The 72,089-nt window shown below is 37.9% G+C and overlaps 2 protein-coding genes across 6 annotated transcripts; one reads left to right on the forward strand and one right to left on the reverse strand.

Moving 5' to 3' along the window:
- Positions 1–5,346: 5,346 nt before the first annotated feature.
- Positions 5,347–27,937, forward strand: VN2R599 (vomeronasal 2 receptor 599). 2 transcript variants are annotated; one of them, XM_016433099.2, is made up of 6 exons: positions 5,347–5,570; positions 7,296–7,587; positions 9,224–10,027; positions 21,431–21,655; positions 24,079–24,206; positions 26,922–27,937. In XM_016433099.2, the coding sequence occupies exons 1-6, from the start codon at positions 5,347–5,349 to the stop codon at positions 27,820–27,822; spliced, it is 2,574 nt and encodes an 857-aa protein (XP_016288585.2). In that variant the 3' UTR covers positions 27,823–27,937.
- Positions 27,938–29,139: 1,202 nt separating this feature from the next.
- Positions 29,140–48,523, reverse strand: LOC103101242 (zinc finger protein 454-like). 4 transcript variants are annotated; one of them, XM_056796841.1, is made up of 7 exons: positions 48,388–48,505; positions 47,786–47,865; positions 46,508–46,626; positions 46,273–46,399; positions 45,583–45,678; positions 35,329–35,503; positions 29,140–34,508 (listed from the first exon to the last, which is right to left on the reverse strand). In XM_056796841.1, the coding sequence occupies exons 3-7, from the start codon at positions 46,517–46,519 to the stop codon at positions 33,827–33,829; spliced, it is 1,092 nt and encodes a 363-aa protein (XP_056652819.1). In that variant the 5' UTR covers positions 46,520–46,626; positions 47,786–47,865; positions 48,388–48,505; the 3' UTR covers positions 29,140–33,826. The 4 variants fall into 4 exon arrangements, with proteins under 4 accessions (XP_056652819.1, XP_016278236.1, XP_007492658.1 ...); XM_016422750.2 differs by lacking the exon at positions 46,508–46,626 and having other exon boundaries at positions 48,388–48,523; XM_007492596.2 differs by lacking the exon at positions 46,508–46,626 and having other exon boundaries at positions 48,456–48,518.
- Positions 48,524–72,089: the final 23,566 nt, after the last annotated feature.

Raw genomic sequence — 72,089 nt, forward strand, 5'->3', positions numbered from 1 at the left:
TATCTAATGAAAAGAACTGATTTTCCCTCAGTCCCTCCAGGATTGCTTCATGACACTGACAGGAGCCATGCCTGGTCATAAGATTCTAGTTCTGGACAGGAAGATCAAGTTGGGTCTGAGTAAGTTTTGATCTCCATAGCTCATTTCAATTGGGAACTCAAGGATGATGTCTTGCTGCCTGCACACATTCTCCCCTTGAACCTGTCTTGTTTCCCAGGCAACATATCTTCAATTTCAATCACCTCAACTTCTAAGATGCTCTGAGGCATGGAATGTAAAAGCATTTCTTGACTTTCTTAGAAACAAAGAGATAGTGAAAGAGGTTTGAAAGGCAGTTTCAAGATTCAATTTCAAACGGAGAAATAAAAAATTATCAATTATGTATATAAATACATATATTGTACCTATTTCTCATTCTGTCTCTTGAGCTCTCTGTCTCTTTGATCCATCTCTATCTCATTCTCATCTCTGGGTTTCTGTATGACTTTCTTATTCTTACTCTCATTCTCCGTCTCTTTCTCTGAATGATGAAGACAAGAGCAATAATTTAATGAACTGACAGAACATTAACCTCAATTTAAGAAGACAGAATTAAATAAGGATGTATGTGTGTGTTTGTGTGTGTAAAGTCCTACAGAATTTCAATTTCAAAAATGTAATTTCACAAATATATGGTTGAAGCAAAATATATGTCAGTCAAATTATCTTTTATTTCTGGGGAAATGCTGGAGTGAATAATTAGAAATTTATTTCTTGATATCTAGAAGGGGAATAGAAGATTACAGAAGACTTTTTTATATATATATAACCCTTACCTTCCGTCTTGGAGTCAATACTGTGTATTGGCTCCAAGGCAGAAGAGTGGTAAGGGCTAGGCAATGGGGGTCAAGTGACTTGCCCAGGGTCACACAGCTAGGAAGTGGCTGAGGCTGGATTTGAACCTAGAACCTCCCGTCTCTAGGCCTGGTTCTCAATCCACTGAGCTACCCAGCTGCCCCCTACAGAAGACTTAATAAAACTTCATTCCTCTCTGCTGACAGAAGGGATTTTCCCGAAGTTTCAACTGAGACATTCTATCTAGATGTGGTAATTGGAGATATTATCCTTCACTAGGCATGTTTCTTCCAAGAGTTTTATTTCTCCTTTTCTAATTGGCAGAAGCTTTCCACTAACTGAAAAAAATATGATTTAAATTAAAAAGAAAAGTAGGATCAAATTACATGGACCAGCACCAATATAACAAGAATGGGTCATATAAAAGTGATTGCATGGCCTGTCAGGACAAGGCCACTAAATGGGCATGTATTTAAAAAAATCAGTCAGCAATCCTTTGCTATTTGCTTTCTATGTGTTGAGTTCTATGATGAGTAGAGAATATAAACCAAAAGTGAAAAAGATCTAGAATACTATAATGTAAATGTTCTGAATGGTTTCTTAAATTTTGGTCCAAAAAAGAGAATATTATGCACAGTAACACAATTATAATGACAATAAATTTTGAATGACTTACTTTCTCAGATTAATACAATGAACCACAATTCCAAAAAACTCATAACAGAACATTCTATTCATTTTCACAGAGAACTGACAAACTCTGAAAGTATATTCAAGGAAAGTTTTTCACATTCTTTTTCTTGGTTTGTTGATGTTATTGTCTATGTAGAAAGATGTTTTGCATTATATCTCCTGTATAATGGGTATTATATTGCTTGTCTTCTCAATGAAGTGTAAGTATTTTGTTCAAATCAGTAATAAACTTTTTAAATTAGCAAAATATTTGATAAGGTATGAAACATTTTTACTTTACAAAAGGCGTTGATATGGGTTAGAATACGCTTCAATGAAACAAAATGGGAACTTATTGAATGGATAAACTCAAAGAGATCTCAGAGTTTTAAATTCAACTTGGAAAGTGATTCCTAATGCTCCTATATTTAGTCCTAGTTTCTTAACATTTTAGTAATAAATGAGGCACAGATATAGTTGCCATCCTATCACAATTTGGACAATGTAAAAAATTATAATTAATAAAACCCTGTCTCTGTATCTGTCTTTCTGTCTCTCTTCCTCTCCCTTTCCCTCTCTGTCTCCCTCTGTCTGTCTCTCTGTCTCTGACTCTGTCTCTCTCTCTATCTGTATCCATGGAAAGAGCAAATAAATCTTGAATGGACAGAATGGTGACCTCAATAGAGGATGATATAATTAAGTAAAGATACATGAAAACTCATATATAAGTACAAATTCAAAAATTCAATTTCACAAATGCTGGATTATGGAACAACATAAAATCAGTGAAATTTACTTTGATTGCTGAAAAATTCTGGAATAAATTATGAGAAAATTAGTTCTAAACTCCTATAAAAGGAAAGGATGATTATAAAGGACTCATGATAAACTTGCTGCACCACTCCTCCACCTACTGATATACAGGTGATGGATACAGAGTAAAAACAGAGATATGTATCAGGATACAGCCAATAGACAGATTTCTTTTGCTTCACTATACATATTTTTGAGTTTCATTTTTCTCTCTTTTATATTTTTCTTAAGAGAGTCTTCAGAAGTCTGTACCAAAGACTTAGGGATTTACAAGGATTGTAATTCAATATGAGTTGGTATGGTGTCATAACAATCAAAAAAATTCATTATTCTGGGCCAAATTAAGAAGGCATAACAGTGAGGAATAAGGTAGTAGTCACATCCTACTTTGTTGTTGTCAGACAACATCTGAAGCAAGATGTTCAGAGTTTGAAATGCATATTAATAATTTGGAGCAAGTCAATAAGAGGCCTTGTAAGACACTGAAGTGTTTTGAAAACATGCTAAAATGGAATGGAACTAGGGTGGTAAATAAATATGTACACAATACATTGGTTATGAGAAAAGATTGCTTCTGTGCTCTTCAAAAGCAGGAAAATGAAGATGTTTCCAACTAGAAATCTCTCAACAACTCCCACTGTGGACCCATTCAAAATGATGGAATAGTGGCCAAACAACTGAATGCTCAGAATCTTGGTCAATGTTTTTATATTCTACTCAGGAATTTTGCTCAGAAAGTTCTCCGCTAGAAAAAAAATGTTCTCCAATACATTAGTTAAGTGAGTTCAACTTTCATCAGAAATTCAATCAATTCAATTCTGTTTCAGAAATGAAATGCAGTTCCCAGTAGAATCATAGCTAAATTGAGTTGCCTAAAAGTATATTTTCAGAACATTAAAAAAAATAACACTTAAGACTGAGGCCCTTTGAAATCATCATTGCTTTTGAATTGATCAAAGTCCTTAATTCTTGGTCAGTATACCATCAAGCACTAAATGACATCATTGACAAGTAATGGTGTCTGCTTGTAATCCACATATTCAAAATGGTATTCTGGCTTGGAATAATTACTATGTGATCATGGCAAATTCCTTCTTTCCTCTGATCCATAGTTTCTTCATAATTAAAATGGCAATAATAAACTCAAGTGAAGTTACAAGATTGTTACAGAAAAATCCAACTCAAAAAAGGGAAGTACTGTATGAAAGTGAATCATTTCTTCAAATACTTTGTCTTCCCTTTTTCCTTTAAACTTCCATCTTTTTTCCCTTTCCTTCTACTTCTTTATGCTTCTCCACACTGTGGACCTCATCTTCATCATCATCCATTGCTCATCTCTTCACTGCTAGTCTTCTTCTCTTCTACCTTTTTGCTCTACATATCTTTACTTTTTTCCTCAGTTATCCTCATTCTTTACCCTCCTCTGCTTCTTCTCAACCTTCTTTTACCTTTTCTCATCCTTCTATTTAGTTTCCATCCCCCTTCTTCTCCACAATTTTCTTCACTTTTCTCAGAGTCCTCACAATCATTTTATCATCCTAGGAGTATTCCATCAGGCTCTGCAAATGGTATTTCTAACTTCAAGGAGACACAAGGTACAAACTATGCTAAGTCTTGAGTAATGAGTCTATATATCATTTGCACATCTGAGACCTTTTAATAGAAGAGATTGCCCAACTCAATGTAATGGGGAGAGTTATAAAACGACTCGGTGTGACCCTGCTATTACATAGGTATTAGGCTTAAACTATCATCACAGATCCAAGCAGAGAAGCATCTCTTTCATCTCACAGCTTTATACACAGTATAAAGAAAACTCCCTTAGTTCCTGAACACTTTTCCCAGATTCCTGTATATAAAGCAGAGAATTAGAGCCTGGAACCATAATTTTATTGGCATAAAGGACTCTCCATTGAAAAAAATTCCTTCTGCCAATAAAGTTCTAGGTTGTTAATTAATGTTTAGTGTATTGGATTCCTGTTCTAAGTGTAAATTGGACATTTCATGACATCACTGATCTTTAACATTTAAAAAGATGGTACTTTTGTAACTGGAGAGTCACTATGTGGTCCGTTCTCTGAGAGACAGAAGTGAAATAAGGTGACTGAATGGGAGAAGCAGACAACAGAGGGGCTGATTAGTGGAGTGATTCTGGGAAACAAACATCATTTTTTCTGCAGCAGGACTTCATACACATCCCCATTCCAAACATCAGTTTTGGGTCTTGTCAAGCAACAACTGCTGGAAATATCTCTATATGCTTAACTAGTGACAAGATACTCTATACCAGACCCATATAAGAGAACAATACTCTGAGAGTCAACCCAAGCTGCAGGACTCTCTCGTTCACAATTGGGGACAGAGACAGCTGTGATCACAAAACCCCTACCTCTTTCTGACCTTGTCAACTCTCACGAAATGTTCTTTGGTGAAACTCATCCAAGACCAGAGTCACTGTGCAAGCCAGATGCCTCCATAGATTCTCACATGCTAAGAAGTTTCCCTGTTCTGAAAAGCTCATGGGACTCCAACTCACTTTGTCCCAGTTGGCCTTTCTGCGGACCCAGAAGTTGGGAGGAAGGAGTGAGAAAAACAAGTTTTTACTCAGATCCTGGGACACAGGTGCAGAGCCCCCAGCAGTTGTGGTCCCCAGAGTGCCTCACTGAATGAGCTGTCTCTCTCTGCATAGGGGGAAGCAAACAGAAGATCCTGTTCTTATCCAATAACAAGGACATTTGTTTATAATTACCTAAGCCCAACTTCTTCATAAATACATGGTTGCTCAGCAATGCCTCAGTCCTGATTGTCACCCAGTATTGTATTGCATTGTGTCTGCATGACTGTCAGGGTTCAAACAAAGCTGGAACAACTGCTCAGCAAAGAGGCAGGTCCTCTGCAGAAGACTGTCCCATCCCAGGGCACCTGGAACTGCTACAGGTGCTGTTATCCTGCTTCCCCTAAATCATATCACAATTTTTTTGAGAAAGCAGGTGGACTTTACCTGTGAGCTAAAGGGTAGCCTCCTTGATGTTCTTCCACCTTTACTTCTTCCTGCTCCTGCAGCTGCCACTCTCCGTGGGCAGGGAAGAAGGGAAGCCCTGCCATGCAGAAAGGATTTTCAGTCCCACATACTATAGAGATGGGGATCTTGTGGTTGGAGGATTTTTTCCTCTACTTTTATATAAATTGGACAAATTCCCATGGTGGAAATGGTTTTGGAAATACCCTCAGGCTATTATAAAACAACATCAGTAAGTACTTATTCAGTTTTACTTGAGTTACTTTTTTCATGTGTCAACCAGTTATTTTCTGCCTCGTTTACCTACAATCTCCCATTGGGAAGAAAAGAAAGGGAAAACACTTGTATCAGATAAGTATAATCAAGCAAACAAATTTCCATTTTAGGTATATCCAAGAAAGAATGTCTGAATTTGGTGAGATATTAATCACCTTTCTGTAAGGAAATATGTATATTCTTCATAATCAATCCTCTGCAAACATTGTTGATCACTGCTTTGCTCAAAGTTCTTCAGATTCTCACATCATTTGCTTTTATAATAGTGCGTTATATTATCTGCTGTTTTCTATGTTCTTCTGTCTTTGTACTATCACAGAATGTACAAAATTTCTGCCATTTCTGTGAAATCATCTTTCTCCTTTTACTACAGCTCACATATAGTCCATTATATCCACATATCAAAATTTCTTCAGCCATTCCCTAATCATTTGCCACGACAAAATGAATATATAAATATATGTATGTGTACACAAACATATACACATATATATTAAACACCAAGATCCTTTACATTATCTTGACATTCTTTTAGAAATTACTTGGTCATAAGATGTCTACAATTCAATAACATTTTGGTAATATGGACAAATTGCTATCCAGAATGTCAACACTAACACCATTATCTTAAATTCCTCTCACATTTGTTTCTTTTTTCCAACTTTACCAACATGATGGATATGAAGTAGAAATTCAGAGTTGTTATTACTTCCACTTTGCTGATCATTAGTCATTTGTAAAATTTTTAATAACTTTTGATTGTTTGGAATTCTGACCTAAAGATCTACCTGTTTAAATTCTTTGAAATGCATTAATTGAGGAATGGCCCTTGTTTTTACAAATTTCAATCAATTCTTTACATATCATGGAAATGAGACTTTTACCGATATGCTGTATGCATTTTTTCAGTTAAATTTTTCCCTTTTTATCTTAGCTACATTAGATTTGTTTTTGAGGAAAAGAATCTTAATTGCTTGATGTAATCAAATATTCTATCTTGTTAGCTTTGATCCTCTGTGCCTTTTGTTTGGTCATGAACTATTCTCCATTAGACAAATCTTAAAATGAATATATTCTATATTTCTCTTATTCATTTGGATATTATTTTTAATACTTAGCTTAAGTATTCCACTGGAGAGTATAGGGGGATAGAATTTGGGATGAGGGCCTTACCACAATTCTAAAAAACTGTTGTCTAATATTCACAGCAGCATTTGTCTTATTTTCCTTTATTAGTCATTGAACTCAATTGTCTCAATTTTTGGAAATTCATTTACTGACTTTGCAAAGAATACAGGTCATTCTCACAATAGTTTTTGGATATCACAAGGTAGTTGGTACAGAACTGCTACTGTGATCTAAGTGTGATGAGAAAGCTAGTTGAGGGTAGAGAGTCTCCTCTACTGGCCCTGAGCCCTTGAGACTAGAGAGGTTTTAAGATGGTCAAAGATCCGGCATCTGAGTCCCTGACAGTAATAGAATAAAATTTTCAGACTATAACACTGAGGCAACAAGAGAAGCTCAAAATGTAGTAATGGCCCTTCACTAAGTGAGTATGCACTCATAGTTGTACTTGCATGAGATGGAAAAAATTCTCCATTTAAAAATTTCAGTTTCTTTCAAGGGTGAAGAGTAGGAAGAAAAATATTTCTTGTTCCTAACAATCTCCTTCTTTCTTTAGGTGGCAGCCTAAACACTACTATCAGGTCTTGGCTTTGATGTTTGCTGTAGAAGAGATCAACAGGAACACCAAACTATTACCCAATATAACCCTGGGATTCCATATCTTTAATGCCTATCACAATGATGACAGAACCTTGGAGAGCTCCCTGGTCTGGCTGTCAGGCCAAGGACCAACCATTCCAAATTATAGCTGTGAGAGGCAGAGCAAGTCTATAGTGGTCATTGGAGGAGCCACTTCTGAATTGACTGTTTCCATGGGATCCCTTCTTGAGCTCTATAGGATCCCACAGGTAGGAATTTATAGCTTCAATTTAGCCTATACTACTTACGGGACACAGAAAGAATTTGATGGCTCTGCTACTTGAAATTCAGACTGCAAAACTTTGGGGGAATCCTAATGTCTAATTTACCTGTCAGGTACCTCTCAGAGAAGGAAAAGGAAACTCTTCATGTAAATGAGAAAAAAATTCTTCACTGCATCAATTCTTGTAGGAAGCAACAAATTGTCACCTACAGAATTTGTGAAACAATGCAGCTAAAAGCAAATACTTGTTAAATATCAAATGTTTTCAATTCGCTGTGCACTGTGTTAGACATGCAAAGAGGTCATAAAGTCAGAAAGCACTGACCTTATATCTGTTTGAGCTAGGCCAGGTATAATGAAGGACATGATCCCTTAGGTGGAGGCCTGTAAACCTTAAAATTTCTTAGACTTATGAATGTTGGAAATTTCCCCATTGGGAAATTTCATACTTGAAAAAATTTCCTACTGATAGTAAGAACTCTATTGGAATGTGAAACTCCTTGGCATGGCAGGATCCTTCTCCTCCCTACTTAAGACTACTTTAGGACAGAAACCTTTTGCTAAACAATGGAAAGGGCTTTGACCCATGCTTAAGCATAGAACAGGAAGTTCTTTGAGTCATGATTGATTTTAGAATTGATACAATAGAGATACTTGGAATGACAGAACCAGGTCTTCGAACTTACAATCTCCACCCTACTCAGAGTAACAGGATTTAGGAAGGGCTGCAGCAAAGATCAAGATTTAATTATTTGAGAATATGACCTTCAACAGACATGTGCGAAGGAAACAGATCTCTGGGCGGTCCTGGGTTAAGCTAGAGCCACCATAGGCACAGGGGAGACATCGACAGTGATTGGTAGATGTGAGAACTGAGGGGAGGGGACTTAGATGGTTTCCTTAAAGATAGCATGGTCTGAGGACAAGTGGAGAGGAGGTGGATGCTCTGGAGGAGGTTGCTCTGAAGGAGCTGAGAGGAGAGATGTCCTGGAGGGAGAGCTGCTGGAGAGGTCTTGAAGGAGGCTGTGGAAGAAGAACTCAGGAGGAGTCAGGAGGAGAATTCTTTGGAAACAGTTCTTGAAAGGAGGCTCTCTTGAAGGTGTAGCCTGAGGTTGGCATGAGAAGCCTTACCTAGAGAGATCTTGGGTGAGTGATAAAACCAACTGACTGATTTATTCATTCTTATTCCTTTCTTACTTTCTCTCTTTTTCTATTGATTAATCAGTGTATTATAAATTAAATTTCTCTATAAAACCCAGTTGGCTTGGGCATATTCATAAATTGGGAATATATTCCCTGGAGACCATCTTATATTTATATAAACCCAAGACACAGTAGAAAACATATTTCAGCGGTCATAATTGTTATATATTTCCCTTGTTCCCAAAACATTTTAATTATCACAGTTTATGGCTCCCACTCTCTTATCTACAACTATTTAACGGTAAAAACTATTTTAAATCTAACAGGCCTAAATGATCAGAAGTACTTTAATAGGTAGATATGAAGAATTACTCCATTCCAGGAAAAAGAGGATGGAAACAGTTAGTTGAAAAGGAAGGGTTAAAAAAAAAGACATTCATAGAATGCACTCACTAATCTCATGTTTGGTTCCTTTTCAGGTCACCTATGGCCTCTTTGATCCACTCTTGAGTGACCCACTCCAGTTTCCTTCTGTCTATCAGATGGCCCCCAGGGACACCTCTCTTCCTCTTGCCATGGTTCGATTAATGTTGCATTTCAAATGGACCTGGGTGGGATTGGTTGCCTCAGATGATTCAAGAAGTGAGAAATTCCTAAGAGATCTTCAAGAAGAAATGGTCAGAAATGATGTCTGTGTCGCTTTTATATACAAGGTCTTAACTGGTTTGACAGAGGATAAACGCTATCATTCTTATTTTCTCGAAAAGCTATCTGATTCTACAGCCAGTGTGATTGTAATTTATGGCAATACAGATGCACTACTGACCCTTAGGTTTAGCGAGGTTCCTCATACCCTTCTATACAGAATGTGGATCACCAGCAGTCACTGGGATATTGCCAAAAAGCCAGGTTATATCTATTTTGACAATTTCCATGGAGCTCTGATATTCTCAGATCAGACAAGTAAGATTCCTGGTTTCAAACATTTTCTGAAAACCGTTAACCCTGCCAAAGACCCAGAGGATATCTTCCTTCAGAACTTCTGGAACTCAGCTTTTGGATGTACATCTGAAATTGGAAAAGGAGATGGAGCTGTCTGTTCACCAAATGCTTCCTTGGACACACTGAGATTGAGCTATTTAGACATGACTATGTCTGACCAGAGTTACACTGTTTACAATGCTGTGTATGCTGTAGCCTGGGCCCTTCATGAAATGTTCTTGGTGAGATCAGAAATGGAATCTAATGCCAATGGAACCATCTCGGGTACTTATCCCTGGAAGGTAAGATCTCCCCTTATATACTGATTTTCAAATATCTGACTATGGGTACTGTCACTCCAGGAAAGAGAGATGAGATGAATAACACAGATCTCTTCATCTGTCAGTGAGTAACGCTATAGATTCAAGGCCTAATATGTCATTTCTGGCCGTTTCAGAGTTACAATCCTTTTGTTTACCTATTTTAAGATATAAGAATGAGAATCAAACTCAACTGGTCCCTTAGAATTTGGGGGACATTTTGTGGGTTGTCATTTCCTTTTCTAATTCATTTCATGGATGAGGAATCTGAGGTAAACAACGTTAAGTTACATCCTTAAGGTCACACTGCGAGCTAATAAGTGTTTGAGGCCAAATACAAAAATATGAAAATGACTCTTCCTGACACCTGAACTCCAGACTTGGGGCTTTATACAATTTTACATCTAGCTGCCCACTGAAGGTTTTCACAGTGAGGCTGTGACCAGCAATACTTCCTGTTCCATGCCTCCATCAGTCTAAGGAAGTCAAAGTCAGATGTCTTTCTTTCCCTAACAGCCTTAGTTACTCCAGAGCATAATGGTACCACAGATGGAGTCTTTGTTTTGAAGTCAGAAAACCTGGGTTCAAAACTTGTCTCTGAAAAAAAATTTTTTTTGCCAGATAACATTAAACAATTCCTTGACTTCCCTAACTTTTATCTTTAAATAAAAAAGGTTGGGTTAAAGGACTCTAAGTGACTTTCCAAATGGAACTCTAAATCTTAACATGAGATTTTGTCTCAAAACAAAATAAGTACTGGAGAATAGGAATTTCTTTTAGATTTGTCTTTCCTCTCCTGCACTGGCATAATGAATAACCTACCCTGTAAAGCCCTTAATAGATGCTTGGTCAATGAAAAATCCTCCTTAACTATAATATTAGATTCCTGTTACCCCTTTCTCTAATTCATCCTTTATAGAGTTGACAATAAATCAACTGGCAATTTAAAATTTTCTATTATATGATAGTAAATATACTACACAATGAAGATCTGAAAACAAAAATGAATAAATTCCCTACTCTGATGTACCTACTTATAGGGATCCAGATATGAACTAACTTTGAGAGTATTATTGATGTATTCAAAAGCTGACTCTTGTGAACAATATGCTCATGTACCAAACTAAATAATTGGTTACTTAAGACTTGTAAGAAAGTCTAACTCTGAGCTTATCCTATGCTGGCCACTCCCTAAATCTCCCAAAACTTAATTAGAACTATGAATGGGACTCTGAGTCCTAAATCATCTCAGTCTACACCTCTTTCATCTTGTGGTTCTTAACTGAGCCAATGTTAAATTCTCTGCCATGTTACATGCTCATCAACTACCTCCCATCACCCATTTTTTGATTCTCCAATAAAATATTGGGGACATGTATAGCTCTCTCTATATAGCACACCGGAGTCCATGTTGTTGAATTCTTTGTCTCTGAGTTTTTCTTCCTTTATTGTGTTCCCACTAAGTTAAAACCCCTCCAACCAATTTCTCTCAATCTCCACCTTCCCTTCTCAGATATTCATCCTCAAATATATTAATTCATGGGTTCTTGACAGCAACACTAACAATGGAGAGGACAACATAAATATATATCTGTATGTATATATGTGTGTGCGCATACATATACCCACATGGACATACATGTATATATTTATATACACATCTCTATTATTGAGTGGGTATGGATGTCTATATTCAAAAGAAATATAGAGAATATAAATATAGAGAATATATTTTCTATATATGTAAATAATATAAAAGCAAATACAAATACATTCAAAGGAATTAGGGAATGAAGATAAAAAGTAAACTTCCTAAAGAATATCTAACCATGCCACATGCCTGATCCAATATATTATACTTTTGCTCAAGAGCCATGAATGGCTCCACAGAGCCTTTTTTTAAAATTGAAATGCTAAAATAGAATTGAAAGTTCTTTCTCTCTACTTTTAGCTTACTGAGCTGATTTCACATTATACCTCTTCTTTGAATAATCCTTTAAACTCACACACACACACACACATACACACACTATATATATATGCATATATATATATATATAGATAGATAGATAGATAGGTGACATCTTCACTTTATTTTTCTATATATCTTTTTTGACTATGTAGTCAAATTAGAACATTATTCCATGGTTACAAGAATCATATTCTATTCTTCCTTTCCCTACCCCACACTTCCCATAGCCCACCTGCAATTCTACTGGGTATTACATGTGTGCTTGATCAGAACCTATTTCCATGTTGTTGATGGTTGCACTAGGATGCTCATTTAGAGTCTATATCCCCAATCATATACCCCTCGGCCCATGTAGTCAAGCAGTTGTTTTTCTTCGTTGTTTCTACTCCCACAATTTTTCCTCTGAATGTGGAGTCAATACATTACTTTCTGTTGCTGTCATGTTAGCCAATCTGCTAGATGTGAGATGATACCTCTGAGTTGTTTTGATTTGCATCTCTCTGATTATAAGAGATTTAGAACATTTTTTCATGTGCTTACTAATAGTTTTTATTTCTTTAACTGAAAATTACTCATTCATGTCCTTTGCCCAGTTCTCAATTGGAGAATAGCTTGATTTTTTTGAACAATTGATTTAGCTCTTTATAAATTTGAGTAATTAGATCTTTTTCAGAAGTTTTTGTTATGAAGATTGTTTCCCAATTTATTGCTTTCCTTCTAATTCTGGTTACATTGGTTTTGTTTGTACAAAAACTATTTAATTTGATGTAATCAATTTATTTTATTGAAAAAATTTTGTGATATTTTTCTAATTCTTGCTTGGTTTTAAAATCTTTCCTTTCCCAAAGATCTGACATGTATACTATTCTGTGTTCACCTAATTTACTTATAGTTTCCATCTTTATGTTCAAGTCATTCACTCATTCTGAATTTATCTTGCTGTAGGGTCTGAGGTGTTGATACAAACCTAATCTCTTCCATACTGTCATCCAATTTTCCCAGCAGTTTTTATCAAATAGTGGATTTTGGTCCCCAAAGCTGGGATCCTTGGGCTTGTCATAGACTGTCTTGCTGAGGTCACTTACCCCAAGTCTATTCCACTGATCTTCCTTTCTGTCTCTTAGCCAGTGCCATATTGTGTTTGATGACCACTGCTTTATAATATAATTGAAGATCAAGTACTGCCAAACCACCTTCCTTCACATTTTTTTCATTATTTCCCTGGATATCATTGATATTTTGTTCTTCCAAATGAACTTTGTTATGTTAATTTCTAATTTAGTAAAAAAAAAGATTTTTGGTAGTTTGATGGAGATGTCAGTAAATAAGTAAATAAGTTTGAGTAGGATGATCATTTATATTAGGTTACCTGATCCTACCCATGAGAAGTTCATGTTTTTCCAATTGTTGAGATCTAGTTTTAATTGTGTGGAAAGTGTTTTGTAGTTCTGTTCATATTGTTCGTGTGTTTGTCTCAGCAGATATATTCCTAAGTGTTTTGTATTGTCTAGGGTGATTTTAAATGGAATTTCTATTTCTGATTCCTGATGCTAAGATGTGTTAGAGATATATAGAAATGCTGATGACTTATGTGGGTTTATTTTGTATCCGGCAAATTTGCTAAAGTTGTTATTTCGATTAGTTGATTTTTAGTTGATTCCCTAGGATTCTTTAAGTAGACTATCATTTCATCTACAAAGAGTGATAGCTTGGTCTCATCATTGCCAATTTTAATACCTTCAATTTCTTTTTCATCTCTCATTGATAGTGCTAGTGTTTCTGGTATAATGTTAAATAATAGAGGTGATGATGGGCATCCTCGTTTCACTCCTGATTTTACTGGAAATGCATATATTTCATCGCCATTGCAGATCATGTTGGCTGGTGGTTTCAGATAAATACTGTTTATTATTTTTAGGAATTACCCTTCTATTACTATATTTTCTAGTGTTTTCAATAGGAATAAGTGTTGTATTTTGTCAAAGGCTTTTTCTGCATCTATGGAGATAACCATATGATTTTTATTGATTTGCTTGTTGATATGGTTAATGATGTGGATGGTTTTCCTAATATTGAACCATCCTTGCATTCCTGGTATAAATACTACCTAATCATAATCAATAACACCTGTGATCACTTGCTGGAGTCTATTGGCTAGTATTCCATTTAAGACTTGTGCATCTATGTTCATTAAGGGAATTGGTCTGTAGTTTTCTTTCTCTCTTTTTGACCTGCATGCCTTTGGAATCAGTATCATATTAGAGTAATGGAAGGAATTTCGTAGAACTACCTCTTTGCTTATTATGTCAAATATTTGTATAATATTTGGATTATTTGTTCTCTGAATGTGTGATAGAATTCAGTGGTGAATTCATCAGGCACTGAGGATTTTTAGGCAGTTCTTTAATGGCTTTTTCAATTTATTTTTCTGATATGAGATTATTTAAGAATTCTATTTCTTCTGTAAATTTAGGCAATTTATATTTTTGTAAATATTCATCCATATCACAAAAATCACCATATATGTTGCCATATGCTTGGGGGAAAGTTTTTAATGATTACCTTAATTTCCTCTTCATTTGGAGGTGAGCTCTCTCTTTTCAACTATGATACTGTTAATTAGATTTTCTTCTATATTTTTTATTAGATTGACCAGTACTTTGGCTATTTTGTTTTTTTTAAAATAACAGCTTCTAGTCTTATTTATTAGCTCAATATTTCTTTCACATTCAATTTTATTAATTTGTCCATTAATTTTGAGGAGCTCTAATTTAATTTTCATCTGGGATTTTTGATTTGTTTGCTTTCAAATTTTTTTATTTGTATGTCCAATTCATTGACCTCTACCCAACCTAATTTGCTAATATATGAACTCAAGCATTTAAATTTCCCCCTGCATACTGTTTGGCTGCATCCCATAGATTTTGAAAGAATGTCTCATCAATATCATTTTCTTCAATAAAATTATTGTTTCTATGATTTGTTCTCTAACTAACCGATTTTGGAAAATCATATTATTTAATTTCTAATTAATTTTTGATTTGCCTCTCCATATCCCCTTACTGATTATTATTTTTATTGCATTATGATCTGAAAAGGTTGCATTTATTATTTCTGCTTTTTTGCATTTGTTTGCCATGTTTTTATGCCCTAGTACATGGTCAATCATTGTGAATGTACCTTGTGCTGTTGAAAAGAAGGTGTATTTCTTTTTGTCCCTATTTATTTTTCTCCATATATCTTTTAACACAGATTTTTCTAAGATTTCTTTCACATCTCTTTCCTCTTCTTTATTTTTTTTTATTTTATTCATCTAAATTTGATAGTGGTAGGTTCAGGTCTCCCACTAGTATAGCTTTACTATGTATTTCCTCCTTGTGATGATTGGATTTAGCTATCTCCTAATTGTAACAATTAAGACACTTCACTCTTTATTGTGAAGATAAAATAATTGTAATCTCCTGATTATAACAATGAAGGTACTTAGCTCTTCTGTTAGAGTGAAGCTAGAATTGTAGGCTTAAATCTATTTTTAGATTTTAACTACAAAAATGTGTTAAGTAACTACAAAAGGTAAAGTTACCAAAAGAGGTGTTAAGCAACACAAAAAGATATAATCTAACCAGAGAAGGTGAGAACTAAAGATTGGGCAATCCCAGAAAAAAAAATCTAACCGAAGAAGGTGAGAACTAAACAATCAGCAGTCCTGGAGAAAAGTGTCTTCTGTGATTGGTAGATGTAAAATTTAGTAAGTGTAAAAGAGAGAATCTACAGGGCAAGCCAAACATGCTACACAAAGCAAAAGGACATCATCTATCAATCAAAAAAGTAACATTCCATTTGGAATGTTCCTGGAAATGGCAGTTGGAAGCTAACCCCACAGCTGAGGAATTTCTCTCTTGACTTTTGAGAGAGGAGGTAAAAGAAGTTTTGTGTGGCTGAGGGTGGTGCTGTTCCTGAAGAGCTTATTGTGTCTCTGAACTTTAATTAATCAAGCTGAGATTATCTGGCTGTTTGGAAAAGAAGAGAGAAAATAAAGCTTATAAAATTGATAAGAAAATACTTGACCTCCAAACTCTCTGACTATCCCTGTGTCACAGTTGGGACTGAACTACCATTTTTGTATTACCCTCCTAACTTCTTGTATAGATTATGAAAAACACCATCACTCTTACCTCATCCTCCATCCTTTTCTATCATCCCCAATAAACCTCCTTACTTGAGAAAGAGGGGAAAAGTATCTTTTCTAAACCGCACAGTTCACCTTGACTTACATAGAAAATTGGCTGACTAACAGAGGGGAGGAGAAGAGAGGCAAGAGGGAGGAGGTGGAAAACAGGTGATATTAGAGGGAGTGAGATAGGCAATATCTTGATCAATTAGCTATCCAGTATTGTTCTATAGGAAATCCAGGTTCTACCTCTAGTAATGGCCCATAGCACCAGATTATCCATTTATTATAGAAGATGACACAAGAGTAAAAGATCTTTAAAAAGATGACCAAAAGGCAGAAGGAGATCATTCAGATTCAGACATTTGGACAGTCGGATTCAGACATTCAGACATTTGCATAGATTTGGAGATATTCCATTGAAAATTCGGACTCAGAGTTGGACTGGAGGAACTGGACCCCTGGAAGAATATGCAGGAGACCTCAGACTGCTTTCATTTATATGGTCACAGTTGGTGAGTGAAAGGCTGACTTAGTGACCCATGTTTCTGATATCAGAGGAAACCAAAGGTTTCTCTCTCTCTCTCTCTCTCTCTCTCTCTCTCTCTCTCTCTCTCTCTCTCTCACACACACACACACACAAACACACACACACACACACACACACACACACATTACTTAAATATTTTCACTCTGTTGTAAATAAACTACAATAAATTCCATTTACTTTAGTAATTCATTTGGGGGTTTAAAAATTAAATCCCTAGCGATCAACTAATTAATATATTCAGAGTCCAACCACAATTAATCTTAACATCCTTCAACTCCACTGGTTTCTCCTTTAGAAATATGGATGCTGTACCATTTGGTGCATACATGTTGATTACTGGTATTTCCTCATTGTCTATACTGCCTTTTATCAGGATGTAGTTACCTTCCCTATCCCTTTTAATCAGATCTATTTTTACTTTGGCTTTGTCAGATATCATGATTGCAATTCCTAACTTCTTCCTGTCAGTTGAAGCCCAATAGATTCTGCTCCAACCTTTAATTCTAACCTTGTGAGTGCTAGCTGCCTCAAGTTTCTTTCTTACAGACAACAGATGATAGGATTTTTTATGTCTAATCGACTCTCTTATTAGTTTTCGTTTTATGGGTGAGTTCATCCAATTCACATTCAAAGTTATGATTGTCACTCGTGTATTCCCCAGCATTTTGATATCCTCTCCTAGTTTTATCCTTTCTTCTTTTGCAATATCCTGTTAAATCAGTGGTTTGCTTTTAATAAGTCCCCCTAATACCCACCCTTAATAAGCTTCCCTTTCTTCTCCCTCCCTTTTTGTTCCCTTATTATTTTTTTAGAATCTATAAAGTTTGCTCCCCCATCTCTCTCTCTGTTTTTGTACTCCCTGCCCCTAACCCCCTTAGTTTTCCCTTCTTAATTTCCCTGTAGGGTAAGATAGAATTAAATACCCCAATGGATCTAGATTCTTCCCTCTCAGAACTGATTTCACTGAGAGTAAAGTTTAAGAATTACCTATTAGCACTCTCTTCCTCTCAAGAGTATTCTTCCCTTCATCTTCCCATGTGTATCTTCATATGATAAAGATTAGGCTACTTATTTTATTTCTTCAAGTATCTCTTGGTGCCATCTTTGATTCCCCCCTACCCTTTTCTTTTTTGCATATCATCTTATAACACATTACCCCAATCTCTTCCTGTGAATGATTCCTCTAATTATTATAATAGTGAATATAACTTTTGAGACTTACAAATAACATTTCCCCATATACTAATATAAATAATTTAATCTTATTGAAGCCCTTAAAGAAGAAAGTTTGAATAAAAAAAAACATTCCCACCCTTTTTGTTCTCTTTCTTATTTACCTTTTCATGTTTCTCTTGATCTTTGTGTTTGGATATCAAACTTTCTACTTAATTCCAGTTTTTTCTTTAAAAATACTTGGAAATCTTCTATTTTGTTGAATGCCCATACTTTTCTCCTAGAAGTATAAAGTCAATTTTGATAGATAGGTTATCCTTGGTTGAAGACCCAATTCCATTGCCTTTCTGAATATCATATTCCAAGGCTTGCTGTCCTTTAGTGTGGAAGATGCCAGATCTTGTGTTGTCCTAACTGGTGCTCCTTGATATCTGAATTCTCTATTATTGGTTTCTTGTAAAATTTCCTCCTTAGCTGGGAAGCTTTTGAATTTGTCAATTACAATCCTGGGAGTTGTCTTTTCAGGATTTAGTGAAGAGAGTATTCTATGAACTGTTTCAATGGCTATTTTACCACCTTGTTCCAAAACATCAGGGCAGTTTTCTTGGATAATTTATTGTAGTATGATATCAAGATTTCTGTTTATTTCTGGCTTTTCAGATAGACCAATGATTCTCAAATTGTGTCATCATGCTGTTTTCCTGATCCATCATCTTGTCAGGGAGATATTTTGTTTTCTTCTATTTTGTCAGCCTTTTGATTTTGCATTATTAATTCATGCCCTTTTGCAACATCATTGGCTTCCAAATGCCTAATTCTGGTCTTTAAGGATTTGTGTTCCTTTTTGGTTTAGTCTATCCTGCATTTTCATGGTTTATAGCTGTTTCTCCAATTGGGAGTTCTTATCCTATAAACTGTTATTTTCTATTTTAACTATTTCCCTCTTTTCTTGCCAGAAGGCTTCCATCTTTTTGGTAAGCTCTGATTTAAATTCTTCAAGACCTTGTGGGCAATTTCCACTTTTTTGCAAGGTTTTGGTTCATTTATTTGTATTTTCTCTTCTATTTCCTCTGTAATCTGGTTTTTTCCTCTATAAAATTATCCAGGGTCAACCCCTGCTTCTTGTTTTTCTTGATGTTGGGAAGTTATTGTTCCTGGGCACTGCTTGCCATTAATGTGGTGGCTTTCCATCCCTTTCCAGTTAGAAATCTGAGTATGATGGACAGGCTCTCTGTATGTGGAGCTAAGGAGCAAGGATTTTTTCCAGAGACCAACTCTAGAGTCTCTGTAGCTTCCACTGTTTGCTACCCCTTTTCAGTGCTGTCTCCCTGCAGTCACCCACAGTCTGTGCTCCTCAGTCTTCTGGGGCCTCAGGTCTAGCTGATCTCAAGGGTAGGTCCTCAGTGGTCTCAGTCCAATGCCAAGGACCCAGAGGGGCCCCTCACTCACTCCAGAAGTGCCCCTCACTCACTCACTCATTCTGGTTCATGCTGGCTCTGCCTCTGGCTCCATAGGTGGGGTGGGGGAGGGTGAATCATCTCACGTTTTAGTGAATGCTTTTTCACCCCCTTATGGTGTGGAAATGCTCAAATCCCATGTACCTTCAATGCTGTCCCCTACTATAGAGTCCCTTCATTCATATGAATTTGGGGTTTGGTGGTTTTTTTTTTTTTTGGTTTTTTGAGATAGTCTGTATTGGTAGTTAGTGAGGAAAGGAAGAGTCCTACATCTACAATGCCACCATGTTTACCCAGAAGTCTCCACACTATATATTTTAACACATCATATATTCTATCAAAAATAGCCTACTGGAGACTAAATGATCATACTATAGCAAATAATCACAATATGAAAGTAAGTCTTGATCAATGATATGTGTAAAACTTAGTTAAATTACTCATTAGCTGTGGGAGGAGAAGAAGGGAAGAATATAAATTATGTAACCATGGAGAAATATTCCAAATTAATCAATTAAATTTTAAAAAGAAAAAAGATCAAATAACCTAATGTCTGTTCTCTGGATTTAGGATTGCATCCCCCAATTGCATGCCTTTGCAAAGGCCATTACGTTAAACCTGAGATGTACTTCTACTTCATATCTGCTTCCTAGAATATCTAACTTCCTTAAAGACTCACCTTATATTCTTGATACTTGCAAATTCTTTCTTCATTTCCTAATCAAATGAGATATTATGTGAGGTGATATATAAATGCTTCTTCCTGCCCTCTCTATTTGATAATTTGATAATATATTCTTCCTTCTGGAATCATATCATATTGTAATAACTAAAATGGGTTTGATAAATATAAGAATTTTAAAAATTGCTCTCTAGCTGTTTATTTATTTGTTTGTTTGTTTATATGTTTATATAAATGTTAGTAGCATCAGTACCTTTATTAAAGCAAAGTAGAGATAGTAAAGAGGAGATATGTCAAAAAGAGGTAGAAAATATTGCCTGGCTAAATTCCCTAAGTCTGGATCCAAGTGTCTCATGGAAGGGAGCATCCACCTAAAGACAAGTGAAAAGCAGATAGGCCAGGGTCTCTGGCCAGAAGTGAGGCACCAAAGTCAAATTCCTTGAGCCACCAATGCAGAGGTCCTCAAGCACAGAAGAAGCCCAACAGAGAGACACCTGAACAGCAGAATCCCTCTTTAAACAAGAGCAACAAACACTGTTGAATGAATCAGAATGCCCTAGGCTGAAACTTATAAGCCATTTTCTCCATGTGACCTCCTATCTCTCTGGTTTCTACTTCCTTTCACTTTCTGCTTTTCTATCACATTTCATGATCCTTTCAGAGTTTCTTAATTTAGCTGACATTGCCTAGAGGGCAGTGCCTGTGGGATCCACCTTCCATCCTCTGACGGTGTAAACTTTAATCAAAAGGATCCTCCAGTTCCTAAGTTAAAAGAGTAGAGCATTCCAAGTGCTTGTTTGATTAAATTAAGATTAAAAATTTTTCGCTTTTACAGTATTTACTTTTCTGTTTCAATGTGGTTGCCTTTAGTAAATTGTAAGCTCCTTTAGAGATACTTTTGATTTGTCTTTAATACTTCCAGAAACCAATCTATTTTCTTTTAAATAGTGGGTAAAGAATAAATGGTTATGAATGCTTGTTAGACTGCATTGGAAGGAGAATCACAAACCACAGGAGGGCACTCTGCAGCACCTCCAATATTATGAACCAGCATTGCAAGTTCTCTTTCCATATATCCTTTCCCAACTTTACTCTCATTCAACTGAGAGGACCCTTCTGGCTTTTTTCTTTCTTTTCAAATATTTCTACCAAGACCTTGTGATTTGAACAAACCTTCTAATCTAGTGAGGCCTTTTTAGATCCTGCTTCTGTTATCTAATTTATTAGGAATCCATCAGCTTTGTAACAAGTGAAATGTCTAAGGATGGACTAATTCTACCTTTATCAAATTATTTGATAAAAAAAAATTAGATAGCTTAGAGTCTAGCACCCATCCCTGAGAGACTCACCTGTAGAACTTTCCATGTTCTTTATTTTTAGATCCACTCCTTCCTGAAGAACATCCAGTTTAACAACAGTGCTGGGAACCAAGTGGTCTTAGCTGAGAAGAACTCTGTGGCAAACTATGATATTCTCAACTATGTGACCTTTGGTAATGACACTGAAGTTCTGGTCAAAGTGGGAGAGTTTATTTCTGAGGCTCCACTTGGTCAAGAGTTCATTATCCAGCAGAAGGCAATAGTGTGGCCCAGAACATGGGGAGAGGTGAAGAACAATTGAAATCTTTGTTTAATAAAAGATGTAAACCAAAGCACATAGCACAACAGAATAGCCACTAGCATTTTCCACACCTGGTTCAAATGGCACAAAAATTCCCTTCAGGGAGCAGTTTGAAAATCAAGGTTTTATGCCAGATTCAGCTGAGAGGATGTTGGGGCCAGATTACCAAGGCAAATTCCTCTTTAGGTAGAGAGGCTGAGAGACAGGGAGATTATTCTATTGCACAGCTATTAAAGGGGGAAGCAAAAGAATCTCCCTTGTCCATAGCAGTCACAGAAAAAGGAAGTAGGAGCATTAAGAAACTTTTTATTAGAGTTAATGATTCTTGATCAATGCCTGCTATATCCAGCAAAGTTTCGATGGTATCAAAGTGCTCTAAGTGATATCAGACCTCTAAATATTTAGGATTCCTGGAAGAGAACCCTGTGTTATCCAAATTCTAGTTCTAGCTCCCATTAATGGGAATAATGTTTCCCTTTTTCTGTTGATCCATATCCCACACTTAGAAATATAACAGCTACCTTTACTATCTAAATCTCTTACTTCCACTGGCCACTAAAAGATGAACTACAGAGTCATCAATTCAAAAGATGACAAATCTAGGGGTTATAGGATCAGAGAGAAGGCCAAAATCCCTGTTTAAGTCAATACAAAGTATTCACTCTCTTGGAAGTTTTATGTGGCTGAAACACAATTATTCAGAGAATGGAAGTTTCTCTAAAAGTGTAAGATCTTTAGGCAGAGGGAAGGATTTATTATTTTTATAATGTGACACAATCCCTTAATCATTCATCCATTCAGCTATGTTTTCATTCAAAAACTATTTCTTAAGGATATTATCTGAGTTGAGTCCTGGGTTACAAAGATAATACAAGAATCTTCCATGTGTGGTTTCTTCCTCTTTGACTTTAGAGGTTGCATTTTAGACAAAATCACAATTGCTCTGAGATCCTGCCGAGAAAAAAATTCACACTTTAAGCTTAGGTTTAGGTCCCCACCCCACTTGACTTTCTCTCGCCTGCCTTGCTAGTTCATGACCAAGGCTCAATTCATGTTCCTAGTAATATCTGATTCGCCAAACAGCATATGAAATTGTACATTTTGAAAATTCACAGGCAAGGGAAGGTGCATTAAAAAAGTGACATTTTCTTGAGACTGATTTCTATCTAGGACATGAGCTGCAAAATGTGTATCGAGCTGAAGATCCCTATGGATTCTCTCTTCTCTGCCACACTGACTCAGGTCTAACTTTCATCCTCAATGATATAATGGAAAAACCAAGCTTACTTTAAACATTTCACTTCCAGACAATTAGAATCTTTGGTTCTAAGAACTCCTTCCTTTTATTCAAATGATGGATTTTAACTGATTCAGAAAACTTAGTAAACCTCATTCATATTTGATTCTTTTTGATTCAATTGAATATTGTTGCTACTTTATAGATTTGACCACTTTTAAGTAGGAGAAATAAAAAAACAAGGACTACCCTTATACTATACACTCACACAAACACACGAACACACACACTCATGCAGAGTGAGACACATACCTCTAGAGAGAGACAGACAGACAGAGAGAGATAGTAAAAGATATATGGAGGAAGGGATCCAAAGACATAGACACAGACAGACAGAGAGAAATATTTGCTATGTCTCATACTAAGAGACTGGAGTCTCAAACCTCAAATACTTCTTCTTTCTGAGGGTAGTAGCTGCATTATCCTTTTTCAATACATTCCAAATGCTTTGCATGATAATTAGGTAGTTCAACAGGTAGAGTGACAGCCAAGGGACCAGGAAGATCTGATTTTAAATCATTCTTCTGACACTAAATGCATAACCCCTGTCACACCACTTAACCATTTTCCCTTAGTTTCCTCACTTACAGAATGAGAAAGTGAAGGAAATTGAAAACCACTCCATTGTCTTTGCCAAGAAAAGCAGAAAAAAGGTCACAAAGAGTCAGACAGAACAGAAATGACTAAACAGAAATACTTCTACAAAAAAAAAACTTAGAAAAAAGCTTCTATTTGATAAAAAAAAATTCTAGCCACTAACATTATTCCATCTCCAAAACCTTTCATATGCCAATGTAGTAGGGGATGTGGGGAGGGACAGACTCCACACCCTGATTCATATCCTAAAAGCTTTTTCTGCTCCTTAAGAGGAAAGCAATGCAGCTACTTTGGTCTGGGGAGACTTGCATTTTTTCCCCAAGGTAACTGGCTCAAGCCTTTGCACATAGGAATGTCATATTCATGAAAAAAATATAATTGGTAGCCTTTGCAGAATAAGCAGATTGTGTGCTTGTAGCTAACAACAAACTAAAATTAGATAACAAAGCACATTAACACATGCATATGCTGACTCCAAACAACAACATTATGACTTTGGATGCTTTTTGTGTAGCCTCTTCCCTCCAGATGCAGCAAAGTCTGTAGCCCAGGATTCCATATAAAAGCCCTGGAGGGAAAGCCTGTCTGCTGTTTTGACTGTACAGCCTGCCCACAGGGGCAGATTTCCAACCAGACAGGTAAGTCTATGGACTCATAGCAAACATATATCCAGAGAATCAAAATAAAGCTGGACGACACTCGGGTCATATTCTAGTAATGGAAAACCCAATTCCTAGGGACATGGCATGAAAGGAAATCCAGGAGCAAACTCACAAAGATCAAACAGATTGAGGGTCAAGAGGGATCAAAATTAGTGAGAGTTGGTGTATTGGAAGTCCACCAGATTAGAAATTTCTTACCCAGCTTTTCTGTGGCACAATTATCGAGGAATAAATGTTTGAAATGTCTATTGACAGTGATCATTACACTACATCGCCATTACATTACATAGGGCTTTAGAATTTTCAGGGGCTCTTTTCTCTCAAGACCCCAAAGACAAAATGTTACTATCTTTGTCAGAGTTGTATTGAAGAGAAAGAAAAAGTGACCAACAATATTAACAGTTATTAGGAAGAGTTAAGAATCAAACCCAGGACACTGCACAGAATTCCGCCACATTTTCAAATTCATCTCAACTATTTCTCCTGGATGTTTCCATGTATGCCAAGAAGGCACCAATCCTCCTCCATTAATCAGAAACTTCCTTGCCTTTCTGTTGCTCCATAATTTTATTCAGGTCTAGATTTCTCCTCGTTCCCCAAAAGGCTTGGATCTCTGAGAAGAAACTTTGAATATACTTTGAAGAGTATATTAAGCTGTCCAAGCTCAGTAAACAGTCAGATATTTAGAAAATCAATGCCAACATGAGGAAAATGGGAAGTAATATAGACTATGGAAATAATCTGACCTAGAGAAATATCTCAGGGGAAAAAAGTCTGTGAAGGAAGTTCTTTCAATAGTCTTGGGAATGAAAGTGTTTGGGAGGATGCCCTCTCTTCAGCAGTAAATCAATACAAGTGTTAGCTTTCAAAGGGGTGTCTCCTGAGCATGGCTGGAAGATACACAGGACACTGTTTTTATAACCTGAAATGGTAGGATTTGAGCAGTGACCTGCCCATATACCCTTTGCATTGTGGGAAGGATTACTCTTTTATTATAAATTAATGGACTGGACAAGGATTAAATCTGAAAAGTGGTAGGACCCCTGCTTTCATGAGATCCCCAGTATATCATGCTGTAAAGGGGAAAAGGAAAAGGTATGAACTAAATTTAAGAGTGGAGTCCCCAGGAATTATCAGTCAATTCCAAATGACTTTTAGGATAGTATATTTACAAAAGGAGAAAGAATGTAAGAAAAAAAAAATCAGAGAGAGCAGATACTTACTTGGCCTGGTCTGAACAAGACAGGACTTAAGAGGATGGAGCAAAGGGGGCCCAGAGGAAAATTAAATAAGGGTTTAAGCCTTGAGATCTCCTCTGAGATAGGGGGCCTCCAGAATAATCCAGAGAAAGGACTCAACCTTTTTCACTCATCCATGTGGTAGTCCTAATTGAAACTAGAAAGCAGTCCTCAGTCACAGCCTCTCCAGGGTACTTCAAGTCAACTTCAAGGTAAAAGAATTTCTCACAACAAATGCTTGCCACGTATAAAGACCATCTTTTCCTCACTTCCTGGGCCTTCCTTCCATTTTTACATGGGTCAATTACAGTTAAAGTTTTGTTTAGGACAGCCCAGTAGCCAGGCAGTCGAATCTTCTTCATTAATTACTATAGCACACGAGGGTCACAGACCTCCCCAAATTTAAGAGGTATGTACACTTCTGGTGATTAGATCTAAAATTGGGAAGGGAAGAGTTAATCCCATCTTCACAATAACCAAGTGGTCATCCGCTTTCTGCTTAAAGATCTACGAGAAGGGAATAGCCATTATTCTCAATGCAGTTCCCTAAATTTTTAGACCACTCTCATTATTAAGATTTTCTTAAGATAGAATCTAAGTTTGTCTGTTCGCAATTTCAACACAAGACTGTATCTTGTGTTGCCCTCTAGCTAGCCCTCTCCCATCGAACAGAGCAAATATAGTCCTTCCACTAATATTAGCCCTTTGAATACAAAGTATCACCTCTCCCCTCTTCTGAATATTTTCCCCACCATAAACTTGCACAGATCCTTCCTTCAATATTCTTAGAACACTCAGAGTTGAGGTCCAAGAGAAGAATGTAAGAGTCATGTTGGTAAAGTGAAAAAGGCATCTCGTCAACAGCTAATGGCATGTAGATACACCATCATAGATGAACTCACCATCAACAGGAAAGGCAAAGGAATCAAGACCTTTAAAAATTATAGAGGCTGAATCTCCACAGAGAGTTTAAGAAGAGCTCCAGAAAGACTAACTTAGTGCATACAATTGAAACATTTTCCTGAGGGAAAAGTCTATAAAGAATAGTTAGATACAGGATGAGGACAGACTATTAAAAGATACATTGTCAACATCCATTAAATCATTTCAACAACAACCTGGATTTCTTTACTTTGTGACATATTACTATAACATTTTATTAGCTAGCTTGTATAGAGCACTTTTAAGGGGGTTGCAAAACATTTTACATTTGTTAATTCATTTAATCCTCATAACTACATAAGATAAGTGCCATTATAATCCCCATTCTACAAGGGATGAAATTCAGAAGAAAGAAGTTACATTGACTTCTAGGATCACAAAATTACAGGTTATGAGGCAAGATTCAATGGAATCAACTGGAGAAATTTATAGTTTTATAATATCAATTTGGGACCCACTGATAGGGAAGGTATGCAAACCTGCCATTCTAAGACCTTATTGTTCTCTTCAGACAGAGATCAATGCATGAAGTGCCCTGAGGACCACTATCCCAATACAGAGAGGATTTGCTGCCTCCCCAAAAGGGTGACTTTCCTGGCCTATGAAGAAAACTTGGGCATGGCCTTGGCCTCCATAGCTGCTTCCTTCTCTCTTCTCACAGCTCTGGTTCTCTGGGTCTTTGTGAAGCACAAAGATACCCCCATAGTCAAAGCAAACAATCAGGATCTCAGCTACATTCTCCTCTTCTCCCTTTCCTTATGCTTCCTTTGTTCCCTGTTCTTCATTGGCCGCCCCACTGCAATAAGTTGCCTCCTGAGACAAACAACATTTGGAGTCATGTTCACGGTGGCCATCTCCTCTATTCTAGCCAAAACCATCACTGTGGTTCTGGCCTTCAGAGCCACAAGACCAGGCAGCAGGAGCAGGAGATGGGTGGGCTCCAGAGCACCCATCTCTCTTGTTGTTTTCTGTACCTTCATTCAAGTCATGCTCTGTGCAATCTGGCTCCTGCTCTCTCCCCCATTCCCTGATGCAGACACACACTCTGACCCTGAACACATCATCCTTGAGTGCAATGAGGGCTCTCTCATTGCCTTCTACTCTGTCCTGGGCTACATAGCACTCTTGGCCCTGGGGAGCTTCACTGTGGCTTTTCTAGCCAGAAATCTCCCTGATACCTTCAATGAAGCCAAGTTCATCACCTTCAGCATGCTTGTGTTCTGCAGTGTCTGGATCTCCTTCCTGCCCACATACCAGAGCACCAAGGGGAAGATGATGGTGGCTGTGGAGGTCTTCTCCATCTTGAGTTCCAGTGCTGGCTTACTAGGCTGCATCTTCATCCCCAAGTGCTATATAATCCTTCTACAGCCACAGAAGAACACCAAGAAATTTTTGAAGAATAATCCAAATTCCTGAGACAAGAAGCATTCAGAAAATTTCTATATTACTCCCACGAATAACAAGATGTTTTTAAAAATTAATTAGTCTTGCTTGAAAATGTATCAATTTGTCCCCAGGTGAAAATCTTTATAGCTGCTCTCTTTGCAGTGGCAATGAGCTAAAAATAAGGGGGATACTCATCAATTGGGTATTGGGTAAAGAAGTTTGGTACATATTTGTAATGAAATACTACTCAGCAATAAAACGTGACAAATAAGTTAAATTTTTTCAATACACAGAAAGACCAAAATGAAATGAAGAATGAAAGAAACCAAACCAAAAGAACATTATAGAGAACAACCAAGACATTGTTTGAAGAATAACTTAATGACCACCTCAAGAGAAAGAACTGTTAATAAATAGAAACATGATAGAAATAGTACATGCACACACACACATATATATATACACACATATAATTAAAATTCCAATAGACAGAGTTCCATATAAGAGAACCAACTTATTGGTCAGGCTAACAATAACCAGTAAATTTTTTGGTCAATGTTCTCTCAGTGATCAAAGGCAAAGATATTTAGCATCTTGAGCCATAAAATATAATTTTGGAAGCTTGTCATACAACCCTCAGCTAACCATCTTCTATTGGTAAATATCTAATGAGAAGAACTGATTTTCCCGCAGTTCCTCCCTGATTGCTTCATGACACTGACAGGAGCCATGCCTGGTGATAAGATTCTAGTTCTGGACAGGAAGATCAAGTTGGGTCTGAGTAAGTTTTGATCTCCATAGCTCATTTCAATTGGGAACTCAAGGATGATGTCTTGCTGCCTGCACACATTCTCCCCTTGAACCTGTCTTGTTTCCCAGGCAACATATCTTCAATTTCAATCACCTCAACTTCTAAGATGCTCTGAGGCATGGAATGTAAAAGCATTTCTTGACTTTCTTAGAAACAAAGAGATAGTGAAAGAGGTTTGAAAGACCTTGAAAGTATCAAGCATCAATTTCAAACTTAGAAATAAAAAATTATTTCTTATATATAAATACGTATTTTGTGTCACTTTCTCATTCTATCTCTTGAGTTCTGTCTCTTTTATCCATCCCTATCTCTATCTCATCTCTGTGTCTCTGCTGTGTCTCTGTATGACTTTCTTGTTCTTACTCTCATTCTCTGTCTCTCTCTGAAAGATGAAGACAAGAGCAATAAGGTAGTGAACTGACAGAATATTAACCTCATTTTAAGAAGATAGAATTCAATAAGGATGTGTGTGTGTGTGTGTGTGTGTGTGTGTGTAAAGTCCTACACAATTTCAAAAAATGCAATTTCACACACAGTTGAAGCAGAATATATAAATCAGTCAAATTATCTTTTATTTCTGGGGAAATTTCTGGACTAAATAATTAGAAATTTACTTCTAGATATCTAGAAAGGAAATAGATTACAGAAGACTTAATAAAACTTGATTCCTCTCTGCTGACAGAGGGGATTTTCCCAAAGTTTCAACTGAGACATTCTATCTAGATGTGATATTTATTATCCTTTACTAGGCATGTTTCTTCCAAGAGTTTTATTTTCTCCTTTTCCAATTGGGGGAAGCTTTCCATTAAGTGAAAAAATATGATTTAAATTAAAAAGAAAAGTAGGATCAAATTACATGGACCAGCACCAATATATCAAGAATAGGTCATATAAAAGTGATTGCATTGCCAGTATGGACTAGGTCACTAAATAGGCATATATTAAACAAATCAGTCAACAATCCTTTGCTATTTGCTTTCTATGTGTTGAGTTCTATGATGAGTAGAGAATATAAACCAAAAGTGAAAAAGATCTAGAATACTATAATGTAAATGTTCTGAATACTTTCTTAAATTTTGGCCAAAAAAAAGAGAATATTATGCACAATAACAAAACTATGACAATAAATTGTGAATGACTTAGGTTCTCAGATTAATACAATGACTCACAATTCCAAAGAACTCATGACAGAAAATATTATCCATTTAACAGAGAACTGACAAACTCTGAGAGTATATTAGGAGTAGATTTTTTCACTTTCCTTTTCCCGGTTTTGTTAACATTATTGTCAATGTGGAAAGATTTTTTGCATTATTTCTCCTGTATAGTAGTAGTAGTAGTAGTTGTCTCTCGGTAACCGAGGATGACTATTGTCTTTGTGCATTTTTGTGCACAAAGACACTTGTGCATGAAGATTTAAGTGGAAAAGTCGATGCACAGAGACAGTTCCACTCTCTCGGCTTTGGAAGCCTGGGTCCAGTGGCACGAAAAGTTGTTACACCTGGAGACTTCCTCAGTTGCATTGGATGGCCGTGTTGTCTTTTGTGCTCCAACATGCCCTAAGCACTCCACAGTGCCTTGATGCGTCGCCATCTCAGTCGTTGAACCTTCTTATTGGTTTCTTCCGCCTGTTCAGCCGAAGCAGTCTTCACATGCTGGGTGAGCAAAGCCCTTGTTCACCAGGCGTCCACGACGATCCGATGGCTACCCTCACAAGGTTTAGCGGGCCTGTGGAAGCCGTTGCCCGGGGTGTGGCCGCTGCCGCATGCTAGCAGCTATGGGCATTATATTGCTTTGCCATTTGATCCTATAAGAAGCATTTTAAATTATCCAATTGGTTTTGCATGTTTTCTTGCATTTTAGCTTCAAATTTTTTCAAGGTAGCATTTCTCATTACAGTATTTAGGAGTATAGAAATGAAATTACCTAATAAGATGAGAAATTGGAGGTATTCTTGAATCTTTAATGTCCCTAATTCTACAAATGCCATACAAATGTCATTGAATGTAGTATTCATTTTTATATTTATTTTGTATTTAAAATTTTGGTTTCAGTCAGTAGATGTCACTACTAGCTAGTGGTTAAAATCAGGGAGTGAAAACAAAAGATTTGGGTGTAGTATACTTTTTTTTAAGAGCCTTTTAATCCAATCAAGGCCCCTAAGCCAAAAGGACACAGAAAACAAAGGCTTTTGCCTGAGGTTAAGACTGAATTTTTGTTTGATTTGGGAAGGGTCACAAGCCTCCTCTACTTTATCTTCAGGGTAAAACAGTTTATCTCTTTGAGTAAAGCCTCAGCTTTTCCTAAGGGGCCTCACAGGTAGGTTGGTTTGTTTGTTTGTTTTTATTCCTCACTTAATTTTAAAACTAGAGACATGTGGGGAGCAGGACAAGGCCAACACTTCCTCAGGGTTTTTCTCACTGCCAGTTAAGAATAATCTAGGCAGTATAGTCAATGTGGGTGGGCTAATTGGGTTGTTTGTTCCCTAAGGGAAGGGGGATTTGTACATAAACAGCTTCCCCAGTCATGCCACTTTTACATTTTTTTAAAAATCGGCTGTTTTCCATTCAAATTAAGGAGAAAAGAGGGGGGGGGGGGGAAATGTTTTATACTCACCTGATCTCACAGCTGTGTTTTAAACTGCTGAGTTAGATGTTTAAAAGACTGACTTGAGGAAGTAATAAAGAAAGGAAAGAGGTTTCACAGAAATTTGAGGGTCCTGGTCACACCCTTCAAGGATTAGCCAGACTGTAAAGGTAAATTTAGGGTTGAGAATGAATATAAATTTAATTGGTCACCAGGGATTTAATTCAAAATCCTAAATAAAATACTTAAGTCAGTTTGGAAATTTTATGGTGGTTTAATTAATATAGATAGAAGGAATTAAGAATAAGAGAAAAGGAAAAGGGTATAGGATTTCTCCGGCCTAGCCTGAGCCAAGGGAGTTCAGAGACCTTCCAATCACGAGGCCTCCTAAGAGGATGGCATTTTTAGGAAAACTAAAGGAGAAAAAAAAATCAGCCTGAACTCCGAGAGAGCTCAGTGAAGATGTCTCCCCTGAACTAGGCTACTAAGCTTCTCCCAATATTGTATCAAGGACGCTCACTGCCAAACCTGGACAATAGCTGCAGCCACACCAAGGTGCCAAGATGCCCAGCATGCTGCCACCAGCCACCTCTCTCCATGAAAAAGAGCCCAGGGAGAGGAAGTGATGTGAAATATATAGACCGTTTTTACATCACTTCCTATGTCTCACATATACCAATGGTAGCTTAAGCTTGACTTAGGACAGCCCAGGGGGTCTGTCAGTTTTTCCGATTTGTCATTTGATAGCCTATGACATTTGCATGCTATGACATGTCTGTCATAGGCCATCCTCCTCAATACTTAATCCTTCAGTAGGGGTGTAGACATTCCTGTTTTGTTAGACTAAGCAGGGTGGAGTAAATCTAAAATTCATAGGGAATAGGATCAAGTGAACATATGAAGGATCATCCTTGGCAAAAGGATAGCCTTGTCAGAGACTGGGGGTAGGGGGAGGGGAAAGGGGGAAGAGAGTAGAAAATGATGTCAAAGGGTCTGAGAACCAAACATGGAACTCATATCAAATGCCAATTTTATTTCTACATGTCTTTTCTTCTAAGATATATTTTTTATAAACAACATATTTGGCAGGGGGAGGGGAGCTGTCATTTGTTTGTCTAATCTGCCATTCTTTTTTACTTTATCATACTGTTTAGCTAATTCACTTAAAAAAAATTAAACCCTTACCTTCTGTTTTGGAATCAATACCATGTGTTGGTTCCAAGGCAGAAGAGCGGTAAGGGCTAGGCAAGTGGGGTTAAGTGACTTGCCCAGGGTCCCATAGCCAGGAAATATTTGAAGTCACATTGGAACCCAGGAGGTCTCATCTCCACATCTGTAATATACTTTTTGATTTTACATTCTCTAAGTATTCTATTTACACTCCCCTATCATGCCCTTTCCAAAGAGTCATCTCTTATAATTTTTTTAAGAGGAAGAGGGAAAATTTCAATAAAACTAGTTGATACAACAAAAAGAATCATACTTTATATGCAATGTTCACATGTGTGGACTCCATATCTCTGCAAAATTTGAAGACTGGTTAGAATAGGCTGCTCAACGAGAACTTTAGAAGATGAGCTTTCTTTGGTGTCAATTCATACAGCCTTTACTTTCTCAGAGATCTTTTTTCTTCTGTGGAATCTGATGTAAGTACGTTTGATATAATGCTTAATTTTTCTTTTGAGATAATGAGGAGTGAAAGAAACATCTACTCCATTATATTCTTAGTTATGTGGTCTTGGGTATTCTTTAGAAAAGTTAAATTATAATATCTATCTGGTAATTATTTAGAAATGAAAACCAAACTTTTTTTCTCATAGTCAAACAACAAGAGAGAATTTGGAGGAAACGTTGAGGGAAAATAATAGATAAGGAATAATTTAATCCACGAGTTTCCTAGTAGTTCGAATCCTCTTTTAGTAAGAAGCATAAAGAGAAGCTAAAGGAAAGCAAGCAGGTCAGGGAAGGGTCACAATACAGGTTCATAATAGGGAACAAATGGTTAAAGAACTGTATTAGGCCTGGAAAAGAGAAGGCCCTGGGAGGGCATAATGGCTATCTTAAAGTATTTAAAGGACTGTCACATGTAAAAGGAATTAGACTTTACCATTTGGTAACCAAAGGCCAAAGAAAAGACTGAAGGGGGTAAGACAAATGCATATTTAATGAAAGAAAAAAATCCTAACCATTGGAGCTATTCCAAAGTGGAATAGGCTATTTTGTCAAGTAGTGAGTTTTCCCCTCAATTGGCTATCTTAAAAGCGAGGCTTCAATGATCATTTCTCAAGGGGATTATGGACAAAATTTTTTTCATATTTAGATTGGGCTAGATGGCCACAGGGGTCCTTCTTACCACTGAAATTCTATGTTCTAGCTGAAATCTTTATGTCTATGACATGCACAGGGCTTCTCCTGTGTTATTATTTTTTACTGGCCTGTATATGCCAGAAGATGGCATTCTCATATTTATCAAACTCTTTATCTTGACTCCTTTTTGCTTTCTACTATGAAAACAATGATTTTCATGTTTATCATTATATCCCTAAGGGCTTAGCACAGTGCCTTGAACATAAGAGATACTTAATAAATATCTGTTGAGTTGAAGAGACTTGCCAATAGAAAAGATTCCTGAGGTTACTATCCTGTATGAATTCTCTTATGTCGAGTCAAGGATCCTCTCTGGCTGAAGGCCTTCCCACATTCATGGCATTCATATGGTCTCTCTCCAGTATGAATTCTAATGTGTCGAGTAAGATCATTCCTAGAGGAAAAGGCCTTCCCACACATCTGACATCCATAAGGTTTCACTCCAGTATGTACTCGCATGTGCAAATAAAGACGATTCCTGGCAGAGAATGCCTTCCCACATTCATGACATTTATAAGGTTTCTCTCCAGTGTGAATTCTCACGTGTTGTTTCAGACCAGTTCTCCGCAGGAAGGCTTTCCCACACACATGACATTTAAAAGGTTTCTCTCCAGTGTGCATCTGTGCATGTTGTGTAAGGTATGATTTCTGAAGAAAGGCCTTTCCACATTCATGGCATTCATAAGGTTTTACTCCAGTGTGAATTCTCTCATGGCGAGTAACTCCAACCTTAGAGCAGAAGGTCTTTCCACATTCACGACATTCATAAGGTCTCACTTCACTATGAATTCTTTGATGAACATTAAGGATCACACTTTCACGGAAAGCATCCCCACATTCATTACATTTATAGGGTTTCTCTCCAGTATGAATTCTCACATGTCGAATAAGACTTGCCTTGCTGAAGAGGGACAGCCCACAGATAAGACATTTATTCTTTCCAGAATGAATCCTGTGACAGGAAAGAAGGAATGGATGGGGATCAGAAGCCTTACTGCGGGGTTTATATTCATAAGTTTGGGCTCCAGGATTAATTTCCTGGTATTTAATAAGTCATATACCCTGTGAGAAAAGCTATTGGACATAACCATAAATTTACAGGGTTTCTTCCAGTACAGATAGTCTCATAGAAACTGTTGGGTGGGGTGCAGGGGAAGGCTTTTACATATTCTTTTCTTTCTAGGAAAAACTCCTTGATGTTTAAGGCCAAATTGAGAACTGAAGGATTTCTCACATCCAGTATAAATAAAAATATTTTATTTTCTTAGATTCCATTCTATTTAGTATGAATACAGAGGCTTTTTCTTTATGAATCTCTATGAAGCCTCTTTCCTACAGGTTTCTTCTGTTGTCAAAACAGCATTGGTCTGTCAACTCAAGCATCTACTTATTTATTAATATTCTCATGGTTATTCTCTCACTTCTTTGGAAGTTTGACTTTTATTGACTATTGTGAAATTAGAATCTGTTACCCTAAAAACTACAATTCCAAGCACCCCATTCTCCTCACATTACATGCTGATGTAGGAAGGATATAAATTTGGTCTAGCCCCGCCTCTCATTCTCTTCTCTTCTTGTCCCAGTTTTGATGGAGTGGGCTTTTTAAATAGGGAAAGAGAACTTAGTCACGTGATCTTAATTTTGTTAAATAACTAGGTTTTTTACTTCAATTTCCTTTTTATTCCTTCTACTTCAGGTGATTATTAATAAAATTTATAAAATTAATACTTGGAGTTGCTAGATATTAATTTAAGTCCTACACTATTACTTACCAAGAATATTTCTCTTCAGTACTCTGCTGTCTCTGTAAGCTGGCATCACACTCCAAAGCTTTCTTCAAATTTGATACAAAAAGATGAACCTTTGCACATTCTTCCTCAGATGAACGTTCAATAGAAATGCCCAGCTTTGGAGATGACTCCTTGGTTTCAGGAATATTCTCCCAATCTGAAAACAAATTTTAAATGTGCATATCCTTCCATATCTACTTTCTATATACTTAGAGATGACTTCTTTTTCCTTCAAAAAGAAATGATAGTATCAAACTTGAAGGGAGAAAACAAATGGTTCCACCACTATGTATCTGTGTATTTATTTATCCTTTTATATTTAGTCCCACAACTGTGAAAGACAGGAAGGCCAGTTATTACATTTTTCCAAAAGAGGAAACTTAGGTTGGATATAGTAACTTTCCCAAAGTCCCACACCTACTTTGTATCAGAAATGTAAATTAAAGCTTGTTCTCCTAATTTCCATGGAGATTTTTTTGGCAGGACCCATCCTACTTCTCCACAATGAAATAAATTTAAAATATTTAAGCAACAAAAGCGCCATCACTTTAAGATGGCACCTAGAATACTACTGCACTGAGTGAAAAATTGGATGAAAGTCTTTTTGGATGGTTTACTATGCTGGAGGAGAAGGTAAACACATAGGTGTGGTGTTTACTGAATAGCTAATGAAGGATACGGATGATTGACAAGAAGAAACCAAGAGGTGGGAGGAAGTTAAAGAAGGTGGCTGAGAGGGAGTATTCTGGAAAAGACTTGAAGGGGTGGAAGTAAGGACCACAGGAGAAAGGTTGGGCTTGACAAAAGGAGTCAAACTACTTCATTATCAAAAAGGAAAAAAGATGTCATGGGGAGTTGTTTCAGTAAATTAAGAGCCACCGTCCTCAGGTAAGAGGGTGGGGAATGGAAGGTTTAGGAGTCTTGAAAAAAAGAATAGCTTCTGTGGGAACTGAAATAGGGAAAACATGCAAGATCAGTACTTACAGTACTATTTATTTTCTCTTAGATATTGAAACTATAATTAGGGGGTTCACTGCCACCAGGTGAAAAATAGTGATGTTATGACCTTATGGTCCAAATATCTTCATTTCACCAGGAGAGGAATTACTGTGGCATTCCACTACTTAATGTTTTTTAATAGACAACAAAACATAACTTTTGAAACTGTTACTGCTTTATTTAACCTTTACTTTATCTTCAGAAGCAATATTCTTTATAATGTGACCAGAATCCTTATTATGGAATCATACATGTATTTATTTATCCGTGTATAACATATGTTGTTATACACCTGACACCCAGCTCTCACTTGTGGCTCCTAGTAGCTGCTAGCATGCAGCAGCGGCCACACCCCAGGTAACGGCTTCGACAGGTCAGCTAAACCTTGTGAGGGTAGCCATCGGGTCGTCAACCCCTGGTGAACCAGGGCCTTGCTCACCCAGCATGTGAAGACTGCTTCGGCAGAACAGGCGGAAGAAACCAATAAGAAGGTTCAACGGCTGAGATGGCGATGCAGCAAGGCACTGTGGGGTGCTTAGGGCATGTTGGAGCACAAAAGACAACACGGCCATCCAATGCAACTGAGGAAGTCTCCAGGTGTAACAACTTTTCGTACCATTGGACCCAGACTTCCAATGCCGAGAGAGTGGAACTGTCTCTGTGCATCGACTTTTCCACTTAAATCTCCCTCACGTACAAGTGTCTATGCACACTCATCTATACACCATAGATGAAAACGCACAAAGACAATCGTCATTCTCAGTTACCGAGAGAGGACTACTATACTGATGAAGGATCTCTTACTCTTCTTGTGGAGAAGATAGACAGAAATAGACTAGGCTATAATACAATCTGATGGATTCACAAGTGATTTGATGAATTAAAAAACTAAGGTGTCAGTGATTCCCTTTCACCACTGTGGGAGATCTTGAGTGGAGAACCCCATCAGGCTGTGCTGGGTTGAAGCTTTTTATCAATTACATGGATAAACGCATCAATAATATTCTTCTCAAATCCACAGTTTAGAGGAAAAACACATATTGACTGACAGAGTCAAGACCCAAAAAGATCTCAACAGGCTGAAGCACTGGACACAAAATATTCAATTCATAAGTATAAATGAGAGAAGCACGGGGAGCCAGTAGTTCATCTGAAAGAATCTGAAATTTCAATGGACTGCTGTAAACCTCAAATTTCCTTAGACTTATAATTGTTGAAAATTTCACCATTGGGATATTTCATACTTGGAAAATTTCTTACTGATAGTCTATTGGAATGGGAACTCCATTGGCATGGGAGGTTCCTTCTCTTCCCTTCTTAAGATTACTTTAGGACAGAAACCCTTTGCTGAACAATGGAAAGGACTTTGACCTATGCTTAAGCATAGAACAGGAATTTCTTTGAGTCTTGATTGATTTTAGAATTGATACAATGGAGATACTTGGAATAAATCTCCACCCTATTCAGTCCTAATAGGATTGAGTAAGGGCTGCAGCCTAGATCAAAATTTAATTATTCCAATCTCTACCATACTCAAGTTAACAGGATTTAGAAAGGGCTGGAACAAAGGAGTAAAGATTTAATCATTTGAAAAATATGACCTTCAACAGACATGTGCAAAAGCCAGAAACCTCTGGGCGGTCCTGGGTTAAGCGAGAGCCTCCATTGACAGGGAAATTGATGAAGAGTGATTGGTAGATGTGAGGACTGAGGGGAGGCAACTTGGATGGTTTCCTTAAAGATAGGAGGGTCTGGAGACTCAGGAGAGGGTGGGGGATTGAGTTTTTGGTCGGTGTGGTTCCTGGGCTCTGAGGAAGCTTGCTCTGAAGGAAGCTGAAGGTGGGGGCCTCTGAGACTGTTTCTCCATTTTGGACACGTGAGTGAAAGGGACTGATCTCTTTTCTTTGCCCCAGCTATCTAAGGGCTTGGGCCTTTTGGCCCAGCCTAAACAGAAGGGGTATTTAAGCCCTATTCCCTTCTCTCCCCATTCTCTCTCTATATATATCTCTAATTCCTTTCTTGCTCCTATTGTAATTAAACTCCAAAAAAGGCTGACGGCTGACTTGAGTTTTTCATTTAGGAATTACATAGCTGATTCCTTGGCGACCTTAAATTAATATATATCAGTCTTTTAAAGTGATTCCCTTGTAACATTGTGGCTGACCACACGGGAGTCTAAAGAATCCTCTCAATAAAACTTTTTCCTTGCCTTTTTACTATACTGTTTCACCACTTAGTCCTTTTTTTTTAAAAAAAAAAAAAACTTGGCTTAAAGACACAGCTGCTAGAACACGTGAGTATAAAAAACTTTTTCTCTTTTCTCCTTAAGTTAAATTGGAATCAGCAGTTTTTTCTTTTTCTTCCCTTTAATCTTAAGGGACAGCTGGGTAGCTCAGCGGATTGAGAGCCAGCCCTAGAGGCAGAAGGTCCTGGGTTCAAATCGGACCTCAGATACTTCCCAGCTGTGTGACTCTGATAGACAGAAAACAGCTGTTTTTAAATCTCAGCAACAGGACTCTAAAGTCCTGGCTGGAAGAACTGTTTCTAAATATCCTTTCCCTTAAGGAACAACTTCCTGGATTAAAAAAAAAAAAAAACCCTGTGGAAAGTTTGTTGCTTTGCCCTGCTCCCCACGTGTTTTGTGAAATTACAAAATATACATATAAAAATGAGTACTACATTCTTTGACAATTATATGGCAGCTGAAGAAGTAGGGGCATTGAGGAATGAAGGATACCTCCAAATTTTTATATTAATAGGTACTGTCATTTTTGTACTCCTCAATACTATATTTAGAGATGAAAAAATAAAAAATATTGAGGATAAAATAAAACAAAATGAGGATAAAATAAAACAAAATGAGGATAAAATAAAACAAAATGAGGATAAAATAGAAAATATTGAGGATAAAATAGAAAATGTTGAGGATAAAATAGAAAAAAATGAGGATAAAATAGAAAATATTGAGGATAAAATAGAAAATATTGAGGATAAAATAGAAAAAATTGAGGATTCAATAGAAAAAATTGAGGATACAATAGAAAAAATTGAGGATAAAATAGGAAATATTGAGAATAAAATAGAAAAACTTGAGGATAAAATAGGAAATATTGAGGATAAAATGGGAGATATGGAAGATAAAATAGGAAAAATTGAGGAAAAAATGCAAGCCCAATTAGAAGATCTAAAATGTTTCTTACAGGATCAATGGGCAAACACCCACTCTACCGGAAACAGACCTGTTTCTGAACCTTTGAATGAGGAAATTTCCTTCCCTGAAATAGAGATGGAAAACACCTTCCCTATAGCCCAGTTAACAGACTGCTTCTCTCGTGCAGTGCAAATCTTGTCTGAATTTAATCCCCAAAACCCTTCCCCTGCAATCCCAGCTTCTCATGTTCCTTCTCCTACAGAAAACCAAATTCCAATGCAAGGGAGATCTTGTCCTCCTAGAGAAACCTGTCCTTGTCAAACTGACCCACAGGTGCAAAATTCAACTAGAGGCCTGTTTCCTCTAAGAGAAGTACCTGAAATAGGACGAAATGGGGATGTGGTGACTTTAAGACATAGGATACCGTTTACTCCCCAAGAAATAAATGAATTTACACGAAATATCCCCACATATGAACAAGATCCTTTTCTAGTAACAAAAAAGATGGGAGACATATTTTTTCAATATAATCCGTCTTACAAGGACGTTGAGAGCTTACTACAGGCTTTTTTAAGTGAACATGAAAAAAATAAAATAATTGCTCATGTCAACAAAACCCGGGGGCGTAATGCAGCACATTGGCCATCTCAGGATCCCGAATGGGACTATAATAATCCTGAGGACTATCTACAACTATACCGTTGTAGAGAGGCCATCCTCACGGCCATGAAGGAATGTGCGGACAGTACAGATAAGTGGATGGAACTGGAAAAAATTAAGCAAAAGGAAAACGAAACACCCTCCAGATTTATGGACAGAATTATCGAGTTTGGGGACAGATACTTAGATTGGGACTTAAATAAAGAGAATAGTTTAAGACAAGTTAGAAGAATCTTTGTAAATAATTCTTGCAAAGTAATTAAAAATTATTTTAAAACACAATGCCCAAGATGGTCAGATATGGACCTTGAAGAATTGCGAAAAACAGCTATATATGTTTTTAAGGGAAACGAAGAAAAGGAAAAAGAGAATAATGATGACATGGAGGAAATGAAGAAAAAAATGAGATGTGTAATAGATAGGATAACTAAATTAGAAAGTGGGCATGATAATGAACCAACGACAATTGCCCCTCTCCAGAAATCCAATTATCAATCCATTACTTGCCACTTCTGTGAGAAGAAGGGCCACAAAATGATGGAATGTAGAACCTTTCTTAAGATGTTTGGAAGGAATACACAGTTTAATAATGGTTTTAGAAATAATAACTATAGAAATTATGATAATGGTTATAGAAACCAGAATTCTAGAAATTATAATAATGACTATGGAAATAACTATAATGAATATAGAAATAAGAACTTTAGAAACCAGAATTATAGAAATAGGAATTGGGAATTTAATGACAATGCTCAAATTGAAGAAAATTTTAATGATAATACTCAACAATATATGAGAAATGGCGCTCGTCCAAAAATTACTCGAGGTACTAATGATCCTCAGAGAGGTGCCCTTCAGGAGGGTGCCCAGGGAACTTCCCAGTATAATAAAGATGATTCTTCTTAGATTGTATTGATTTTGTTGATATTAATTAACCTTTTTCAGTTTTTTTTTCTCCTCTCCAAATAGTAGGAAAGATGAATAAAGAACTTAAGACTATGATTGGCAAATTATGCACTGAGACCCATTTAAAATGGCCTGAAATTCTCCCTCTGGCCCTATTTTATCTTAGAAGCAGGCCTAGAGGAGACTTACATATTTCACCGTTTGAGATGCTTTTTGGACATCCGCCTATACAGGCTAAGCCTTTCTCCCCGGCTTATACATCGCTATTAGGGGGAGATATTACTATTGCTTCCTATATACAGGAGTTACAGCACAAACTACGTGAACTTCATGAATCCGGAGCTGCAGTACAAGCTGGACCATTAGACTTTTCTCTGCATGACCTGAACCCAGGAGATAAAGTTTATATCAAGAATTTCAAGCGAACTGGAGCAACTGAACCTTCATGGGAAGGACCATTCCAAATATTATTAACTACTCCAACATCTATAAAGATTGGAGAAAGAGACTCTTGGATTCACTGCTCACATGTGAAGAAAGCATCTTCTGCTGAGACTGATTGACTCTATCTTATCATATGAATTGTGACTCTATCTTATCATAAGAATTGGAGATAATAATCCATAGACAAATGGATATTTTTTTTCAAGAATATATTGAATTACTGATTTTTTTCTTATTTTTTCTTATTTCTTTTCTTTTATTTTTTTTATCAGAATATTTGATTTTTTCTCATTTTTGTACTGAAGGTACACATAATTAATATTAATATTTTTTCCCTGCAGTAATACAAGTTAATATATATACTCTTGCTATAATATCAATATATGCCTAAAAGCTTTAAACTATGGGAACCTGCCATTTATTGATAAAATATTATAGGACTGTGATTAATGTTTGTATCTGATTCCAGGAAAAGGGATAAAAACAAAGAGCACAGACTAAACCTGAATAGTGCCAATAGAGCACACATGAAATATTAAAATGAGACTCGAGGTTGCGACGCTTAACTTATGTTTAAGTCGTAGGACTTCCTTGTATCTACACTCTTTTCGAAATACTCAAACAAGTACAAAGCTTGACTATCATGCTGGCTCCCTATATCCCTGAGGAAAAAATCAGACAAGGGAATGACATTTCCCCATCAAAATAGAATTCTAATTCTTTCTTTCTTATATTATGGCAACTTCCTGTAGTCTTGGCTACAAATGGCTAAGTGAAATATTACTGCATTCTGTCCTACATACTTGTGGGATAGAAATTACTTTAAACTGGACCTATACAAGGTCTATTTTGAGTTTTTCTTATGTTTTTGATTATTTTTTCTATTCTTTTGATAATTGACACATACAACCCCATAACTGAACATTGCATTCTGAGCTAAACTTGATATTTTTTTTTAATACTTACTTCAGGGGGGATTGTATTTTAATTTAAAATCTAAGAATTTTTGAATTTTTTTTGTTTGAGATTTTATTTTTATAAAAATCCAAGACTTTTGTTTAAGATTTTACTTTTATAAAAAATTCAAAGATTTTGATTTTGTTCAAGAAAAGATCTTCAAGAAAGAAGCTTGAAACTTTTATATCCAGAGAATGAACTGTTGCAGAAAGATGCCAAAAACCTACACTTCATCAAGAAGATTAAGAATGAACTTTCGATGTGATTGATTGGACTGAACTTTTGATTGAACATTTATTGTAACATTTATGCCAAAAGGGACTGCCCCTAATTTGGCTTTCTGTCAATGCGCCTAGCAAACATTGGTTTTGCTTTCTTTTCTTTTCTATTTCCTCTCTCACTATTCTAATTTCTCCTAGAAAATTGAATATTTCTTTAGTTAGAAGTGAATTTAGAACTACAAAATGATTATGTTAAATGATCAATGGGGAGACTAGTCTCCCAATGATCATCAGGGGGGATTGTAAACCTCAAATTTCCTTAGACTTATAATTGTTGAAAATTTCACCATTGGGATATTTCATACTTGGAAAATTTCTTACTGATAGTCTATTGGAATGGGAACTCCATTGGCATGGGAGGTTCCTTCTCTTCCCTTCTTAAGATTACTTTAGGACAGAAACCCTTTGCTGAACAATGGAAAGGACTTTGACCTATGCTTAAGCATAGAACAGGAATTTCTTTGAGTCTTGATTGATTTTAGAATTGATACAATGGAGATACTTGGAATAAATCTCCACCCTATTCAGTCCTAATAGGATTGAGTAAGGGCTGCAGCCTAGATCAAAATTTAATTATTCCAATCTCTACCATACTCAAGTTAACAGGATTTAGAAAGGGCTGGAACAAAGGAGTAAAGATTTAATCATTTGAAAAATATGACCTTCAACAGACATGTGCAAAAGCCAGAAACCTCTGGGCGGTCCTGGGTTAAGCGAGAGCCTCCATTGACAGGGAAATTGATGAAGAGTGATTGGTAGATGTGAGGACTGAGGGGAGGCAACTTGGATGGTTTCCTTAAAGATAGGAGGGTCTGGAGACTCAGGAGAGGGTGGGGGATTGAGTTTTTGGTCGGTGTGGTTCCTGGGCTCTGAGGAAGCTTGCTCTGAAGGAAGCTGAAGGTGGGGGCCTCTGAGACTGTTTCTCCATTTTGGACACGTGAGTGAAAGGGACTGATCTCTTTTCTTTGCCCCAGCTATCTAAGGGCTTGGGCCTTTTGGCCCAGCCTAAACAGAAGGGGTATTTAAGCCCTATTCCCTTCTCTCCCCATTCTCTCTCTATATATATCTCTAATTCCTTTCTTGCTCCTATTGTAATTAAACTCCAAAAAAGGCTGACGGCTGACTTGAGTTTTTCATTTAGGAATTACATAGCTGATTCCTTGGCGACCTTAAATTAATATATATCAGTCTTTTAAAGTGATTCCCTTGTAACACTGCAGATCTGCTCTGAGGCAGCAGCAAGATGTGGCATCCCAGAAAGCGAGCATCAACTTGGATGCAAAAGAGGGGAGGTAAAAAAAAGGGGGTTAAAAGCATTTATGCTTTTAGCTTTTAGCATTTAGCTTTATAAACACTATCTCACTAGATCTTCTCACAACAATCCTATAAAGTGAGTGATATGATTCCTGTTTTAAAGTTGAGAAAACTGAGGCAATCAGAGTTTAAGTGACTTGCCCAGAATCATATAGCTAGGAAGTATCTAAGGCCAAATTTGAATTCAGGTCTTCCTGAGTCCAGTCCAAGTGCTCTATCCACTGTGTAATCAATTCTAGACAGACACTAGCATTCAGAGCCTCCACTTCCACACCTCCAATTTCCTTATTCTACTTTGCAATTTTGATTCCAAAATCAGCTTTCAACCAAATCTGCTATCATCACCTTTTGTCAAGACTAATGTAATAACTTGGATAACATGGAGCAAGAATGACCAACAGGGAATTAGGCACGAAAAGAACCTGGGAATAATACTGCCTGTACTCAATTCAGGTCCCCAGCATCACACTGGTCTTGCTCTTCAGATACTGAGGAAAGACCTGGTAGACCATGAAGGGGAACAGCAGAGACTGGAGTGGTTTTGGAGAAAGACAAACCTCATGTGTCCAAAAGAACAAAGAAGAGAATAGAGTGGGCAAACTCTAAGTCAACAAGCTTGGCTTCATTCCCTGCCCACTTCTAGAATGTTATTAATGAAATAGGGAATATTTAGATAAGGAAGTAGGGACTACCAACAGCCAACATCACTTCCTCAGGAACAAACCACCCAAGAAAGCCTTTTTTTCTTGGCTGGACAAACATACAGCAATTCTCTAAATACAAAAACAAAATGGTATTGAGAGAAATGATAGAAGATATTTCATTACTGATAGATGTTCATGAAGAGTCCCTGTGAAAAGAGGGAAATGATAATACTATGTAAAAGTATCCAGTGAACCATTCAGTCATACTTTATAGAAACAAAAATAGCAAACTTCACTTGGAAGAAAATGTCAAAAATCTGAAAGGAAAAAATTAAAACATTCAGAACGATTGGGGGCCTGGTATTAGCATATCTCAGACTGACCAAAAGATTCTCAACAAAAAGGATCTCAACAGGCCAAAGCACTGGACACAAAATATTCACTTCACAAGTAATTACAAAAATTCTATTTGATATCAGTCACCAAAATCATGAAAGGAGGTCAAAAACCTAGCTAGGAGTACTACAAAGGAATACAAGATATTATAGTAAAATAAACCCCAAATTACTTACTACTACATAAGGGATCATTTAATAAGAAAAAACATTTTGGCACAAAATAAGCTTCAAGCAACATTTCGTCCTAGATACTCCTGATACACTCATTGGATAAACAAATGTTTATACAAAACTTGAGGGAACTAGAAATAGGTAAATGTCAAGAAAAGAGACTGGTTGAAAAGCAGATAAAGCCCCATCAGAGATAAACACACTAGAGGGCTTCATCTCTTCTCCTAAAAGGAAGGAAGGTCAAAGGCTAACACTAACAACTTGTTCCTTTGAATGGATTAACTTGAGCTGTTGGGTGGTCCCTCACTCACCTGGAAAACTGGTCCTTGTGACTTGATTTTCTGGCCTCCAAAGAGGTTCTCCTTGCTCCAAGTGGCAGATCACATCTGGCTTGGAAACAGTGAGTCCTATTCATAAGAAAGAGCAAAGAGCACAGGAAAGAGCTTCCAATCTTGGCTGATCTCTTTTTGAAAGTGGGAAGTCTAAAGCATGTCCATAGACCAGAGGATAAATGACCCTAAAAGATACTCTATTGTTCTGCCAACAATAAGGGGGGGAATCTGTCTGAATAGATTTGTTAGCAGTAAGGGGGGTGATGGGAATTTTTCATGTGCTCAGGCATCATCATTTGAACTTTTGGGGCTAATCCTATGAGAACAGAGAGTAAGAAAAGTAAAACCTCAGTGCTGACAAAATTAGGGGACACTTTCTAACTTTAAAAAGGAAGCATCTCACATGGGATGTCAGCTCCTGGAAGGCAGGTTTGGTTTTGAATTTGTGTCTTCTCCCCTGAGATGATGCCTGATTGTAGAATTATTGGAAGATCTTTCACTTAGACACAGGTTAGAGAAGTATGGTGTCTCTAGGATGCAAAAAGATTAACAGCCTCAGGTTTTTGTGTGCCAAACAAAAACTGCTTAACTCCAAGGACATCACACATTTCCTAAGGGAACTCATAACTCCCTCTCATCAGTAGATTTACCCAGGTGAGTTATTCTTACCCAGATCAACCAGGTGCCCATAATTCTCCAGCATCACGTCCCTGTAGAGCTTCTTCTCAGAAGGGCCCAGATATCTCCATTCCTCCTGGGTGAAGTCCACAGCCACATCACTGAACGTCACTGATTCCTACAACGCCAATGTATTTATGCATTTATACCCAGGGTCTGCCCCTCATGGAACAGCTGGCCTGTACAACAGAAGGGAATCCTCCCAGCCACTGCCTTCAAAGTATACCATGAAAAACATCTGTTGATCATCAATTATGGTTCAATCTGGAACAGTATCTGCTTCAAACAGGCATCCTTGTTAGGAAACGCTCAGGGTCTGGTTGACAGAACACTGGAACCTAAAGACTTGAGATAAAATTTTGGCTCTACTATTATTACCTCAATGACTTTAGAGAGCTAAATCTCACATTCATGAGTACCTGAAAGTATGGATTAGGTGAACTTAAAGGTCCCTTCTCATTCTAAATCCTGATCCTTATTATCTTCAAAGTTATATGGGACAAAATTCTTTCTCTGAATGGAGTTCCTATCATCCCCATTTTACATATCAAGAAAATGAGTCAAAAACAAAATGGTAAGTGGCTCACTCACTCATGGTCACATAGTTTGTATCAGGGTGGAGAGTTCTGATTTATAATCCTTTATCACACTCCCTTTGGCTCTCTAGTGCCAGTTCACCCCCATTTGTCCTCTCAACTGAGCATGCCTTCCTTATTTTCTTAGTTCCTCAAGTCCTTGATCCATGTTGGCAAACCCATGGCACCCATGCTGGAGGGGGCTGCTCCCTTCCCCTTCTCCACCAAGAACATTTTTTCACATCACCAGCTCCTCTGCTCAACCACCCAATGGGAGCACTTCCTCCCCTCCCCCTGTCTGGTTGGTAAGGGATGGGCTAATATGCAGCATGAGAGTTCACCATCTGTGCCCTAGATCTTACACTTGAAATCATCTTACTTTGTTACCTAAATTGACTGGTTCACTCTTCTAATTACCTATCATTCCATATTCACTCTCAGACACTCTCCATCTTAGCTTCTACCTCCTGGAAACGACAGCTTGCCATATGGTCAGCTCCATCTAAGAGGCCCTCCCAACTATACTCAGATGTCAATGTCTTCCCAGGCTGGCACTGAGTATATTTTGAAAGGACATATTTATCTATATTCTGTATAACGTAAAGCATTCACTATCACAGCCCCTCAACATACCACAGCAGAACACATATTAGACATTATACATGTCTCCAAATTGATTAATTCTTTCTTCCATTTACATTAAGAAGGAAAATTACCAAGATTACTGATTCAGTTCCTACAAGAGTAAGTCCATTCACTGGCCACTAGACAACACTCTCACATTTAGAACACCACTAAACTACCCAGAAAGATATGTCTATATATATGTATATATACAGCACATGGTTTTCTTGGTAGTCTCTGGCCCTTTCCTGCCCTGTCACAGCCAGAAGTGGAAGCTGCTTCTGAAAGGGGGCACTCCCACTCACCTGGTAGGGCCTGACTGTCAGGAGGACAGAGAGCATTCCTCCCTGGGTACAACTCACTCTTTTAGGGGAAGGGCGGAGGCCTGGGGAGAAAAAGGGAAACGTGAGGGGCTGGTATCGTCCTGAAGCTCTGGCACCACAAGGCTGGGGGTTCAGAGCATGTCCATCACCACCACCACCACGACCACCACCACCACCTCCGGTTCCAATTTTTATACTCAGGAAAGGGGCTAAGTATTTGCATATGCGAGAAGGAATGAGCACTAAGGGCGAATACAATGCAGGCATGGGGGAACAGAGAGGGAAGAGGCTGAGAACGTGCGAGAAGGCTGGAGTTGGACCCCAGCCTTGTGCCCAAAGTTCAAAAGTCAGCGTGGATGGGGGAAGATGGGGCGGGACGACTGGGGAGGGCATTAGCAGAGGGCGTGACCCCTCCTCTAGCTGGGTCAACCCGCGGACCCGCCCCTCCGTCGGCTCAGCCCCAGAGCCTGGGCCCCCACGGCAGCTCGGGTGGGGGACGAGGAAAAGGCAACGGCTAGGCCGAGGGGTTAGGAGGAAAGGGGCCCCCATGGGGCGGCGGGGATGCTAGGCACCAGAAGGCTCACCCCCGGCAGGCAGCATGCATCAGGAGAGGCCGCCGGGGGTCGACCCTGCCACCCACGTGGTGACACACCGGAATGGGAAGCAGTCGCGAGCAGAGACTTCTGGGACATGTCGGGTAGAGGCAGGAGGAGAAATTGCGCATGCTCAGCAGTGTCAGAAGTTGGGAGAGAGAGGAGTCCCGAGTTCTCTGTGGCTATTGGCCCAACGCTTCCCGCGCTTCACCTTCTGGGAGTTGTAGTACCGATCCTAAATGCGCATGCCCAACGCGTCCTAATATGCCCCCGGGTGGGCTGGGGAGTTACCCGAGAGGCGTTTTGCTGCCAGAGGGGGGCGCGGCTGACCCCTAGACTCCCGAAATCGGTCCAAGGCCCTCTGGGGTCGCTGAGCCCCCTGGAACAAAAGACCTTCCGGTGACTGCGCCACCTATTGTTGTCTCCCCTTTACACTGATTTTATTTTTTAACAGTTTTTGATTGGCTCTTTACATAACAATCCTTGCCCTTCACTAAGTAGCCTGAATGCTCTCTTTGCAAAGTCAAATAAATGAGCTCCAGTTACTTGACTGCATTTGTTGAAGGGTTGAGCGAACGTTCTGCCCTGGGCTCTCCTACTTCTTATGGACCAAGAGACTTTTTCCATTAACTTTTGTTGTCAGAGTTCAGTATTTTCCGTGATCTTTAAGAGATGCTACTTATCTACTAGGTATCTACTTAGTTACTCAGCATCAGTTCATAGAAAATTCAGTGGGACAAATGTGAAACATGTGAAGATAGGAGGAGCCCATTACTGGGAACTTTCTACACTTGTGGAAAGGGGGGAATTATTTAAGAGGTGTGTGGAGTGAAATTCTGGGGGGCTCGTACCCCCAAAATCACTCTAATGAGCAGACTGGAGACTGATGCTGGCAGAGTTCACATTGGGGGGGTGCTGGGCATAGAGTGAGGAACATCGCCTGTGTCTAGACAGAGTCCTCAGAAGGGGTGGAGGAGTAAGGGCCAGTATTCTCACAAGGTGGGGGGCGCCTAAGGGTGAGGGAATTCTTGCCAGTATTCCTCAGAAGGGGGGGGGGGGAGAGAGAGAGAGAAAGAGACAGAAAGAGAGAGAGAGAGAATGGGAGGGAGAGAGAGAGAGAGAGAGAGGAAGAAAATATCAAAATTAATATTGTCTCTAGTGTCTTCTTTATTGATTCTCACTGCATTGATTCTACAATGTAACTGATTTTATGCTGCATTAATTTTATAATTGAGTGCGTATTTGCATAAAGCCATCTTTCTAGATCCTCAAGATAAGTTGAGGAATTTGGTTTTCCCTCCATATTACTTTAAAGGTATAATTAAAAGATTTGTTATCTGTCATACCAGTTGCCCATCCCCCAAAAGATATGTTGCCTGTCCTTGGCAAGCCTTGTGAAATTATGGGAGATTTCATCTCTTCCAAGGAGACGGTGAGTCTGGTCATTTTGATCCCCTAGCAAAGATTTTAAGAGGCAGATGGTTTTCATAAAACAATTAACATTCCTTCATTTTAAATGACAGAAAAGTTAATTTTACAAGTTAGACCCTCATGAATGTTTTTTCTTTTATCAGGTATAGGGTTTAGATAAAGAAAGCAATAGCAATTAGTGTATGAAAACTGAAACTGAAGTTTTAAGTTTGGAGAGTCAAATTAAAGATTATACTAAACTGAAAATCAAGTTGAATTAAAACAGAAGAAAAGAGAACACTCATAACTCTGCATAGTTTAATGCTGTACTCTGACGATTAAAACACATCATCATCTAACAAGCAACCGAAAATGTTAGGGGAGTCTTCCCATTAGTGTCAGCAAATTAAGAGCGAGGACCTTCTAGCTTTTCCACTTGTTTCCCAAGAACCTAGAACGATGTTCCCATAGAAAGTACTTGAGAAATGGTTTTCTTTCATTTACTTGTTCATTTGTTCATACCATATTTTACCAGTTGCACTTCAATGATTCTATGGCAATATCAAAGAGATAGGATTCCTCCACTCTCTGGATCAGAGCTAACTCACACCTGCCTGTTCTGTATCGTTCTTTTTCTAGGTTTATCGATATCCTTTGCAAAATGTAAATCCCTCAGATTGAGCACAAAGGTACAATGTGGGCTCTTCAGTGTACAGGAGGCTATTAGCTCCCTAGCATATACTCTATGCATCTGTCTATGAGCCCAAGTTCAGCTCCGCATTTTTGGCTGACGGACAGTTCTCCCTGTTGACTCCATTGGCAATTCTGCATGACCTCCCAAGCCAGTAGTTCTGCAGGTGATTTGTTAAACCTAAATGTAGCCCAAATGCATCACAGGTATCGGACACGGTGCACTGTTTTCCTGATCCTTTATCATATTATGTTTTAAAATTAAGGTAAACCAAGAGACAATGGTCTGGGCTTGATCAATTTATTAGTTAGGTTGAATTTAGGTCTATGGCATCTCTCAATGACCAAAGACCCTGATGGATAGCTGAGAGGGTCATTTAAACCTAAATGTGTCATCCTTTTGATTGGCCCAACATTATACCTCAGTAAAAGTTAACACCGTCCCAATTGTTAGACATTTTACTGAAGAGATGGGTTAAGAGTTACCTCAACAACTCCCCATTGTTATTGCTGTTGCTTGTCCTTCATTTTTGAAGAGGGTGATGTCTTGATTCATGCATGCTCTAGAAAGTCAGAATGACTCACAATGATCCTGCTACAAACTTGAATGTGTTTCTCTGACAACAGGGTGACGTTAAAAAAAAGACAGGACAGGGATACTAATGGAAATTATGGTGATGTTAAAAAAATACAATAAAAACTTTTTTAAAAAGCTTTCTTGTCAAGTATTTGCATACCTGGCAACTAAAAGTAAACTATATTCTATTTTTAAAAAATCTTCAGGGCTATGTGAAGAGATCAAAGAAAAGTGATTTAATATGAATTATTTTCTAAGAGAATTGAATTTTCCATTCTTTCCTAGAAGGGAATGATGAAAAGGATTTTTAATTATTTTTATGATATTGTTATTATATAATTTAGTTAAAATCATACTATATGTAATATTTTATTTTAACACTAGTATTTTTTACCTGGTTCCCTCCCAGAGAGCCACCCCTGATAATAAAGTATTAAGATATAAACCAGGAGGAAGAGAAAAACAGCAAATCGAATCCCTAAATATAAAATATCCAACATTTGCTATGTTCCAAAACTACAAACCCCCAAACCCTGTCAATGAGCAGGAAGAGATGTCTTCTCATAAAACTCATTAGTAGGTTCTAGTTTATCCTTTGTAATTTTGCAAAATTCTTTTTGGATTCCTTTTGGATTCTTTCCTGATAGTTTTCCTCTCCATTGACACTGTTGGAATTATTGTCAGTATTGCTTTCTTGGCCCTGCTTACTTCACTTTGCATTTGTAGATGTGAATCTTTCCATCTAGATATGAACTTGTTGAGACCAGTACTTTGTAGCAACTGAGCCAAGTTTTGAGCCAACTCCCCAGAGAATGAGGTGGCATATGGGAAGAACATAACTTCCACTGTGAAATGCTTGTATATTTATTCTTTGAAGGAAATATCTCTTTTTAAAAGTTCATCAATGCAAAATGGATAAAAAGAATGAGGACAGCTAGGTGGCTCAGTGGATAGAGTACTAGGCCTGGAGTCAGGAGGACTTGAGTTCAAATATGACCTCAGACACTTCCTAGATGTGCAACCTAGAGAAAGTCACTTAATCCCAATTGCCTAACCATTACCGTTCTTCTGCCTTGCTTATACTAAGACAGACAGTAAGGATTTAACAACCACCACCAAAAGAAACAGAGTGCCAGCTAGAGGCTCCTGACAAATGGAGGAAGCACAGATGGTCAGGACTTGAAGCAAAGAAGAGAGGCACTCCACTCCAGACCCCAAGGGGAGAGATGGCATGCCAAGCCCTGAGAGGCTGGAGCCAGAACATACAAGTTACAGGAATCTGAAGCATTCTTGTACAAGGATAATCATTTAGAATTCTTTTAAGAACTCTTTCCTCATATTCTTTATCTATTAGGGAATGGCTTTTGGCTTTTATTAACTTATTCCCTTCTTATGCTCTTTGCTTTCATTTTATTTAGGCAAAAACTTTTTCATTTCATACTATCAGAACTGTTTCTTTTCCCTCCTGTAATTGCTTCTGTCCTTTGTTAAGAGTTCGTCTCCCCGAGGCTTCCAGAATAGCTGTCTGCCCAAACATCAGCAGACTGTGCGGCTCCCACATACTGATGACTTCCCAAAAAGACCAAGAAATCCAAGGTAAAATGGCAGTCACAGTTAATAATCTCTGTGGCAACAGGAAAGAAATGAGTAAAGAAGGAACTCTGGAATCGTGTCTGTAAGTGTGAAACTGTCTTGGCAAGGAGAAGGACTACTTCCTCAGACCCTGGAATGAAGCAGAAGATAAGAAGAGATAAAGCACGAGGGTGTGAGATGAGCAAAAGAGAGAAGTAGTGCCAAATGGCTTCAGTTTTTAGAGTACAGTAAGTCCAGGTTCTTATCTGAGCAGGTAGCAAGTGAGGGTGCCAGGGCAAGCTTGAAGAAAGAACGAAAGAACTGGAAGATCCTGGGTGATGATGAGGGGGGTAGAGAGTCAAGATTAGAGAGGGAGGAGGAAAAGGGAGGATACATTTGATATGAGATGACACATAGTTACAATGAACCCAATAGCCAGTTTTTCCAAAAACTCTTGCCTTCTCTCTGAGTAGTAATTCTAAGACAGAAGAGGGGCGCGTTCTAAACAATTGGGGTTGAGTGATTTGCCCAGGGTTACATAGCTAGGATGAGTCTCAGGTTAGATTTGAAGCCAGGTCCTCCTGACTTCAGGCCTGGTACTCTATCCACTGTGCTAACCAACTGCCCCTCTAGTGGCATTTTATTTCCTCTAGCTCTGTTCTGTAGCATGGCAGCACAGATGATGAGAATCGACAAGTCAATTAGCATTCATTTAATCATCTACTGTGTGCCTAGGATAGTGGTAATCCCTGAAGAGGGATAGAAAAGCAAAAACTTTTCCTTCCTGGACTCAAGGAGGTCACAGTCTATATGGGAAACAGCATGGAAACATCTGCATACAAACCCTGTATTTACAGAATGAATTAGAGATAATCTCTATAGGAAGGTATGAGTTGAGTGGGAAGGGGAAGGACTTCTCACAGGAGAAGGAATTTTAGCTGGGACTTGCAGGAAGCCAGGAGACTTAGGTGAGGAGAGAGAGAACTGTAGACATCGGGGAACAACCAATGAAAAAGCCTGGAGTTGGGGCATGGAATTATCAGTAGAAAAAAGGTCAGTGTTAATAAAAGAGAATATGGGGAAGAATAAAGCACAGGAAGACTGGAAGTGTACAAAGGGACTGGGTTATGAAGGCTTTAAAAGACAAAGAGAAATGTTTGTTTGATTCATCAGGCACCGAGTAATAAGGAGCACCAGCATTTATTCAAGAGGTGAGTCCTTTACTTTATGGAGGTCAATTTGAAAGCTGAGTGGAGAATGGAGTAGACTATGGAAAGACTTGAAAGAGGAAGACCACTCGGAGGCACTTGCCACAGTTCAGACATGAGGCAATGAGGATCTGCCCCAGAGTGGTGTCAATGGCAGATGAGTAGTAGTAGGCTTAAGCAAGAGATATTCCAAAATAGAAACTACAGGATTTAGCAAAGGATTGGATATAGGGGGCAAACCTGAGTGACTGGGGTAATAGGACTGTCTTTGATAGTGAGAGGGAACTTAGGGAGAGAGATGAGTGTAGGGGGAAATACCGAATTCAATTTTGATCATGTTGAGTGAAAAGGAAATCGCTTTATTGATTTTATATTATAGACCATAAACTAAGTGATCAAGTGTAATCCTTAGGTAGGTAACTAAAACTATGATTTTTCAAAAGAGTTATACCCAGTTAGTAAATTAACTGTGTATAAGATGTCAATTATAATAGAAATTAACCATAGTATTAGAAAGGATATAGTTTGGTGTATTAGAATATTAAAACTATATTGAGAGCTTCTGTTGGAGGAATAAAAGCTTCAGATCTGTGTAATGATCTGGGGAAGCTAAAACTCATGAAGAGAGAGAGGAGCTGGCCTCATTTGGAATGGTGAGTGCACCGCTAGCCTGATGAGATCATAGGAAAATGGCCTTGGCATGTCTGGCGTTGTTTGATCCTGTGAAGAACCATGTCAACGTCAGGCTCCCCAGAGTATGTTGGCCAAGAGAGGTTACTTTGACTTTGTACTAGAATGTATTACTTCTCATCAAATGTTAAAAAAAAAACTTGTTACCAAATATTATAACATGTTTTAATATACCCTGAACATTTTGCCTTGTTAATCATGTATGCTAATTAAATATTAAAAAACCTATAAAAACACTGTTGGACATCTAGATGAGGTCTTTGTCACAGGCTGGATGTGGGGAGACCTTCAGCCTTATTTTCTACCATTAAAGTCTGGATCTTCAGCTCAGAATGATGACCCAGAGATTTTTCTATTTCTTACATGAGTCTCAGATGTCTACAGGGTGTCCGGTTCAAGATAGCCAACAGGCAGTTGGAGAAGACTGGAGGTCTGGAGGTTAGGGTTGAACAAATAGATCTGAGAGTCATCTCCACAGAGAGGATAGAAGTCAATAAAATTACCAAGTGGAAGAGTATTGAGGGAGAAGAGAAGAGGGTCTAGGACAGAGATCTGAAGGTTACCCATTGCTCTTGAGTGAAACCTAGTTAAAGTTCTAGCAAAGAAAACAAAAAAGTGGTCAGACAGCCTGTTTGAATGTATTAAAGTACAGGATTCAAACTCATGTCTTCCTGATTTCAGACCCAGAACTCTACTCATTGCACCACCTAGCTGCTTTAGATGAAAAATAACAAAAAAAAATAACAAAAAAGGATTATATAAAAAACATCAGTCTCCAGTAGATATAAATCTGGGTAGCTTTTTAAATTGTCAACTCCTTTTTCCTCCCACATTTCTATAAGTCTCTCCTTGATAGAAATTGTTTATTTATTTATTTGTATTTAAACCCTCACCTTCCATCTTGGAATCAATACTCCATATTGCTTTTAAGGCAGAAGAGTGATGAGGGTGAGGCAATGGGGGTGAAGTGACTTGCCCAGGGTCACACAGCTGGGAAATGTCTGAGACCAGATTTGAACCTAGGAGTTTCTGTCTCTAGGCCTGACTCTCAATCCACTGAGCTACCCAGCTGCCCCCTAGAAATGATTTATAATCGAAAAAAACAACTCCACACCTCAGTCTTGGTCCTGAGTTGCTCTGACCAGAGTGCTGAAGTCTTTCCCAACCGTTTTCCATTATAGTATTGCAAGTCACTGTAGGAATCGTCCTCCTTCTCACTTCACTCCCTCAGTTCACAGAAGTCTTCCTAGCTCTCTCTGACTTTATTTCTTAGGGCAAAATAATATTCCTTCTTCTCCATGAATTATGTTTTATTTAGCTATTCTGGAGTTGATGGCTCCCACTTTTGTTTCCAGTTCTTTGGTACAAAGGAAAGACTTGTTACCTGTCTAGTCACTCTGTCTCCTTTCTTGATTTTCATGTAGATCAATCCAGCTAACAGTGGGAATCCTACAAATCTCTATACTGGACCCTTTTCTCTTCTTCCTCTCTACTATTTCACTTGATGATCTCATCAGCTCCATCATCTCTATGAAGATAGTCTCAGATCTACTTGTCCAGTCAGCCCTACCCTTGAGACCTCCATTCTCATTTCTCCAACTGTCTGTTGGACATCTCCTATGGAGAAATTTGGGCAATGTAAAAACAAAGGCTATAAGTAAAATTGATTTTTAAATAAATAAATAAAAGTCTGATTCCATTAAACACAGAGATTCCACAGTTGGTCACATACCCCAAGAAGGTCATTGATGAAAGAAAGAAAGAAAGAAAGAAAGAAAGAAAGAAAGAAAGAAAGAAAGAAAGAAAGAAAGAAAGAAAGAAAGAAAGAAAGAAAGAAAGAAAGAAAGAAAGAAAGAAAGAAAGAAAGAAAGAAAGAAAGAAAGAAAGAAAGAAAGAAAGAAGGAAGGAAGGAAGGAAGGAAGGAAGGAAGGAAGGAAGGAAGGAAGGAAGGAAGGAAGGAAGGAAGGAAGGAAGGAAGGAAGGAAGGAAGGAAGGAAGGAAGGAAGGAAGGAAGGAAGGAAGAGAAAAGATCCATGTCCACCAAAATACTTAGAGTAGCAGGTTTTTCAAGAAGTAAAGAAGAGAAAACAAAGTAGATGACTATTGACTGGGATGCAGGTAAACAAATTGCAGTACTTGAATGTAATGAAATAGTGATGTGATGTAGAAAAGGAAGCATATCTTGAATAGAGAGAGACACGGAAAGACCTAGATGAATCGCTGCAAAATCAAGTAAGCAGGGCCTAGAAAAGAAGATACATGAGATGTCAGATTTTTTTTGATTTGCTGATTGACCTTGCTGATTTTTTCTTCCTATTTTTTAAATTTTAGATATTATTTTTTTGTCACCAGGAGTGAAACTCTAGGATGTAGAGTGATCCAGATAGAAATATAATAGACAATGTAAAAACAAAACATATCAACAAAATATCATTTTAAAATAATTTGTGTTACATTTCTTCTTTAGGGAAGAAAGAAATTCATGCTCTTTGGAAATAACTTGTATTAGTCAGTTTTCTTTCCTCTTAGGTAATCAAAAGAAATATTTTTTACAGAATAAACTGTACTTGCCGGTATTCATAAACTCTTCAGAGAATTCTTTTTATAGTGTTTCTTTTTTATCATAACTATTGAGGACAATTTTGATGAGGAAAAAGTTTCACATCACCTTCTCTCCTGTTTTCTCCACAAATCATCATAAATCAAAAATCAAATAAATATGTTCTGTCTGACTCCATTAGGGAAAATAACTCACAATAAGACATTTCTCAATTTGCTTCCAAATGCAAGTATAAACTGCATTTCTCAACACACTATTTGGCATTTGGGAATATTGGCTCTGAAATTTACAAAGAATGAGTCATTTGGGCAAGTCAGTTACCTGCTCTGGGTCTCAATTTCCCTCTTTGAAAAATGGAAAGGTTAAACTGGTTACCTTCTAAAGTGTCTATCAGTTCCAAATTCTATGGCTTTTGGTGTTTTCAGGAATCAGTGGCATTTAGGGATTTGACTACAGACTTCACTCAGGAGGAGTAGAATCTCCTAGACTACTCTTCTCAGAAGTTGCTTTACTGAAATGTCATGCTGGAGATCTCCCAGAGGCTGCTCTTCTTGGGTGAATTCAGTTTGTCCTCTGACCTGACCTCTGCCCAAGCAAATGTGAATCTGCCCTTGAAGGGAGCACCTTTGTTTAAACCCTGTTAGAGGCCAAAGATTCTTAGTCCCTTCCTGATCAGGTGACAGGGTCCTCCTGTGCCCTGTTCTCATTTCAAAAGTCTTTGCATCATCTTATAGGAAGCTGGGAGCTTCATTTGTTGATCCTCAGGCTATTTCTTCTCAATCCTAGGGAATTTCAAGTGAAGGATGAATTCAGAATTTCCTTCCTGATTCTTGGTCATTTAGCTTTTCTTTGAAGACTTCCACTGAGAGGGAACCCCCTATATCCTGAGGCATCCTCTTCCTTTTGGGAATATGTCTCATCTTTAGGATTTTCTTCTTGACAATAAGTTTAAATGTGTAACCTTTTGCTCTTTGTTATACTCTACAGAGCCTAGAACAATAATCCTCTTATTTTTTTCTTCCTCAATACTTCTCACTAGAAGAGATGCTAGATTTTAACAAATATGCCTATCCTTCTAAGAGGGAAGTGGACAAATTGTCCATTTGGGGATTTCAAATTGGCTCTGTGATCTTTTCCTCTTTCTAGTCTCATCATACAGATCGCTCTCTAAGGGACTTGGGCATACCCCCTGGCCCTTCCTAACATGCCCCCTTTCCCTGAAGAGAACTGAATTCTGAGGTTCTCTGTCCTTAGCACTTCTCTATTTACCATGAGCAGGGATTCCAGTTCCCAAAGTGCCTAATGTCTCCCAGTTGGACCAAAGGGAAGCACCATGGATGTTGGAACAAGAAGACTCAATGAATGCCTTTTGAGGTAACTGTGTACCCAGAAACTGGGTCCTGTTATCTCAGTTAATCATCATTTGGAAATATTTTCTGGAGAACAGAGTTCAGTGTCAAAGTTCATTTGGAAGGGACCAAGGCTATCTACTCTGAGCTGTTTTATGGACTGACCTCTCTTGCCTGATGCTGCTAGCCTTCATCCTTGAAGAAAAGACTGATCTCCAGTATGACACAGAACTTTCTCCTTCTCTCTTTGGTGTCTCCTTGTCTGAGAAGTCTTTCTGAGTCACTTCCCCTGACTGTTCACTTATTAGACAAATGGTCTGTCTCCTGGTAAGGTCTCAGACACTAGAGTCCCAAGGGACAGAGAACATGTTCAGTACCCTCAGGTGGCTATGAGCCACATTGAAGTATGAGATATAACTGTGGAATAAGGCATGCTTCCTTATGTGCCTGGATACTTATATAGTGCTCACCATGTCTTGGGGGAGGGGAAGGCAGGTGGCAGCTAGGTGGTACAATAGATAGAGCACTGGGTCTGAAGTCAGGAAGACCTGAGTTCAAGTCTTGGGCACTGTGATATGGAAATCACTTTAAAAGACTGATTATATTAATTTAAGGTCGTCAAGGAATTCAGCTATGTAATTCCTAAATGAAAACTCAAGTCAGCAGTCAACCTTTTATGGAGTTTTTAATTACAAACAGGAGGAAGAAAGGTATGAGAGAGAGAGAGAGAGAGAGAGAGAGAGAGAGAGAGAGAGAGAGAGAGAAAGGGGAGAGAAAGGAATAGGGCTTAAATACCCCCTCTGCTTAGGCTGGGCCAAAGGCCCAAACCCTTAGATAGCTGAGGCAAAGAAAAGAGATCAGTCCCTATCACTCACATGACCAAAATGGAGAAACAGTCTCAGGGGCCTCCACCTCCAGCCTCCTTCAGAGCAAGCCCTCCTCTCAGACCTCTCCAGGAGCTCTCCCTCCAGGACCTCTCTCCTCTTAGACTCCTTCAGAGCAAAACCTCTCAGAGCAAAACCTCCTCCCCCTGTCCTCAGACCCTGCTATCTTTAAGGAAACCATCTAAGTCCCCTCCCCTCAGTTCTCACATCTACCAATCACTATCGATGTCTCCCCTGTGCCAATGGTGGCTCTAGCTTAACCCAGAACCACCCAGAGGTCTGTTTCCTTTGCACATGTCTGTTGAAGGTCATATTCTCAAATAATTAAATCTTGATCTTTGCTGCAGCCCTTCCTAAATCCTGTTACTCTGAGTAGGGTGGAGATTGTATTTTCCAAGACCTGGTTCTGTCATTCCAAGTATCTCTATTGTATCAATTCTAAAATCAATCATGACTCAAAGAACTTCCTGTTCTATGCTTAAGCATAGGTCAAAGCCCTTTCCATTGTTTAGCAAAAGGTTTCTGTCCTAAAGTAGTCTTAAGTAGGGAGGAGAAGGACCCTCCCATGCCAAGGGGTTTCACATTCCAATAGAGTTCTTACTATCAGTAGGAAATTTTTTCCAAGTATGAAATTTCCCAATGGGGAAATTTCCAACATTCATAAGTCTAAGAAATTTTAAGGTTTACAGCACTTCCTAGCTCTGTGATCCTGGGCAAGCCTCTTAACCTCTGTTTGCCCTAATCCATTGGAAAAGGAAATGATTCTTTGCCAAGAAACACCCATACAGGGTCACAAAGAGTAGGAGATAGGTAACGACTGAACAACAACTTCCTGACTCCAAGCTTGGCACTTTAATAAGATAATCAAGTGGGACTACCTATAAAGTCCAATATTATCCTACAGGAAACTCTTTAGAAAGGAAATCCCTTTGTATATGAGAGATGATGGTATTTTATCCTTATTGATTCTTACATTTCATATTTTATGGTTATTCTTTTTCAACGAGTGTATGAAATACCACCTATTCAGTGCTTACCGTGCACCAAACACTTCACTGAGGGCTGGTGATCCAAATAGAAAAAGCCAGACCTTCCCTAGTTTCAAGGCATTTGCACTCTAATTGTGGGGAATAGCCTATGAGAATGTTGAGAGGCAGCTAGGAGACTCAATGGATTGAGAGCCAGGTCTAGAGATGGGAGATCCTGGTTTCAAATTTGGCCTCAGACACTTCCTAACTGTGAGACCCTGGGCAAGTCACTTAACCCTAACCACCTAGCCCTTACTGCTCTTCTGCCTTGGAACCAGTCCTCAATGATGATCCCAAGATGGAAGGTAAGGGTTAAAAAAGCAAATGAATGTTCAACAGTAGTTTGGATGGAAGATCCTCAAAGTCCTACAGGTGTATGAGGGATGATGGCAAAGCCTGGAAACTTAGGCACGTGAGTTCCTGAGTCTGGAGGTTATAGAGTCAGGGTAGAGGTAAGGGCTAGAGGATCCTAGAAAGCAGGTGCATTGCAGATGGCAAGGTCTTATGGTTCTCCATCTCTTGGGAAGGAATAGAGTTGATAACTCCCATGAGACAGATGGGAGGAGGGGTACAATACATAGAATGCTATAGCTGGGGTCAGGAAAAACCTGAGTTCAAATCTAGCCTAAGATACTTGTTAGCTGTGTGACCCAAGGTATGTCACTTCACTGCTGCCTGTGTCCATTTTCTCAACTGTAAAATGGGGATAATAATAGACTTACCTCACAGGGTTATTGTGAAGATCAAAAGAGATATTTGTTAAAGTGCTTAGCACATTACTTGGCACATAATAAATGCTCTCCTTCTTCCTCCATGTCATCTAAGCCATGAAAATTGCCATGGAGCCTAGGTATGCTAGTAAGAGGACAAAGGAAGCCTACAGGGGGAAGGCATTCCCAGAAGTCAAAGGTCTAACCAGCAAGGATGTATTCTAAATGCCAGGACTGGGGTTATATGGAAGAAGGAAGGTAAAAGAGAATGGAAAAGTCAACTGTGATACTGCATATAAGTCTATATTTCCATCAATAAAAGCAAGAGGATATATTTATGGGTTTTTTTTTAGATGAGGATATCAGGCTTTACACCAAGGATTCTCCTCCAAAGCTGAATGTTTCCTGAGGCTTCAATCTGAGAAAATTCTGGTGCTGTAATATCAAATAAGAAAAGAAGGAAAACAACTGAGGGAGTCATTCCAGATCATTAAAAATGATCCTTTCAATATCTCATACCCTATACCAAGATAAGATCAAAAGGGACTATGATTTAAACATAAAGAATGATATTATAAGTAAATTAGGGGTACATAGAAAACTGTATCTCTCAGATCGATGGAGAAGGGAAGAATTTGTGATCAAACAAGATAGAGAACATTACAAGATATCAAATGAATAATTTTGATTCTATTAAATTTAATAGTTTTATACAAACAAAACCAATGCAACCAAGATTAGAAGGGAAGCAACACACTGGGGAAAATGTTATCACAAATTTCTCTGATAAAGGCTCATTTCTCAAATATAAAAGAACTAAGTCAAATTTATAAGAGTCCAAGTCATTCCCCAATTAATAAATAGTCAAAGGATATGTATAGGCAGTTTTCAGATGAAGAAATCTAAGCTATTAATAATCATATAAAAATGTTCTAAATCCCTCTTGATTAGAGAAATACAACTTAAAACAACTCTGAGGTTGTTTTGGTCAGATTGACCAATATGACAGTAAAGGAAAATGATAAATGCTGGAGGGAATGTGGCAAAACTGGGACACTAAAATGCATTACTGGTAGAATTGTGAACTTATCCAACTATTCTGGAGTGCAGTTTGGAATTATGTCCAAATGGGCTATAAAAGAATGCATATAAGTTTTGATCCAATAATGCCATTACTAGGTCTGTATCCCAAAGAGATTTTTTTAATGGGAAAGTACCTGTTTGTACAAAAATATAACTACTCTCTTTGGGTAGCAAAGAATTGGAAACTAAAGGGGTGTCTCTCAATTGGGAAATGGCTGAACAAATTGTGATATATGACTGTGATGGAATACTATTGTACTAGAAGAAATGATGAACAGGATGATTTCAGAAAGAGCTGGAAAGACCTACATGAACTGATACAGAGCAGAATAAGCAAAACCAGGAAGACATCATATACAGTAATAGCAGTATTGTGGAACAATCAAGTGTGATAGACTTTGCTACTAACAGCAATACAATGATCCAGAACAATTCTAAGGAACTTATGAAAAAGAATGCTCTCCACCTCCAGAGAAAAAACTGATGATATCAGAATGCAGATGGAAGCATATGATTCATCATTCATTTATTTGGGTATATGTTTTAGGGTTATAGTTTTATAAAATTATTCACTTACAAAAATGAGTAATATAGAAACATGTGTTATGTGATAATACAAGTATAACAGATTGAAGTGCTCTGGAAGGAGGGAGAGAAGAAGAGAGGGAGACAATTCAGATCTTATAACTTCGGAAAACTCATGTGGAAACTAGTTATTCAAAAATTTTTTAATTTGAAAACCAAATAAATAAAATGTTCCCCAATAAAATGGATTTATGGATTTGAAGGATTAATGAATGTAATGAACTTGAGAGAAGTTTTACTCAAGGGTCAAAAGTTTCTGTCCAACCAAAAGTCCCCACACAAAAGATTCTCCAAGAATATGATGAAAGTGGAAGAACTTTCAGTCAATATTCAGACTCAATTCCATTTAAGAAAATATTTTCAGGGAAAAGATATTCCAAATATAGTGAATATAGAGATTGTTTTAGTGAACAGAAAGAACTCATTCAGTATCAAAGGAAACATATTGGAGTGAAAGACAATCATCATAAGACAGCTTTTGATTTGATCCCAGATCTTAGCAGTTGACAGAGATGTTAAACCATGCCTTCAAAGTATAAGAAAGATGGCGGGGGCTTTATCCATCAATCATTTCTCAATTTACATCAAAGAGTTCAACTAGAGAGAAACTATATGAATGTGATCAATGTGGGAATGTCCTTTTTCTGAACCTAGTTCTTACTAAACATCTAAAAAGTCACAGACTAGAAAAAAACAAGGAAATGCAAAGAATTTGAACAAACTGTCCCTCAGGAGTCCTCTCTCATTTCACATCAGAAGACTCATTCTGGAGAGAAAACTTACAAATGTTCTCAGTGTGCAAAAGCTTTCATAAAGCCCTCCAAACTTGCAGTATATCAGAGAATTCACACTGGAGATAAGCTCTATACATGCAATGAATGTGGGAAAGCCTTCAGATGGAAGGCAAATTTAATTGTACATGAAAGTATTCATACTGGAGAGAAACCTTACACATGTACTGAGTATGGGAAAACCTTTAGAGAGCAGAGAGCAGGACTTACTATACATGAAAGGATTCACACTGGAGAGAAACTTTACAAATGGAATGAATGTGGAAAGGCTTTTGGAAAGTCCTGTAACCTTAATGAAAATCAGAGGATTCATGCTAGAGAGAAGCACTACTAATGCAATAAATGTGGGAAAGCCTTCATATGCAGAAGAAAGCTACTATAGTATATCAGAGAACTCATACTAGAAAGAAAATTTTATCAACATAACCATTATGGAAATACTTTTGGACAATCCCCTAAACTTGCTCTACATCAGAGAATTCATTCTGGAAAGAAGTCCTATAGATATAATGAATGTGGGAAGGCTTATAACCCAGAGTTATACCCTTATTGTATATCATGGGATTCACATTGGAGTGAAGCCCTATAAATGTAATGAATGTGGGAAGGTCTTTGCTCAGAGGGCATTTCTTATAAGACAAGAGAGAGTTCATACAAGAGACAAAATTAAATGGGAACACCTTTAGCTGGAGGGCAGACATTATCAGATATCAGAAAAATCATTTTATACATGAAGTCATGGGCATTTATTGAAATTGCCTTTGAATTTTTTCAATGTTTGTCTTTTATTAATAGACATTAATATTCCAAGGCACTCATAGACCCCAGGTTCTTCAGCCTTTCCTCAAGTGACTGGCAAACACTACATTTCTAGTTCATTACTCCCACCAAAATTTTTGCTATTAATCTTCTGTTGTATAGGCACTTTTTAAGGTTGATATGAGCATCTGTAGGCCAAAAGCTTACCCAGTTTAATTATTTGTTCCTAGAGGATAATTCTGTTGTTTTCTTTTTAAATAAAATATTGTTTTCTTAATAATAAAATATTCCACAAATGAGTATTTCCATCAACAAGAGAAAACAGGATTGTGCATGGAACTGCAAATCTTCATTTCATATAACTTGTATATGTTATAGTAAATACACATTAAATCTTTTCAGTTGCCTCTGTACTTAGGTTAAGATGAATCTTTTTTTTTAGTGATAAGCTCTTTATTTTTTTTTCAGTTACACGAACAATTTCTGACAATCATTTTCTTTTATATATACAGATATGTAAAAGAAAATAAATGTGTATGTATATTTAAAACCCTTATCTTCCATCTTAGAATCAAATATTGCATTTTGGTTCCAAGGCAGAAGAGCAGTAAGAGTTAGGCAGTAGGGGTTAAGAGTCTTGCCCAAATCTGAGGTCGGATTTGATCTCAGGATCTCCTATCTCTCTAGGCTTGGCTCTCAGTCCACTGAGTTATCTAGCTGACCCCATGACCATTGTTTTCTCCCTCCCTTTATCACCTCCTCCCCGAGGCAGTAAACAGTCTGGTTTTGGTTATACCAATGCTCTCATGCAATATATATTTCCATATTATTCATGTTGTGATGGAAGACACATATACATATAATAAAAAAAACTCATGAAGGAAATAAAGTAGAAGATAGTATGCTTTGATCTAACATCAGATTCCAATAGTTGGTTAAGGTACATCTTCTCCCCATGACTCTGAAGGGCTTATGATCTATTTCTCTTCCATTTAACTTTTTATGCTGTGATTTTTAGTATTAAAAACACTGATGTATTTAGATTATCAAAATATGAAGAAATGACTGACTCAGCCTAGTTTCTGTAGAACTGCTTTCCAGCTTTCCCAACTCTTCATACAAATAGAGTTCTTTCTAAATAAATTATGTTGTCTGGTTTACTTAATGCTCAGTTATCAGTAAGAATAAGAGATAATGAATAAAATCCCTCTCCTCCCACAAGAAGAGAAACTACCAGGATGAAATGCTAAAAACACTGTTAAGTGCAGTCACAGAGTTGAGTGCATTAGCTAATTTTTTTTCTTTGCAACAGGAAAGGATTCTGTCTTCAGAGTTTGTGGGGTGGGAATGCCAAGGGAGCAGATTAAAAAAAAACCCAAAAACTAGAAATGGCAATTAAGTGAACTGTGATGAATAAAATTCAGATAAACAAGATTCTAGGGTACCAGATATGAAAAATCAATTTATTGACTTGGCTAGCAATAATCAATAAATTAATGCTCAATGATTCTCTTAGTAATCAAAGTCTATGATGAAGGATTTTGGATAATTTTAAATAGAGCTGTTGTCTTTCTGGCAACTCATTATTCATCCCTCCCCTGGACAGTAAAAGACAGTTCAAATTGGTGGATACTTGATGAGGAGGTAGTGTAAGAACTAAATTTTAATGGTTTGACTAAAATATATGAAAATTATAAATAATAATGGTGGTTGCTGATTCAAAGTATTATTGCTCAAAGTGGAAATGACTTTAATAACATTTATTTACAAAAAAGGTGAAAAGAGTGAAAGTAGAGAAGATATTTAGCCTATCTAACTAAAATATTGCTCTAGTGCTTGACTCAGCCAGGACCTATTAATCTTCAATCGGAATTACACTCTCTCCAGAAGATAGGAAGGGAATGCCAGCTATCCACTCACCCAAGTTCCCTCCAAGAGGCAAGTCAATGGCAATGACTTGAACAGAAGGTACCCCTGAGGCTGACTATCTTCTTTGAGCTGACCTTCTTCTTGAAGTTGACTTCCTTCTTGAAGTCCATCTCCTTCCTCAAGCCAACTTATTTCTTAAAGGTGACTTTTATAGCCCCCAAAATTCACGGCCTTTTATAGTGGCTTCTTGTCCCTTCCCCTTTTCACAGGGGCTAATCACAGCTTCCAAATTGCCCAGCACTGCCCAGGGGACAGTGTTTGTGGGAACCTCTTCTCACCTTCTGGAGAGGTTAATACTCATCAAAAGACTTCACAGATTCCTGGCTGATTGAGTTGAAAGGGTAGAGAGCTCCTCCACCTAGTGCTAAGTAGGGTTACTTCAGTTATTGTTAACCAAAGTGGTAACTCAAAATAGACAAAGAGAATAAAGGATTCCCTTTCACAAGTGTAAACTCAGAGAGAACAAAGAATTCCCTTCTACAGTGGGCTAGTAGTTTCCATCCCTTCCTAAATTCTTCATGGTGGTGGCAGGAGTTATATGAGGCAAGAGGTTTGGCCATAAGTGTAGCCTAATATTTGTTAGTTAATTAAGAATTAATTAGGAAATAGGATATTATTATTGATAGATGGATAAGAGAGAGTTGAGTGTGTTGGATTTCTTTAAGCCAGAATGGAATCTCAAAGATGACTTATGGGAAGAGAATTTTCTCAAGGAGTTTTGGGAAATACAGTTGGACCAATGGACCCACTCTTTGAATGATCCTGAATAAGGAAGATTGTTCCAGGAGGCTGCTCTGGATGTTGGGAGAAATTCCTGGGGAATTTATTTCTTGAAACCATGTTAACCAACCAGAGACCAAGGATTGTATTGGGTGCAGTGCCAGTGCTGAGTCCAGTATAGGATATAAAGATAGATATTTGGGGATTTAGTTAGAGAGAGTAGAATAAGAAGGATCATTCTTTGTGATCACAAAGAAATCCCTTGTGGGACAGATTTTGGGAGTTGATTTAGTTAAGATAATTTTAGAGTTAGGGAATTACAATTCCTAAGCTTCCTATTTTAATATCTACAATTTCCTTTTCCCATTACTATTCCTATAGAAGTAAATATAATAAATAGGTTTTATAGAAGATTTATCTCCAGTCAAGTCTTTTTCAACTACTGGTCCACCAAACTCTCAACCATCAACTCCTAACAACTAAATCTATTTATAGCCTAGTAATAGGTTATTATATCTTCAATATACAACTATCTAACCCCCCCAAATAACATAAGATTCTAATAGCCTTTGGACATCCAAGTAAGGATTCCCTCTTCATTCTGGTCAGTTTCATCTTTATGGATCTAATCATCTCACAAGTGGATGGGCAGAAGTTCATCACTCCTGGGGATGGCTTAAGTTCAATTCTGTTTACAGAGAGAACAGAACTCAAATTCCCCATTTGTGTAGGACCCATCCCAATTTAGAAGGTACAAAAGCATTTCTAGGACAGTCCAGGAAAGCTTTTTTTTTTTTTGGAATTAGACAGGAAAAGAAAAGTTACAGTTTAATATTTTTAGAAATCAAATGATACATCATTAAAATGAATTCTTAAAAGGCTAGATCTTGGAACAGAGCCTTTAGAGATCTTGAAAAAAGGAGATGGGGAGAGAGTGCACTTGATGCAGTTTAGACACCACTGCAAAAACCTGGAAGGGAGAAAAGAAATCCTTATGAGAAGCCATGAAACCGTCTAGTTGGCCTACATCACACACGCAGAGGAATGTACAAGAATGTGATGGGATGAGGTTAGAAAGGTATGTTGTGGTCCAGGTTGTAAAGGCCTTCAAATATACAAATGCAAAAAATGGGAGGGGGGAGAATTTTATACCATGGAGAGTTGATAGAGTCAGACTGACACTGAATAATTGGTGCAGTTTGGCAATTTGGTGGAGGATGACCTGGAAAGGGGGAAAGTCTTCAGGAAGGGAACCCAATCAGCAGGCTATTGTAATAAGCCAAGCAAGAAGTAATGAGTTCCTAGAATGAACCCAAAAGGTCAAAGACAGCAAAATATATTGCGTCTCCTGCATATGCATCAATCAAAGGCAGCAAACGTAATCATGTAATATTGCTCTAGCTAATGATCCAATAATTGTTCTCAGATGACCAGAGGATCTCACTTTTCATGTATCTTCAACATGTCACTCATAGGACTCTAATTCCACTAAAACCCCTTCCGAACCATGTATTGCACTTTGAGAATGTTTTCTAAAACCCAGTGTTGTCAAATTCTGCACATAAAATGAGAACTTAGGGCATTTTGAAACCAAAATCTTGCTCTCAATCACTGCTTTTAAGATATGGGTTGGAATACATGTTCACTGGAAATATAAATATAAAGGCATAGTTATTCCCTATTCTACTTTCCAATGGGGGAGGCAACTACATAGGGGAGTGATGGGGTGGTGAATGGGACCATAAGAGACAGATTAACACGAAACATCCAGGAAGAATAGAAGAGTTAATTTGGTCATGATTCATTGGGCCGGAATTGGAGAAGGGTGGAAGTGGGATTGTTAGGAGAAGAAGTCTTAGAAGAAGGAGAAGAAGAGATGTCTTCTTCATGCCTGGTCTCTGTTGCCTGACCCTCTCCTCCTTTTTCACACATTCTCATGTAGCTTCACTCCCTACAGTGGCAGAAATTGCCCCCTCAAAGGTTGAGAGCAATCTCTCCTTTTTAGAATATTCTCATTTTGATTAACTTTTTTTTCAAATTTTATATCACATTGGTTTCCAAATATATTTCTCCCCTTTCCGTTATCCAGAGATGAGTAGATGAAGAAAGAGCAGTTCAGCAAAACTTGCCTTAGGCAGTTAAGTAGACCAAGGGAATGGGTGTTATAACCCTTAGCCAAGAAAACCTGATTTCCAGTCCTGCCTCAATTCCTTGCTTAGCTGGGAGGAGCTGGACAAAGCACTTTCTCGCTCTCTCTGTCTCTCTCTTTGCCTCTCTGACTCTGTCTCTGTCTTTGTCTCTGTCTTTCTCTCTGTCTCCATCTGTCTATCTGTCTGTCTTTCTCCCTCTCTCATCAAGCATAACATTCAACTCTTAAGGTTGTGGTCAGGAACAAATGAGACCCATCATGTCTTTGTATGTATTTGTAAGAAAATCTAGCCCAGCCATAAGAAATGACAAACAAGATAATCACAAAAAACCTGGAAAGACTTATGTGAATTGATGCAAAGTGAAGTGAACAGAACCAGGAAAACTTTGTGCATAGTATCAACAATGATACATGATGATCATCTATGAATGACTCAACTATTATCCACCATGCAGTGATCTCAGACAACTCCAAGGGGCTCACAATGAAACAAGGAACTAATGGAGTCTTAATGTAGATTGAAGCATGCCATTCTTCACTTTATTTCTTCCACAAAATTTTCTCTAACATAAGCAATAGGTGTCTTGTTCCACATAATGGACACGGAAATATGTATTGTATGATAACACATGTAAACCTCTGTCTTTACCTGCTCTCTTGAGGAGGAGAGAGATTATGGATCACAAAATGCCAGAAAATTATTTAAAATTGTATTAACATGTAATATGAAAAAATTTCAATTAAAAAAAAAGAAAATCCAGCCCACTCTCTAGTAGCCCTAGGTGCCTTGAGAATGAAATAGCCTTGACAAGGCTCCCTCCATACTTGGGAGCTATTCTGTAAATAGATATGTTTCCCAGTCTCCCAGCACCTCCCCAAAACAGATGAGCTTCCCATGGTCATGTTGGACATGTGTAAAAATTGATTTTATATCTAGTAATAAACATATTATATTTTATGATGATTATTAAAGATTATTAGAAATCAAGGATACAACATAAAAACCACATGCCCGTGGCTGATTAGTCCATTCAAAATGCTTAGCTGACCACTAAACTTACTACATCATTGCAATGGCAGAGAAGAGAGGGTGGGAGGTATTACTTACACAGTTAAATACCAATTGTGATCTCACCAACATGGAGACTCAGGTGAGATTATAGGGAATTCTGGGAAATCCCAAGGACTTCTGGGGATTGAAGTCTAGGGTTCAAAATCTCCATTTTTACACATGTTGAGATTCATATTTAATAAGAATTTATTAAGCACCTACTGTGGGATAGACATTATGTTAGGTTCTGGGATCTTCATGGCTATTGGAACAAATTGTTGTCATCTGCCCATTCTTCAGGAGGAAGCCTGGGGTAGAGCCCCACCATCACCACCAATTCATTGATGAGTTTGAGGAATGGTGGATACCCTCAACCTGGTTTAACCTCCCTGTTCAGCTGGCTTATCTGGGTGTGGTCACTGCCCATGCTACAGTTTTTTGAAGCCACTGGTGAGAGCCAGGTGGTAGATGGACACCAAAGGAGGAAAGCAACCCAGAAAAGGCTTGGCAAATCCTCACACCTGAGGTGCTAGTCATCTCTGAACACTCCATATACCCTTACGCAGTGATAACAATATGGTAAAGACAAACACCTTTGAAAGAATGACAAACTCTGATCTGTGTAATCACCAACCATGATTCCCAAAATCTAATGATAAAATAATTGCCCTACTTCCTGCCTGAGAGGTAAAGGACTCAGAATATAGAATGAGAATTTTTTGTGGACGTGGCCATAACTACATTTGTTTGTAACAGTATTTTTTTCTTTCCTTCTCAATTAGAAGAGAGAATGGAAGGAGAGAAGGCAGACTCTTGCTGATTGAAAAATAATTTTTTAACTACAGAAAAGTTTCAAAAGCTTGATGGCGCTTATATTGTCCAAACGTGCAGCATAATTTGGTCGAATTCCTCTTTTTACACATCTGGCACAAGTTTTGCACTTCTTGGTGAGATCTGTATCCATTTTGGGATCTGTAAAATTAGTTTCTCATGAGTTTTTTGGTGCTGTCTTGGATCAGCTCTCCAAAGCCATCATATAAGGAATCCATCTGTGCCTGTCAGGTGGTATAATCTGAGAGTGTTACGATTAAAATTGCCTTGAGAGACTGATTTTGGGGTAAAAATATAACTTTATGGTTAGATCAGGCTTGTTGATTAGGCCAGCATCATAACTGATAAAGTAACATAGGTCTCCATGGCTCTCTTGCCACCAGGAATGACTCAAACTGGGTCAGGGAGCCTAATAAATAAAGTTTTAGAACCTCATTATTCCGTCCCTCCTTTAACCATTCCAAAACATCTCTAATTTGGTAACAGCAAATTAAGAAGTGGTCCATCCACCAACCTACCCCTCCTTATCCCCACAGGTGGACAGGTCACATACACAGGAAAAGGACCCTTCTCCCCTTCATCTGCTAAAAAGGAAGGCATTCCTTGGGATTCCTTAAGACAAAATAAATGCAACAATCAGCAGATTGATGGTATCTCTGACCCAGATTCCAGACAGCAGAATACATAGTAATTCTCTCCCAATATAAAGGAATTAATACAGTATGTGAAAAAGAAATTCTTACAATAGGATCAGATCCTTCCTGGTTCAAAGCATGGACTCAGTCTCAGTCTGATTCAGTCCTCCATTGCCCTGCTCTACCTTTTTTCCACTGACTCACCTGTACCTTCTATTGAAAGGAACAAAGGATATTTAGAAGCACTACCTTGGTTTTGTGACTTGTACTGCATCATCAGCCATCTGTTCTCATCACCAGGTATTTGGATACTACTTTTTCCATTGGCCCTTTGAAAGTGGCTGGTGCCCTTGAGATGGCTTTGGAATCCCCTCAAACTGGTAAAATCCAAAAGTATACAAAAAACAGTTTTTTCATTGTCTTCCTCAGACATAGTAGTCTAGTGGTATTAATTGTGCCAGTCCAAAAATGAAAACCACTGG

This window comes from Monodelphis domestica, chromosome 4 (assembly GCF_027887165.1).
Source record: "Monodelphis domestica isolate mMonDom1 chromosome 4, mMonDom1.pri, whole genome shotgun sequence".
Classification (NCBI taxonomy): Eukaryota; Metazoa; Chordata; class Mammalia; order Didelphimorphia; family Didelphidae; genus Monodelphis; species Monodelphis domestica.

Coding starts and splice junctions, on each gene's coding strand:
- LOC103101242 (XM_007492596.2), bottom strand. CDS start 48,495: ATGTCCCAGAAGTCTCTGCTCGCGACTGCTTCCCATTCCG. Junction 35,504..45,582: donor CACAAGGACCAGTTTTCCAG/GTGAGTGAGGGA, acceptor ATTTGTTTTCAG/ATTGGGAGAATATTCCTGAA. Junction 34,509..35,328: donor ACTGAAGAGAAATATTCTTG/GTAAGTAATAGT, acceptor TTCCTGTCACAG/GATTCATTCTGGAAAGAATA.
- VN2R599 (XM_016433099.2), top strand. CDS start 5,347: ATGTTCTTCCACCTTTACTTCTTCCTGCTCCTGCAGCTGCCACTCTCC. Junction 10,028..21,430: donor CGGGTACTTATCCCTGGAAG/GTAAGATCTCCC, acceptor CTTTATTTTTAG/ATCCACTCCTTCCTGAAGAA. Junction 21,656..24,078: donor GGCCCAGAACATGGGGAGAG/GTGAAGAACAAT, acceptor CTTTTTGTGTAG/CCTCTTCCCTCCAGATGCAG.